Raw genomic sequence first — 72,089 nt, forward strand, 5'->3', positions numbered from 1 at the left:
TTAATTATATAAATTCAACTAAAACCATTATTAATATATCTAAGAAGAAATACTTCAGAAAGGAATTTTTAAATAAGGGAGTTAAAATATAATTTGGCAAAATAATCCAATTTATTGATTTTGGTTCGAGTGATGCAGTGTGTTCTAATCAAGATTTAATAGCTAAAATTTCACTCACTAGTGTAAAGCGTACATTCGCAAAAGAAAAAAAAATGATTTAAATTGCGAAAAGAATCCTATTACTGAATCAATTAATACAAATAACAATAGTCATAAACAAATACGTAGTCTAACATTTTGTAGATTCTCCCGGCTTATCGTTCAGATTTATTTAATACTTTGGCTACACCATCATTTTAAATTTCAGTCTTCAGGGACTAAAACCCACTTAGATATAAAACTTTCCATTTCATTAGAAATTCAAATACTATGCAACATTATATTAAAACTGCGATCCGTCATGTTGGAACAATTTTCTTCGAATTGCTGACTATAATGTCTAAAATCGTCTATAATAGTGACATTCAAAGATTCATAAAAGGATTCGTTTTAGTTCTGGATGTGCGGAAATATAAAAACAAATGTGAGTGCGTCATGATTATTTTATTTGATATGTCTAATAAAATCGGAGAGCTAAAAAAAATTAATATTTGTAATTTTCTCAGCAAACAACAAGTCTACCAACATAAAACATAATTTTTTATGACATGTTTGCAGCTGGGAATATATCTGACCTTTTTGAAAATAACTATTTGGTCAGGATTTGAGTTGATATTTTATCTTTAATGAATAGCAATAAATCTTTTGAAAATGATTATGCTTGGTTATGTTCAAATATGTATTTATAAAGGTAGCCGAAGAGATTGGGACACGATATTACTGAAAAGCAATCTGGCTGTTTATTTTGATAATTATTTTATCATCGGATACATTAGGAGGATTAAAAATCCATGTATATTATTCAAATGATTCATTAAAACTTAAAAATAAGAGAAAGATGTTTTAACTATTTTGGATGTTTTAAAAACTTTCATTTGATCTTCAAAACAGAGTTACTTTTTAAGAAAATTGTAATCCTCTTCTAAAGGGTTGCTTTCGCATAGCGATATGAAAAGCAAAAATTGCTTTGAACAGCAAATCTTCAAATTTCGAAGTGGAATATAACCATGCAATAGATAAATAGGATTGCTAATGTAATCTTATGATTTAATAATACTGTTTTTGTAACACTTTCAAGTTGAATTTAAGTTTAAAATTTTCCTTTTCCAGAGGGATTATTTCAAAGTAAGACACTTTTGACTGTTTACTTTAGAAATCCAGTGAAATTTGTTTTTCATCATATCGATGCAAGTTTCATTCTCTTATAAGATATATTCATTTGAAGTGTTTTAGTTATTATATATCAATAGGAATTTTTCATTGCCAGAATGAATGAAAATTTGAGTTGTCGATACATCTTATTTACTTTTTCTATTCATTGACTTCATATTTGTGAGTGAAGCATTTCCTTTCATTTTATATTGTATTGATTCTGATCTCGTTTCTATGTGATTACAGATGCCTTTAAAGGTACGTTCATTGATAATATTACAAAACTTTAAAACATTTTTTCAAAGAATTTTATGTTTCAATGGAAGTTGGATGTGAATCACATTATTTGGTCGATATTTTTAATTAAAATAGTTACATATTTGTTAATATAATTTATTATTGTTCCATCACTTCTGATTTAAAGATATATTAATTTTCCAAACTCTCTCTTTCCCGCCTTGATGGAGAAAATATTCAATCAACTGTTAAAAAATTTAAATAAATAATGCATTCAACTTAAAAAAACAATATGTAATAATTATGTAAAATAATATGTAATAATTATGTAAAATAATATGTAATAATTATGTAAAATAATATGTAATAATTATGTAAAATAATATGTAATAATTATGTAAAATAATATGTAATAATTATGTAAAATAATATGTAATAATTATGTAAAATAATATGTAATAATTATGTAAAAATATCCCAAACTGTTTTTTAAAATATTTTCAGCTTTTTTTCAAAGTGTTTTCATTCTAAAGAAGATTATCTTTTTTTGTCATTTTTATTGAAATATTCATTTCGTAAATTTCGTAAATCTCGCTGTCTCTAAATATATATATATATATATATAAAGAGAGAGAGAGAGGGGGAGGGAGACAAAGAAATCATATGTCCTTTATGATTGATTCCGAAATAAGTAATTTTAAAACAATTAGTGCCACGTAAAGACTTTTAGTTGAGAAAATCCAATAAATGATCTAAAGAACCACCTTTTATGTTGTTTGAGTCAATACATATATTTCCTAGAAACTACCGTTCTTTTATAGTCTGAATCTTTCTTATAATCAGTCACATGACTATTAACTTTACGTGTTTAAATTATTCTTCTATCCCCAAAACCAACCAAGTTGAGAAACTTTGAATTTGATTCATTCAGGTGTTTTAATTACCACCTCGAGGATTTACTGTACATTAATTGGCAGCAATAGAAGTTGAAATATTCTAAAAATATCTAAAATAATTTTATTCAAAGTTTCATAACTTGATTAGTTTTATTAACAAAAAAATGAAGCTTTTTGATGTTTAAAATGAGAGTTAAAATTATTTTGCTGTATAAGAATAAGAGAACTCAAGGACTAAAAAAAACTTAGACTTAGTTATATTTTATGCTCAAATGACATAAAATGCAATTCTATAAAACATTTTCATGGTTGAAAGTAGATGATTATCTCTATAGGTTTAGAAATTATAACTATTGGAGTGCACACCTGTATATGTATTCGATATAAGCAACATTACACTAAAACCGTGAGTACATAAACCTCCTTAAATGTTAAAATATGCTTGTAAAAAGAACCGAATACCAAACAATGTACTCAATATCTATTATCTAACTTTAAGGCGACACAATACGCAAAATATCATCAAAAAGTAGAAAAAATTTTTATTGGTTCCTATGATAAATTGAGTCTTTCTAAATGGCCTGTAAAATTTTATTTTTTTTATTAAATTATTGAGGAATTTTTATATATGACAGAAGAGTAAACAGAAGAGTTTTGACGCCCGTTTTACAGAATGGAGCTCAATAAAAACTTAAGTATTATTTTTTTTCTACTGCTCGTAAATGCATAGTTCAACTGAAATGAAGAATCACAACCGATGTTCCTTATAATAATAGAAGTTTTAAATTATTTTTTAAAATATTTTTTTTGTTTTATAATTTTTGACACACTAAAGCTTTTTAAGTAATGAAAATAAAGATGCTTCTACTTTTATATATGTTATTAAATTATGCTTATGACAGAAATATGCATTTCAGTTCCGAGACATGTATTTATTTTTTTTTAAATTTTTTATTAAGATTTGGGAAATTTCTTTATAAATTCATTACAAAGGTATAATATTATATTTCAATTTTAAATTGCTGCAGTTTTTTATTAAAAAAGTTAAAATAAGTTCATTAACATTTTGTATTAATTAGAAAATTATTTAATTAACAACTTCATTCATTGACAAATTAGTTCATTAACAAATTCGATAACTTTTATATCATGATATGGATGAATGAAAGCTTTCCTTCTCTATGCTATGTTTATACTTATATACTATCTTTGAAATGTGTAGCAATTGTATAAAATTTTTTGCGAATGTTCCGAAATATATGTTTTATGAAAGTTTCTAAAGAGTTAGTTCTCAGGTATATAGTAAGTTTTTAAAACGGTCTGGGTCAACATTAATGTATTTTTCAGAATTTTTTGTCTGTTTCACAATAAAAATAATAATAAGCATACGTATGGTATTGTATAACTTTAGCAATTGAATTTGAGTACGCAGTACATTTAAAATGAAAGAAAGAAATTTAACAACAATAAGTATGACTGCTTCCTCCGAAAGAAATAATGAAATCCTTTTTAAATAGTTATCATTTATCCTTTCTTCAACATGTCATTTCTTTATGGAATTATTTAAGGCATTTCAATTTTTGAAGCTTCATGATGATTTGAAAGGATTTATAAACTAGCATTTCTCTCAATAATTGCGCTTTCGTCCGAATACATACGATGATGAAACTGAAAATAAGGAAAATGGTAAATGTATTACTAATGTTAAATACTAAATCCTAATTTTGTTATTCAAAATGTTTCATCATTAGAAGAAAACATTATTATATTTTGAATTTTAACTTCACTTTGACAATGATTTCATTCGCAGCCAGTATTTATTCAATAAAGGAGAACGTTCATTCTTTGTTACATACAAAGCAACTCTCAAACGGATGTCATTTGGTGTTACTTATCTAACATTATACTTTATATTTGCAGGATTTCCATTTGCTGGAGTGGGTAGGATTCTGTTTTATTTCATTTTAACCTCTAAGTACCTTGTTTATTTAATTTTTAAATTTCTATCTAATATTTAGGGGAAAGAAGTATTACCACAATCAACTCTAATATATTTCTCTTTAACCAATCATTCACATAACAGGAGGAAATCTACTCATTTTAGAGGAGGAAATTGCTAATAGATGAATGGGGAGAACGATATATACACTCCTTTGAAATTTTAACGATGCGGTAGCTTAGGTATAATTTCTAACGAAAGAGCATTAAATGCTACTCATTTAATTCCATTAAAATGAGAAAAAAAACCAAAGTGTTAAAATGAATGTAAGAATTTTTGTTTAATAAATGTTATTTTACTCTTTCGTTAAAAAGTGAGAGTTGAAAAATCAACTTCTAAAATTTTGTAAATGTGCCGGTTCATTAATTTTTCTAAATAATTATAATAAAAAAAATTATTTCAGTTTGAAAATTCAGATAATAAGGTAGATCCATGAAATTTAATAAACAATTATTAAACTAAACATACATTTCTAGGAAATTTTGACCCATAGCTAGAAGAGAGAATTTTTTAAATGAATGTCTATCTATCTGCCCGCGAGCGTGTTTATGAACACTATAGCTTAAAGCCGCAGTGAAACAAAAAAGTGAAATGCAACTTTTTTTTTTGCTAAAGTACTAGATGTAATTAAAATTTTGGACCAAATCTGTTGAAAGACTGAGTGTCTAGCTATTCGCTTTCATGTGAATTTGATGACTCATAATCACAACAAGCTAGATGAGTCCATATTCTAGAATGAAAGGCGTGTCTCTAAATTCTCATCCTATCCATCCATCGGAGAGTTGTTTGTATATGTATGAGCACGGTAATTTCAAGACGCAATAAGCGTGATATGCGAATGTATCAAATCCTGTATGATGAACTGAATAGAACGATGGGAAGAGTGCTGAACTGCATATTTGACAGTCGTTACTACTTTTAAGGTTAAACCCGAAACGTGTCAGATTGTGTAAGCATTCAGAAGAGTCGAAGAGGAGGAGTGGTATCTCGGTTGGTTTGGACAGATAATGGATTTTCAGTTCTTGAAAAATATTGTGCTCTGCACTACAGGATTTTATTTGACGAGCCTCCAAGTTATGAAATATTTTTTAATAAACTAGTCCGTTTAATTTCCCATTCTAAGTTAATCAAACTATTAAGGAAACTTCTCAACAAAGAAAATTTTCGAAAATTTTACTCTAAATAAAAGGAATTTTTCCCCCAAGTAAAATTATGTAGCTGATAGAAAATTTAGGACATATAGAATGAATGATTTAGTTTAATTATAAAACAAAAGAAAATATTTGCTTCTTAAAGAATTTGTTTTTGATTGGCAAATCGGTGTTCTGAGGCGATAGTTTTCAAGTTCATAGGTAGAATTCCTACTCCCTGAATATATGTTTTTAAATAAAAATCACTCCAAAATTAGCAAAATATAGTATAAGTTAGATAATTAAAGTGGAATTTTCATTTTACTGGGCTTACAGTAAAAGTTTCAAAAAATGAATGCCATATCAATTGAGTTACAATACTTGAATATATATATATATATATATATATATATATATATATATATATATATATATATATATATATATATATATATATATATATATATATATTCACACAAAAGTATTAGAATCAAGTTAATAGGAAAAACAAAAAATCAAATAAAAATTAAACCAAAAAAATTATAAAAAATATAAAAAAAGAATCCGGCCTGAAGACTTTTTTAAGGGTCACCCTCAGGCAGGGATTCAAAGAAAGGGATTTTTTCTGTGAGGAAATACAGACATTGTCTAATAATGATTCCTCGTGACCCGAAAATCCCCTGAAATTATGCTCAAGAGATATACCATTTTAACAGAAAGGAAAACAAAACAACAAATTAGAAGAAATTAACCACAACAAAGTAAAAATACAATAACAAAAAAAACAATAAAAACAAAAAATAGCACTAAAATTAAAAATTAAAAACGAAAAAGCCAGTACATACCATCAACAGTCAAGGAAACTTTAAACTATCGATTGTGATTCCCTGTTTTTAAAAAACTAACGGTAAATTATGTAAACAGATGTACGCGCAGAATTTTGAAAAAAAAACAACGTGTTTCGAGAAAAAGGCAAAAAAGCGATATTTTTTTATTCAAGGCCTCCTATTAGATTCATCCGGCTTTTCAAACCTATACAAATGGACTATTTCTGGAATCAGTGGAATACCCTTAATTTATTACACTAAAGTTGAACAATCCATTTTCTGAAGTTGAAAATATTCCCCGTCATCTTTAATGTTATATTTTGAATTATTTTTTATTTTAGTAATTTTATTAAAAATATTTTCCCTCATTTATTTATTGTGACTGCGCGATATCCCTTCTTGTACACATTCAGGTTCAAGCAGGCGCTGGTCGCTTAGAGATGTCTGTGGTGACGAAGAGAAACTGGTTTCCAATTATTCTTGATAATTATTAATATTATTTTAATTTCTTTCATAATGCAAAGTATTAATATAAATCTTTATTTCCTTTTTTTTATTTATTTGAGAGCCGGGCTGATAACAGTTTTGCAATTATTCTACTAATGGCTTCGTTCAGTACCGTGACATCAAGCATCCGCCCAGTCGGATGTCTACCATGGGTCATAGTATTCAAATCAAAAGTGGGTCATCCTTTTCGAACCATTCAGAGAAACTTGATTTTTCGCCGAAAGATGATATAAAATGACCTAATTAGTGAAAAGAAATGGAAATAAAATTCATAATTATATGCATTAGAAAGTTTATTGAAGATGACTGCATATAGAATACTGTTGCTCAGAGAATGGAAAAAGGCGCATTTTACAACAGTTTATATATCTTTCATATTAAAAACTTTAAACGGTTCCATATGATAGGAAGATTTAAATTTAGTGTGCGATGCTTATATGGTAGTAGCTGTGTCATTAAGAACCTACAATTCCAATCTATGATTTCGGATTCATAAACCAAATTTATACATAAGCTTGCATAATTTGACACCTAAAATGGACACAATTGTTTTACACTATACAAAAAGGATAATTATAATTAAATAATCAATCAAAAATACACTTGTAATTCAATAATCACTCAAATTTATGATGGAACGATTATATGGCTTGTGTTATGCAATTAGAAATCCGCAATTTCATTTTTTAGATTTCGAATCCCTTAATCAAAACTAAACCTTAACGTGCATAATTTGCTCCAAAAATAGAGCAACTGCTGTACAAAAGTTATACTTATAATTCAATAATCAATTTTTAGAAAAAGAAATATCAAAATTACTTCATGTATTCCTTTGCAAAAATTGCCAAAAATTATCCAAAAGATATTGATTTATTTATCCCGTCAAGCCAATGCATTCGGAAATGGAAGCCATATTGGTAAACATTATTCTTGAGGTGACTCTATAAAAAGTTATTTCCTTATCCTTCATTTACGCAATCTGTGGAAACTAACTAATGAATTTTTTTTCAAAATTGCAGTTATAATATTAAATGTTTTGCATACTTATATGAATCAATTTTTTGCAAGTCTGGATAAAATATTTGTTGATTTATGTGTACTATTTTTTAGATATGGATGATAGCTTTTTAGTTGGTAAGAGCTTTTTAGTTTTCTAGATATTAGGAATTAACAATTTTTTGTGAGTTAAATCACAATAGTATAAATAAACCTACTATTTCAAATGTCAGAAAAAACGCCTCTTTTTTATTAATGTTGATACAATAATGTATCCACATTATGTGTACAATAATGTATCCACATTATGTGTACAATAATGTGTAATATAATGTTAAAAATATTTTTTTAAATCTTTGGTTTTTTTTAATTAAAGTTGTTTTTAATTATTTACAAATTAATTTGTGTTTAATTCTGTTTAATCCTTTAGTTGGTCCTTCAGACGGAGGTAAGTTCAGTAACAATCCAAGAGATATTTTATAACTTACAGTACTTTAAATAAAATGCTTTTAATTGTAAAATTTATTCTTTAAAGTGTATGATTATGGTTTGATGAAAAGTTCATTAAAATAATATACAAAATCAACTTAATTACCTGAATATATCCATGTGTAATTATATTAATTTATTTATAACGTTACCATAATTAATACTTTTTCAAAATAATATGCACCAAATTATTTTCATATTCCATTATTCATTATTTCCAATAACAGCATGAAACTAACGTCAAAATAATTTTTTTCTAAAATCTCTATTGATGAGCATTTTTGTTTATTTTCAGAACTAAACAGAAAAGGTAAATGTTGCCCATTTAAATATCATTACTTTATTTAAAAACTATCCTACAAAAATCAGCATATGATTTAGAGGAATATTAAAAGAGTTCTTAAACAAATAGGCGTAACTCCATGAAACAGCGAAAAGTTTAGAAAAGACTGCATAATTTTTGTTGTTGTTATTTAACGGCATTGTTGTAATGCCGACAAACAAATATCGACATTTACAAATAAATGTGTGCTTGCACATAGATTTGCTATTTCAACCAAAAAAGTTTCAAAAATTACAGAATTTAATCATTAAATATAATTTGTCGGAGGAAAACACATTTGCTCGCATAGCACATTCGAGGGCTACGCAAGTAGCCGAAATTATTTTAAGCATTATAAACTTCATAAAAATTTTTGAATTCAAATAATCCACCAAACACTTTTTTCATTGCTGCAATATGTATAGTTAGATTGTTGATTTGTTTATTGTACGTAAACTTAAACCCTATTTTTATTAATAAATCTTTCCGCATTTAACTGACTGGGAATCCATGAGATTCCAATTTCTGAGACATTCCTGTGGTGAAAATAAAAGAAAGTAGTCACCATTTGCTGATTCTGTTTCGCTTCTAGTTTTATTAATAAGACAGAAATTTGTTAATTCTCTTAATACTAATAATATCATGTTTCCTAAGCGGTCTCATTCAGATTGAGATGCTTAATTTTTATTTTTTGACGAAAATTAAACCTTGTAAAATGTCCAAAATGCACTAAAAGCTTTTATTTGATTAAAAGAAGGTTCCAATTTATCCAGAAGAGTTTATTTCAAATAATATTTTTAAGTTTTATTTTATAATAATATAATTTGATAATTTATTTATTTATTATAATTCTTTTATTCAAAAGCCAAAAAAATATTTTTTTCCCAATTCTGATATAAACAAACTCAACTCTGATTTCATAATTGATGATTATTTGCAGTATGATTTTTTCTGAAATCAAAATTAATTTTCCGCATGCTTGCTATAAAACGAAATGAAAATTTGAATGAAACAAAACATATCATAAGAGTTTATATTTAAAATAATATTTTCACTTTTCGAATTTTAAAAAAATTTTGTTTAGAATATTTTTTTTAATTAGATGCTATATCAGTGGGAGTTTTACATTTGTCTATGGGCTGATATAGTAACAATGAGTTGATAGAGAGTATTTAAGCAAAGAGGAGCAATTAGGTCCCATTTTCTTTGTTTAAATTGCCTGTATTTATTCTAAACTCCGATTTGATCATTTTTATTATCTATCCGATGGATGAGCCAACTGCTATGCAAGGGTAGTGAAACATTTGTGGCTATTGAGAGACACAAGCATAGAGATTCCATAAGATATATTGAGGCTTACCGCACAGTTACAAATCGACTTTAACCCAATCGACCCGAAAGGGTGTTCAGCAAGAAAACTGCAGACCTTATATTGAAAATGGATCGCCTTGAGATTTGGATGCATCTCCGTGTTTCAGACTTTTTTTAGTTAAAAAAAATGCTTCGTTTTATATTGAAATCGAAAGCCCTATGACTTAAAAAAATTAAACTTTGTAAGCAGACTTTTTAGCAATACTTACGGATCAAAATCTATATCTAATTGTTAGAATGGTCAACAAAATTCATTAAAAAAATCTCCCTATTGTGCTGTACAAGAGAGAATCGAGATAAAAAACATTTCCACTGAATTTTTTTCCGCAAATGCCTTTGAATCTGTCTCTATCCTTTATATCAAATGGCAGATTACTTGCGAATGGTAAAAACTGTGGTGGATTATTTTAAAAAATCATGAATGTATTCGAATTTGTAATGCTGCAAGAATGATAAAGTAACGTATTCAATATTAATGCCATTTCCTTGTCACGAGGACGTATAAATCTCCTTTAATCGCCTTCATTTATTAAATTTAAGATCAATTCTTATTGTCAAATTTGCGAAATAGCTGTAATCTGGCCGCCTTTCGAGATAGCGACAAAAAGCGAAATTTCGCTTGATAAATGTTCAATTTTTGTTTCGTAGGTCTACAAATGAAACGCTGCAAATTGCTGTATTTGGAGAGAGAGCAAGTCTCTTGAAAAAAATATTTCACACTATAGATTCCAAATTGCAATTGACACAGAATTAAGAGGAAATTCATTTTCAGATTTGCATTTGATTAAAGCTTTTGCAACAAATATGACAAATTTTATGACTCTAACAAATACAATTAATTAATTATTATAGAAATAATACACTGATAAAAGAAACATTTGATGAAAGAAAAAAAATCCTGTATACTTTATAAATGTATTTCATTTTTTACAGCTGCTGCTATTGCAAAAACAGGTAACATCTTTATTCAATTCTCGTACGATTCTTTTGAAAAACAATATGCCTACATTTTTTTTATACTTTTGTATAGTATTGAATACCTCGCTTGGTTTCCTTTCATTTCTACTTATTCTTTCAATGAAATAAAACGATTGAATGTTGACAACTTTGTGTATTCTTTCATTTTACATAACAATATTTCCCATCAGAAATAGAGAGTGTAATATCTTGATATTAAATTTCTTGATAATTTTACAAAAAAATATGATATTTAGTTTCTTCTTATTTATCTCTTTAATATGTTTTGTTTGTTCTTCTTTAGCCCCACCAATTAAACCGCCAACAGGTATTTATATTTTGCTTTTACTTAATGAATTGTATTACTTTTATGCTAATTTGGCATGTATGTAAATATTGACTAAATTATTAAATATTGACTAAACATAACTATTGACAATAAACATAACTATTAACTATGACATAAATATTGACTAAAATATTAAATAAGAAATTTTCGTTCAATGCATCGTATCGTGACAATATTATAATGTCAAAAATCATTATTTAGTTTATAGTCTATGTTTTTATTATACTATTTTGTCGTCTTTTCTACCTAGTAAATTCATCAAATTATATTAAAATAACAGAAAATGGGAGATAAGTTCATGAAATGTTGAATCGAAATAAGAAAGAAATTATCAAAGATCTCAATTTTTCAAATGCATATTTACTAAATTTTGAATTAAATGTGGAAAGTTGATTTCACAATTAAATAGGCAAATAAATATTTGAAAAGTAAATGAATGAAGAAATTATTAATAAGTAACAATATATTTTAAAATTTAGTTACAATATAAAAAAGAACTCTCAAAAATTTCTATTTGATGTCTTTCAAAAACAAATACTAAGAATGTTGCGTAAAAATGATTTTGTGCGGGATTTTGCTCGGAAGCAATTAAAGAAGATATTTAAAATTTATACCATTTCTTAATAAATTAAGAATCTAAATGAATTTTTAAAAATCTTTTTTAGTATACTTAAATTACCCAAAAAATATCTATGGGCAAAATTTGGTGTTTCTGCGTCCCACTGTCGACACTCTAGAGCATGTTGAATGACTCTTGATTCCCGCAAGTGTCATTTAGGGATCTCACGCTAATCTATAAATGGAAAATCAAAATTTTTTACTCAAAATCAGAGAAATTTTGTTTTTCTAATTTTTCTTATTGGCTCTAAAACTGGAAGAATCTCCCAATCAGAAATAGCAGTATAATTTTAGAGCAGTAGTAGAAATAAAATCTGCAAAGACGCCAAAACAAAGCAGCTGTAGTTGCTGCTTTGTAATAGGATTTCTCTCAGTAGTGCACATTCTCAAATGAATAAATGTGTGATTTGTGGGGTGATAAAAATTATCAGGCTGACGTACTTTCTGTAAATACCACAAATGTAACAGTGAGAAGCTGTAAAAGCTGGAAAAAAGAATGAGGAAATAAAACCAATATCATAAAGGATCACTTAAAGGATATCATAAGAGGGAGGAGAAAGATAAACAGACTCGCAAACAAGTGATGCGCCAAAAGAAAAATCAAACATTTTAAGGACAGACGGACCACAATTTTTTCTCTTTAAATTGAGATGCACTAAAATCAGTTATATCAAATGCCACAGCTGATGCAATCAAGCAAAAACATTATAGGGTGCTTTGGTTTAGAATGAAATTATTTCTCCATTCAACGAAATGACTATTTGTTAATTTAGCTGAGAAAAACTGTAATGGTCATTCTATTTGGTTAATTTGGTGTATGTTTTTCTGCTGCGAAACAAAAAAAATATTTAAAATTCCCAATTACTTTTATTTAAGTTTTAAGTATATCAGATGCAGTTATATCATTATTTGTGCATATCTAGTTGTAGAATGTCGTTTTGACGGTCTGTCCTCCATCCAGTTTAGAGGAAACAAAGGAGAAATGAAAATTTTCCCAGTTCTACAGTTTTCCTGATTCTTGTATAAGTTTTTAAAAAATTAGAAATAATTTCACACTGACTCTTACCATTACCATACAGTGATGAAATATTGTAGTCTTTTATTGTGAAGTTCTGTTCAAAGAAACAAATTCGATTTTAATCTTTCTTCTTTTAAATTAATATATTTATTTTTTAAATTTTCGATTTTCATCGAAAAGGAAGTTAGTAAGTAACAAGAAAATTATCATTCTGATAGACAGACTCTCAAATTTAGTCAAACGCTAAAGAAACACTATTCCTGAGATTCATTACCAGGAATTTCTTCTTTTTGGGCAAAATTTTATTACAAATAATGACCAATTTACTTTTTTTCTTTATATAGCTGCAAGAATGTTTATGCCAGGTAAGTAACGGTTAAAACCGTAAAATTAATTTCAGAATATTTTATAATTTTACATATTATTTATATGATTAGATATATTAATTAACCTTCATAAATAATAATATTTAAAGTAGAATTTCTAAATATAGAATTATTTTTTAAAGAAAAATCTCTATTGTTTGCCTTGTTATTCTAGAAACAATACACAGCAAAATGATAATTATATATAATGTTATTCAAGGAAAAGTATTTTCCTTTTAAAATGATGCATTTATTTATTTTTGAGAAGAAATTTCTTTCAATAAAATCATTCAGTGTTAACTTTGTAGAGAATGCATATTAAAGGATTAAAAATGTAAAATGTGAAGAATGAAATGATTTGCATATCCTTTTAGCTATTTTAAGAATAAAGATGAATTTGTTGAAAGTCTTTTACTTTCAAAACCAATTCAATATTTACCTTTGAGTTTCACCAGTTCAAATAATTCCCTCTAGATTTGTTTATTTCCCATTTTAGAAAATGGTATAAATGCAAATTTCTGAAATAAAAATAATTGAGAGAAATAAGAGTATTCGCCCATTCTCTCTTCATAACTAAGCTAAGAATAGAGTCCGAAACGGATCGAATTCCTCATGTAATAAGCGAGTTGTCATAGTACGCATTTGTCCAAGTTTCGCGTAAGAAAGAATGAATTTATCTTCCAACACGAAACTAATAATTTTTTTTTCTGCATTTAGGAGGTATGGTCATGCCAGGTATGGTAATCATCTGTAGTTAACTTACACTAATTTATTATTTTTATGAATTATCAACCTATGTTTAATAATTAGGAGGTACGTTCGGTTAAATAAATAACATTGAACTCACAATACTCATTTCCACTAATTGATAATATAATAAATTTTGATAATTTTTAAAACCGCAATTATGCACCAAAATATATAATTTTTGTAAAACCTAAGCTGGCTATCCTTAGTAAATAACATTATCATTGAAAGGAAGTGAAAAATTCGTTAAATTGAATATATATAAATTCTCAAATGAGCACTTAAATGTTTTTTTGTCGACTAAAATAGGCTGGTTATTCTTAATAAAAATGCATGAGTATTAATTTTTAGTTTTTTGCTATATTATACTTTCATCTTCCACAACCATTGGAGAAATTAGCTTACATCTGTTATTCGCTTTAATGAAGTTAAATATTATTTCAACACTTTTATCCAAGACGAAATCTTCCAAAAATATTCCATTATCATTGTCATTAAGCCCGCAAAGAAGTTATTTAGAATTGTGTAATTCTCTTTTGAAAGAAAAATCAAATTTTAGAGACATCTGCTTGTTGCTTCTCATTTGAAACGAAACGAAAGCTAGTTGAAAGTTTGATGCCCAATGATTTCCAAAAATTTCATTTTATATTAAAAGAAAAGAAAAGAAATATTGAAAGAAAAATGAAACATTTTTTGAATGGGCACTTAAATACAGCAATACTGTTAGGCCGCCAAAGTTGTTGGAAGATTTATCAAACTTGGTCCTTATTTACTTCTGGAATAAAAAGTGTTTTCTAAGATAAATTTCTTTAAATGTTTTAAATGTTAAAATTAGATTTTTAATTACTTTAAAATTAATCGAAATTTTAAATTTCTCTTTACTGTTACATAAAAACTTTACACATCTCTAAAATTTTAAACATTTATTTCGGCGCAATTTTTTTAATAATTTTAATAATTTTTTATTCATGTGTACATAAGTTTTAAAACAAAAGTCATAAGTCATTGTAGTTAATTGTAGAGTCGTATTTCACAATAACTTCAGTTTACATTTTAAAGACGTATGCTCTGCTCTCTCAACTTTTTGAACAATTTGTACCTTTGCTCATTTTGTATCGCTTTATCCTCATTTATCGAATTTGGGGACCTGAATGAAAAATCATGTTGAAATTTTGCTATAATTAGCCGCTAGAAATTTAATTTGAATTTCCTTCATTTCTTTTATGATTGAATATGAATCCTAATATGGCATTAAAGATTGGCTGAAAAATAATAAGTTCCTTCAGACTAGATTCATTTACTAATGCATACATTTTATTTCAGCCATAGCTCCTATGAAAGGTAAAATCACATTTTTCACTTAACATTAAAAGTATCTGAATAATCTATCTAAAAAATACATAATCGAGATTAACAATTCAGCCAATAACTGATCTGCGATGAGAAAAAAAATAATTAATTATTTAAGAAATCCAATAATTTTAGTTGCAAATTGAGTTAAGTTTGGATATCTTTCTTATAAATACATACATTGTAGAGGTTATTTCTTTTGACAACATAGACGAATTTTTCTTTTGTGTGATGAATTAATATAAATCCCAGAAGTAGAATTTGCTGTACACAAGTTAAAATTAGTTTCAGAAGAAGAAAAAGCAAGCGATGCGATGCATCATAAACAAATATTCGGGAAAAAATGCTCAGAGACGAAAAAAAATATGCAGCAACTCAAGGTCTGAAATTTCTATGCAGCATGACTTTTCACAGAAAACCTCAGAATTGCAGGCTAGTAAAAATGACACCATTAATAGCTACATTTACAAAGATGCGAGATGAGCGCATGGATTGTAGTAAATATCTGTCATATCAGAATTATGAGCACTCTGCCATATTCTTGGATTTTCTGAGATGGAGGCTGCATTATGATGATAAGTGTGACTCACCGTGTCCTCGGGAATGTCCTACAGCAGTGTTTTGGCTGACTCCTTAATCAGAAGAAAGGCAGGAAAAGTTCAATGATAATGCTAGTGAAAAGCGCCAAGTTTGCAATTCGATACAGGAATTTTATTTCACAGTGCAGTGGTTCTTAACAAAAGTTGAAGAAAACCTCCTATGTTCTAAATAAACATTCTATACGTGGGTATTAGAGAATGAAACGTTGGTTTATCAAGTAATATTTTGCATCCACACAGTAACTGCTGGTATTGATTTTTCAAGTTCTGAAGTAGATATTATGTTTCTGCTATAACTGGCTAAACGATCCCATTGGTGACTGACTGTAAGGGGCGCATCAGGTTCTCCGGACCGTCATCTAATTATTTCAGTCAGCAGTATAACTGCTTTTCGGTAAATGCGATAGCCATGTCTGAAGTAGAGTGCTTGTCTTTCAAGGAGCTGAGATTAAATTCCAAGGCACAGTGATTTCTAAATATTTTCGTCTATTTGGGAAAATTTCCTTTCGAAACATTGTTAAATTATTCCATTCTACCACTCGGATACTAGTTGAGACTCCGTTGATGAGTGATATTTCACAACCCAACGATAACATGAAGCGTTCAACTTATTCTTTAACTGATTCATTTGTCGGGAAAAAAATTCCGAAAGGAGATAAATTTTAAGGCCCAAATGGTTATAAAAATGTCTGTATACGGAAATTCAGAAACTAAACATTCATTGATCTAAATTCATTAGTCTAAATTATATAAAATACATCTGCATTTAGCAGAAGGTGAGAACATTTTTAAGGCGTTTTCCTTTAAAGTTAATTATGCAAAAGGTGAAAATGTGCTATTGGAAATAAATGTATTAACAAAGTTAAATGTCAGTCAAAATCTGTGCCATTAGCCAAAATCGATTCTGTAGATTTTTAGATATTGATATGAAAATAATATGCTGAAATGTTTATGAATTCTAAAAGTAAAACTTAATATTATAAAGATTATAAATGTTATACGTAAATGACTCAGGCTAAATGAAAATTTTAAATTATTTTTATGCAAATCCAGTACATACACTTTGATTCCATTTTTTGTAGTTAATCCATCATTACCAGATAAGCATTCGTTTAAAATATTGTTATATGAAAGAAATTTTACTAATACTTGAAATATTCGTAATATAATTTTGAAATTTACTATTTCATTTCTGAAATTGTCTCTCAAGTTCGAATCATTAAAACTGTCATGAATCATAATGTTTGGTAAATATCTGATAATTGGCATAAAATAAATACTATATTTTCATGTAAATAATACACTAAATTATGCAATCATTAAATCTTCAAAATTATGCTTAAACTTGATTTCGAATAACAAACTATATAAACACCATCATCAAGTGGCTCGCCTTTATCAGAAAACCGTTTGTAACAATTCTTACTTTTGTTGAGAAAATTGAGGATTTAAATTTTAAAAAGCTTTTAATGGCTTTTACAACTGTATTATAATACACTCATTGCTCGCATTGTCTTTTATTTCATTATACTTCCTTATTCAAAAAAGAAAGAAAGAAATCTCCCAGATAATCTTTATACGTTCTGTGAAATAATGAGTGTTACTCCGAAATCCACATGATCTGGAACCTTCAACCTGAAAGTAGGAATTTTTTAAGTTCGGGAAGTTTAAATTACTTTTTCCTAAATTTTTATGTATGACAAAAAGTTGAGCGCCTTTGAATATTCATTCAAAGATGTGAAGTTTTTCATTCAGATTGGGGATTTATCCTAGATGTATATTTAATGGATTCTTACAAATTAAAAATAATTGTAGAATTCCTGAGAATGAGAATCCTTGTCATGATTATGTTTGTAAGGATTTTAGATATAAGTTATTCAATACCTCAATAATCTTTTTTATTTCGTAGTCCATGCACTATCAACACCCTACTAGCATTTTCTAGTCTTCAGTGCATATCAATGCACATTTCATGCTCTGACCTAATGTTTAAACGATTAAATGAATACCTTTTAATATTTTTTAATCATAAGAACTCATGTCGTTTATTTTATTAAAAGTTGATTCATGAATTGATTGCTTTTCAAACCTATGCAAATTATATGTTTTATGCCCAATGGCTAAATCGTCATCTGACGAGCCTACAGTTGACAGATTGGTTTTATTTTGGCAAATTTATCTAAACTGGAACTTCGAAACATATTCTGAGTCATACTTCATAAACATGCTACATATTCATTCACTGAATTATGTTAATCTATTGCAAAAGTCGTTCATTGTATTTAGCTATATCTTAGTCGTGCCTATTTCATTCTATGGATTCTCACCCATTATGAATGACGGAATTTTAATTCAGTGGCGATTTAAATACGAAATATTCATGCTCTGAAAAGAGTCGAGTCTGATGCCGTTTTCATTATCCACACGCAGTCATAATTCCATTTAATGGTGAAATTCTGCGATCTATCTCCATAAAAGTGACTGCTCTTGGCGGATACTCTACATACTCATAACAGGACGCATTATATAGCCATTAAGTAATGTGAGTGCAGAAAATCCGTGAGTGAATTAGAAAGCCTGACACGCCTGAAAGCCTTCAAATGATAGATTGTGAATTTAATCAGGAAGGAATCTCGCTTCATTAGAGATTCGCAAGCTTCTCTCAACTATGCTGAATTCTCTAATAACGCAGCAAAGCACATTTATACCGTTTTTGCTGCTTTATCTGTAGGAAATGCTGTTATGTGTATAGCATGTACAAAATACCCCTCTTTAAACGGAACTGTATGCTAAATTATTTGTTCGTTGTCAGAATAAGTTAAAATAAAATTTTTAATTTTATAGTTTTATTATATTACTGCGACGCGAGAAATCCAAACGCTGTAATGAAAATTTAGAAGCTATTATATAATTTCCTTTTAAATTATGAGTGAAACTTTCTGGTAGGATCGACCTCGTGATTATCATTCACTGTCATATGACAAGGAGCTGATGTTAATGCTCTTCACTTAAATGAACTACCGACAACTTACCTTCTTTTTTCGCTACAACATTCTCCCGAAATCGTAACCTTTACTTCTTTGTGATGAGTATATGAAGAAATACTTATTAAAAAATAATAACAAAAAGGGAAAAATAAATATAAAAGGCTATATTGCAATACACAATAAATCACAATTCAATGACACAAACACAATGAGTTCGATAAGGAGTAATGAAGGAATTTCCTGGAACTTGATGTAAAATTTAATTTATTTGAGGGAAAGGCTTGACAATGAACATAATAATGAAATGAATATAGTAATGAAATTTTATGGTCTAAAGTATTAATTATTTTAGAAATAGCCTGCACATAGTTTTCTGAGTGTAACTAACAGTTATCTTCTGAGTATAGTCAAAAATGGACTCTTACGTTGTGAAATCTTTTAATTATAATATATTAAATTGCAATTATTATTTTCAAAACATTTTAATCTAATTCGTTGTGTATTGATTCTGAGCTGAAAATGATAGTGCTTAAATTTACTTATTTTTAATACCAATAAAGTAACTCACAAATAATTAATTAATAAACGGATATCGAAACTAATGAGTTAATTAATAAACGGATATCGAAACTAATAAGTGTGTAGCTTAATGTTTTGTTTAAATCACTCACAAAAGGATCCAATTTTATGGATCTTTCATTTTTAGATGGCATGAAGACGGCAGCTAAGCTTCAATAATATCTACTATATTCTTCTTTCTTGCAAAGCACTTATTTTTATCTACAAAAAAACTGAAAATTGCAAACCTTAGTTTCAAGGAAAACTCCAAAAGTATTTTGTAATCTCAAGGTAATCATAAAGTAATACAAAATTAATTCTATAAAAACCTAAATAATTAATTTTCTTTCGATGCATTCACACTGAAGCAGTCACATAGTTCTTACGAACTCTTATAACGGAGAAATTAATATTTTTATCAGATATTATATTTTAGAAATGAAACATATTTTAAATATAAGTACTGTCATAAAGTGTTATTTTTTCTTATAGATGAAATGCATAAACCAGGTAAGTTGAATCTGTTTTAGTCATAAATATTTGGAATTGAATTTGAGAAATAGTGCACAAAAGTAAAAAATCATGTAGACGCAGAGAAGATGACCATAGTCAATTTCATCTCATAGAGTTCGTACAGAGAGATGTTAAGGCGCGCATACGTGATTTGAGAACTGTTTCAGCAATTTTAAACTCTTAGGTGTAATAAATTTCAAAACTCCATTACATATGAAATTTGTAATAGAGTTGTGAGAACCAAAACACAATAAATCATGCAATTATTGAAAAATACCAAATTTAAAACACACAAAGAGAGGAGTTTTAAAAATTTTCATAATTAAAAATCAATCACAAATTTTAATGTATCTCCACAATAAAGTGGGAGCATATCTTACACAAACACAATTTCACCATTTTAACACAAAGAAAACAGCTAAATAGGTATATTAATCTGCTTTGCAAACGAAGAAATGCGGAAGATAGTCTTTGTCCTTGAGGCAAGCTAAGAATATTACTAGTCGGCTCATATGATATCACTTACAAAATAAAAAGCTGGGTGGTTATATTTAAACTTCCCCTATCAAAAGCGTCCTACAACCCAAAAGGGTGAACGGATTTCAACGAAATTTGGTATATTAACTATACATGAGATGCACTCAAGCAATATCGAAAAAAAAAATTAGTTCCAAAATGTCCATCAGAGGGCACTTTTCCAGAAAAAACATTAAATTTAACACAGTAAACGCCCAAAATGGAATACAGAAATAATATTGACAATCCAGAACAATAATTATGACAAGTATTATGAGTAATAAAATAAAAATAAAAATAAAACTGGAAAAACTGGAAACTCCATAACGTTTTATTGTGCGAAGCATCACAACTGATCAATTACGATCTACTGCTGAACACACTATCCATCCCGATCATCCTGGACCCGATTAACAACTGCTCCTCTTGTGCAATTTCGTCCCAATCGGTTCTTGTTTCTGAAAACTGAACTATTATTTTTTTCTCCTCTCGAACAGAGTACTTTTATTGTTTCTTCAACTTTACATAATGTGGTTCAATGGCAAGGTGATCAGAAACTAGTCAATAAATGTTAATACTGTTTCTGTATTCGATTTTGGTCATTTTATTGTGTTAAATTTAATGTTATTTTTTCTGGAAACGTTCCTCTAATGGACATTTTGGAACTATTTTTTTTTTTTCGAAATTGCTTGAGCGTGTCTCGTGTATAGTCAATATACCAAATTTCGTTGAAATCCGTTCACCCGTTTGCGCTGTAGGACGCTGTTTGCGCTGTAGGACGAAGTTTAATTATTGTATAATAAATTACGACCCTGTATAAGAAATTTCTGAAGAAATGAAAATTTTATTTCTTAACAAATACTTTGTAGGATTTCAATAGTTTAATTTTATGAAAATACTGATCAAATTATTTTTCTTTATAATTAATGCATATTGAACTTCATATTTTGCAATTAGCCAAAGGGTTTTACTTAGATTTCGTTATATGCTCACTATTTCTAAGAAAAATCTCTGACAAGTCCACTGATATGTTAGGGGAAAACAATTTTGAAATAATCACCCCTGCTTTTTAGTTAAATAATTTCAATAGAAATCAGCCGTTGCAAGACTTTTCACTCCCAAATAGCAATCACAAAAAAGATTATTAATGTTGATGGTTGAGACATAAAATGCAGAGGCCTGGAATTTGATGCACTATGAATCCCGTAAAAAAAATTGCTTGTGTCCATTGCACGGAATTGCAATAAATCAAATCCTAAATCCTAAAATTACTAAAAAGATTTCGGCTCGAAATCCTTATAATAATTTCACAGATTCACGCTCCAAATGAGTTTCGAAAGAATTAAAATAATATTTAGTTTGTACATATAAATAAGATTGAAAAATAATGTAGAATTTTTACACACGCTGTTAAAATTCTACAAACGCTACTATAAAAGTGCTTTAAAAGTGTTTCATAACTTGGTGAAGAATAAATTTTGTTTCGGTGCTAATAAGAAACATGTTCGGGAAGCTGACCGAGCATCTGATTTTAATCGTGAGTAATCTTTATATTTCCTTTCGGGCTAAGTTTACCCAAGCAGGTATTTGCCTATTCACGTATGCTTAAAACATTAGTTAGCTTAGCAGGCTTAATGTAGTTTAAAATAAGGGTCATTGAGAAATGTTTGAAAAACAGAAACATTTCTCAGGATTCAAATATTGTTCTTTAGGTTTGCTTTTGCTTCTTTAATGAGAAAGTTTAACTTACATAAAAAAATCATAGTGATAACGCAATTTCACTCTTTTTACAATTTTGACAAGATAATCACAGTATTGGGATTCAAACTTCTTTCGCCTGGGATTGTTTTACTAACAAAATCCTTTTATTTTCTTTATTTCTTCAAATTTAATATTGCGACTAATGTTTTTAAAAAATCGCTGAGTTAGGATATTTATAAAAAAAATTTGTAACATATTTCATAACATAACATTCGCAATTTTATTTTAAAAAAATTGTAATCTTTAGTGAATAATTCGTCAGAAATCTGGAAATGCATTTGCTTGATTGGCAGCTTCACGCATTAATTATAAATTCTAAAATTCAAATCCATGACTAAAAAAGACTGAATATTCAAATGGCATTGATTTTATGTAGATATTAACCAGAAATTCGTTCATTTTGATGATTGGTTATTTTTCTAATGATATATTTCAATATAGACGCGAAATATTGTATATAAATATTTCAAAAAATTGTGACAGACTTTTGCTTTTAATTGTTCGAATATTATAAAAATATTAAATTACTTTTGAATATTTTAAATTTTAATAAATAGCATCAAAATCTATTTTGCTAATCTAATGGACTGCCATAAACTATAAGACATAGGAATCAGATATATTTTCCATCATATTAACGTTTAATTATAAGCAACAAACTACTTAAAAACTGGCGATTAATATACTGACATAAATGCTTGTTTCTATCTTTTACCCGCACTTCCATCTGAAAAATCCAGAAGCATCTGAAAATTCCTCCTTTTCTCCACCAGAATCAACAGAAAGTTCATCAGCCCAATTTTCTTCCTCCAGAAGTAGCGATTCTAGTTTATCAGGTAGGAAAATTTGCATAACTACATATTCTGATTTTCAACAGAAATATCAAATAACTTTGAATACAACAATTCAATATATAATATCATACAATAAAACTGGTGATTAATACATTTATGTAAATGCTTGGTTCTATCACTTATCAGCTTCTCCATCAGAATCTTCAGAAAATCCCTCCTTTTCTCCGTCAGAATCATCAGAAAGTTCATCAGCCCAATTTTCTTCCTCCAGAAGTAGCGATTCTAGTTTATCAGGTAGGAAAATTTACATATCGACATATTCTGATTTCCAACAGAAATATCAAATAACTTACAATGCAACAATTCAATATATAATATCATACAATTAAACTGGTGATTAATACACTTCTGTAAATGATTGTTTTTATCATTTATCAGCCTCTCCGTCAGAATCTTTTGAAAATTCCTCCTTTTCTCAATCAGAATCAACAGAAAGGTCATCAGATCAATCTTCTTCCTCCAGAAGTAGCGATTCTAGTATATCAGGTAGGAAAATTTCAATAACTATCTAGTCTGATTTCCAACAGAAATATCAAATAACTTTCAATGCAACAATTCCATATATAATATCATACAATAAAACTGGTGATTAATACATTTATGTAAATGCTTGCTTCTATCACTTATCAGCCTCTCCATCAGAATCTTCAGAAAATCCCTCCTTTTCACCGTCAGAAACATCAGAAAGTTCATCAGCCCAATTTTCTTCCTCCAGAAGTAGCGATTCTAGTTTATCAGGTAGGAAAATTTACATAACGACATATTCTGATTTCCAACAGAAATATCAAATAACTTACAATGCAACAATTCAATATATAATATCATACAATAAAACTGGTGATTAATACCTTTATGTAAATGCTGGTTTTTATCATTTATCAGCCTCTCCGTCAGAATCTTTAGAAAATTCCTCCTTTTCTCCCTCAGAATCAACAGAAAGTTCATCAGATCAATCTTCTTCCTCCAGAAGTAGCGATTCTACTATATCAGGTAGGAAAATTTCAATAACTACATATTCTGATTTTCAACAGAAATATCAAATAACTTTGAATACAACAATTCAATATATAATATCATACAATAAAACTGGTGATTAATACATTTATGTAAATGCTTGCTTCTATCACTTATCAGCCTCTCCATCAGAATCTTTAGTAAATTCCTCCTTTTCTCAATCAGAATCAACAGAAAGTTCATCAGCTCAATCTTCTTCCTCCAGAAGTAGCGATTCTAGTTTATCAGGTAGGAAAATTTGCATAACTACATATTCTTATTTCCAACAGAAATATCAAATAACTTTCAATGCAACAATTCAATATATAATATCATACAATTAAACTGGCGATTACAACATTTATGTAAATGCTTGCTTCTATCACTTATCAGCCTCTCCAGCAGAATCTTCAGAAAATTCCTCCTTTTCTCCGTCAGAATCAACAGAAAGTTCATCAGCTCAATCGTCTTCCTCCAGAAGTAGCGATTCTAGTATATCTGGTAGGAAAATTTCAATAACTATCTAGTCTGATTTCCAACAGAAATATCAAATATTTTTCAATGCAACAATTCATTATATAATATCATACAATAAAATTGGTGGTTAATACATTTTTGTAAATGCTTGCTTCTGTCAATTATCAGCCTCTCCGTCAGAATCTTCAGAAAATTCCTCCTTTTCTCCGTCAGAATCAACAGAAAATTCATCAGCTCAATCTTCTTCCTCCAGAAGTAGCGATTCTAGTATATCAGGTAGGAAAATTTCAATAACTATCTAGTCTGATTTCCAACAGAAATATCAAATAACTTTCAATGCAACAATTCAATATATAATATCATACAATAAAACTGGTGATTAATACACTTCTGTAAATGATTGTTTTTATCATTTATCAGCCTCTCCGTCAGAATCTTTTGAAAATTCCTCCTTTTCTCCGTCAGAATCAACAGAAAGGTCATCAGATCAATCTTCTTCCTCCAGAAGTAGCGATTCTAGTTTATCAGGTAAGAAAATTTTCAGAACTTCATATTCTGATTTTCAACAGAAATATCAAATAACTTTCAATGCAACAATTCAAAATATAATATCATACAATAAAACTGGTGATTAATACCTTTATGTAAATGCCTGTTTTTATCATTTATCAGCCTCTCCGTCAGAATCTTTAGAAAATTCCTCCTTTTCTCCCTCAGAATCAACAGAAAGTTCATCAGATCAATCTTCTTCCTCCAGAAGTAGCGATTCTACTTTATCAGGTAGGAAAATTTCAATAACTACATATTCTGATTTTCAACAGAAATATCAAATAACTTTGAATACAACAATTCAATATATAATATCATACAATAAAACTGGTGATTAATACATTTATGTAAATGCTTGTTTTTATCATTTTTCAGCCTCTCCGTCAGAATCTTTAGAAAATTCCTCCTTTTCTCCGTCAGAATCATCAGAAAGTTCATCAGCCCAATTTTCTTCCTCCAGAAGTAGCGATTCTAGTTTATCAGGTAGGAAAATTTACATAACGACATATTCTGATTTCCAACAGAAATATCAAATAACTTACAATGCAACAATTCAATATATAATATCATACAATAAAACTGGTGATTAATACCTTTATGTAAATGCTGGTTTTTATCATTTATCAGCCTCTCCGTCAGAATCTTTAGAAAATTCCTCCTTTTCTCCCTCAGAATCAACAGAAAGTTCATCAGATCAATCTTCTTCCTCCAGAAGTAGCGATTCTACTATATCAGGTAGGAAAATTTCAATAACTACATATTCTGATTTTCAACAGAAATATCAAATAACTTTGAATACAACAATTCAATATATAATATCATACAATAAAACTGGTGATTAATACATTTATGTAAATGCTTGCTTCTATCACTTATCAGCCTCTCCATCAGAATCTTTAGTAAATTCCTCCTTTTCTCAATCAGAATCAACAGAAAGTTTATCAGCTCAATCTTCTTCCTCCAGAAGTAGCGATTCTAGTTTATCAGGTAGGAAAATTTGCATAACTACATATTCTTATTTCCAACAGAAATATCAAATAACTTTCAATGCAACAATTCAATATATAATATCATACAATTAAACTGGCGATTTCAACATTTATGTAAATGCTTGCTTCTATCACTTATCAGCCTCTCCAGCAGAATCTTCAGAAAATTCCTCCTTTTCTCCGTCAGAATCAACAGAAAATTCATCAGCCCAATCTTCTTCCTCCAGAAGTAGCGATTCTAGTATATCTGGTAGGAAAATTTCAATAACTATCTAGTCTGATTTCCAACAGAAATATCAAATATTTTTCAATGCAACAATTCATTATATAATATCATACAATAAAATTGGTGGTTAATACTATTTTGTAAATGCTTGCTTCTATCATTTATCAGCCTCTCTGTCAGAATCTTCAGAAAATTCCTCCTTTTCTCCCTCAGAATCAACAGAAAGTTCATCAGCTCAATCTTCTTCCTCCAGAAGTAGCGATTCTAGTATATCAGGTAGGAAAATTTCAATAACTATCTAGTCTGATTTCCAACAGAAATATCAAATAACTTTCAATGCAACAATTCAATATATAATATCATACAATAAAACTGGTGATTAATACACTTCTGTAAATGATTGTTTTTATCATTTATCAGCCTCTCCGTCAGAATCTTTTGAAAATTCCTCCTTTTCTCCGTCAGAATCAACAGAAAGGTCATCAGATCAATCTTCTTCCTCCAGAAGTAGCGATTCTAGTTTATCAGGTAAGAAAATTTTCAGAACTTCATATTCTGATTTTCAACAGAAATATCAAATAACTTTCAATGCAACAATTCAAAATATAATATCATACAATAAAACTGGTGATAAATACCTTTATGTAAATGCCTGTTTTTATCATTTATCAGCCTCTCCGTCAGAATCTTTAGAAAATTCCTCCTTTTCTCCCTCAGAATCAACAGAAAGTTCATCAGATCAATCTTCTTCCTCCAGAAGTAGCGATTCTACTTTATCAGGTAGGAAAATTTCAATAACTACGTATTCTGATTTTCAACAGAAATATCAAATAACTTTGAATACAACAATTCAATATATAATATCATACAATAAAACTGGTGATTAATACATTTATGTAAATGCTTGTTTTTATCATTTTTCAGCCTCTCCGTCAGAATCTTTAGAAAATTCCTCCTTTTCTCCGTCAGAATCATCAGAAAGTTCATCAGCCCAATTTTCTTCCTCCAGAAGTAGCGATTCTAGTTTATCAGGTAGGAAAATTTATATAACGACATATTCTGATTTCCAACAGAAATATCAAATAACTTACAATGCAACAATTCAATATATAATATAATACAATAAAACTGGTGATTAATACCTTTATGTAAATGCTTGTTTTTATCATTTTTCAGCCTCTCCGTCAGAATCTTTAGAAAATTCCTCCTTTTCTCCCTCAGAATCAACAGAAAGTTCATCAGATCAATCTTCTTCCTCCAGAAGTAGCGATTCTACTTTATCAGGTAAGAAAATTTCAATAACTATCTAGTCTGATTTCCAACAGAAATATCAAATAACTTTCAATGCAACAAATCAATATATAATATCATACAATAAAACTGGCAATTAAAACATTTATGTAAATTCTTGCTTCTGTCAATTATCAGCCTCACCATCAGAATATTCAGAAAATTCCTCCTTTTCTCCGTCAGAATCAACAGAAAGTTCATCAGCTCAATCTTCTTCCGCCAGAAGTAGCGATTCTAGTTTATCAGGTAGGAAGATTTGCATAACAACATATTCTGATTGCCATCAGAAATATGAAATAATTTTAATGCAACAACTCAATTTATAATATCATATAATAAAACTGGTGATTAATATATTGTTATAAATGTTTGTTTCCATTATTTTTAACCCCCTCCATCCAAATTTTCTGAAAATTCTCCTTTTCTCCATCAAATTCATCAGAAAGTTCATCAGCCCATTTTCTCCCTACAGAAGTAGCGATACTTGTATATCAGGTAGGAAAATTTGCACATCATCATATTCCAATTGTCATCAGAAATATCAAATAAATTTTTATCTAACAATTCAATGTATAGCATCATATAATACAACTTATATATTTCCATTGAATTCAGTAAAATTCACTCAAGATCTTCTTCAAAAGATCTTTTTAGTTCATCTTATAATATTTTGATATTAAAATTTGAATAAATATTTGATGTATTTGCTGTTATAATGATAAAACATTCTTCATGGACGATGACATGTATTACTAAATATGTTTGCCAAAGTTTCTAGATTTTGAAACCAACAGAAATATGTATATGATTTTAACATATTTAAGTAAAATTTAAAATTAATCGAATAGCAAAATTAAATCTTTTTGTTATAATATGAAACCTTCTTATATATTTAATGCTAAAAACAATGTCTAGTTTAAATTATTTTGCTCCTGTTAAATATTTGTTTTGTTCATGTTTGCAATTATATTTACATGCTCATGTTTATCAATCAATAAATAGAAATGCTTTGAACCTCTTGCAGGAGAAACTGAAACATCTGGTGATGCATCAAAAGAGGCAGAATTACCTGATGATGTATCAGAAGAAGGCACAACCCGTGGAAATTTATCAAAAGAAATACTACCTGGAGCATCAGGCAAAATCACAGATGAAGTGAGCACACTTAGAAATACATCAAAAAAGGCAATAACACCTATAGATGCATTAGAAGATTCAACAACCTCAGATGATACGTCAGAAGAGAGAACGCCACCTAGAGATACATCAGAGGAATCAACGCCAGAGGACACAAGAACACCTAAGGATGAGTCAAAAGATGCACCAACACCTAGCAATGCCTCAAAAGAAGTAACAACACCTAAGGATGCATCAAAAGAAGCAGCAACACTTAGCGATGCATCAAAAGAAGTAAGAACACCTCGCGCAGAAAGGACAAAAACATCAAGCGGTGCATCTCAAGAAGCAGCAACAAATGGAGCTACACCAGAAGAAGCAAAGGCTGATGATGCGTCTGTAAACTCAACACCAAGCGATGCATTTAAAGCAGTAACAGCACCTGAAGATACATCAGAAAAAGCAACACTGTCTGGTGATGCAATAGGTGAGAAATTAACTTCTAGAGATGCATCAGAAAAGGAAACAACACCGAGATATGTGCCAGAAGAAGAAAAAAAAGCAAAAAGAGATGTGCCAGAAGAAGCAATGTCTGGTGATGAGGCAGAAGAGATAACACCACCTGGAGATGTGTCTAAAGAAGCAACAGTCCCAGGTGATGCATCAGAAAAGGCAACAATGCCTTTAGATGCGCCAGAAGAAGTAATGCCGGTCGATATGCCAGAAAAAGTAGCAATACCAAGCGCTACAAGAGAAGAGGCAACAACACCTAGCGATGCTTCAGAAGACGCAAAAACACCTGGATTATCGGAAAAAGAAGCAACAACTTCTGCTGATGCATCAGAAGAAGCAACACCACCTGAAGATACTTCAAAAGAAGAAGCACCTGGCGATACGTCAAAAGAGGCAACAACACCTGGCGACGCATCTCGAGACGAAACAATACCAAGTTTTGCATCGGAAGACATAACAACTCCTGGAAAAGGATTAGAAGAGGCAACAACACTAAGAGATATGGCAAAGGAAACAAAATCATCTAAAGATACATCTGGTGAAAGCGCAGTGCCACGCGATGTAACAAGGGAAAACATCAAACCAAACGATTCATTAGCTGAAACAACTACACCAGGCAATGCATCAGATAAAGGAGCAACAGCTAGACGTGAGCCAAGTGATGTAACGGTATTTGGCGATGCTTCGGAGGAAACATCACCAGCAAAAGATGAATCAAAAGAAAGTGAAAAATCAAGCGATGCATCCAGCGAAACCATGATACCTGGAGACTCTATAAGTTTTGGTGAATATTCATTTTCTATCAATTAAATAAAGTATCTTTCATTAAAATTTAGAGATTTATTCGAAACGATTTAATTTAAGTAAACAAAAATCTCTGTCAATTACCATGCAAAAATATTCCTTTATCTTTTATTTATTGAACTTTAAGCATAATCTTTTATCGCTTATAAAATAATGGTGGGAGTAATTAAATTAATTCAATGATAATTTTAGATAACTTATAAATTGCCTTCGATCTTGTTGGATAAATTATTTTTTTATTTTTTATTTTCAGAATCTAGCATCTAACTAAGACCCTAACATCTTCTCTATTTGCTCGAAAAATATTTTATCAATGAATATTTAGAATAAATAGCTTTTTATAGAAGAGTAGCTGTAATTGGAAATATTTGCAATACTACTTGCAAAATTAAATAAAGGAATATGTTTGCATTAGCCCACATTCCTAAGTAACCGCAGTAGTTAAAGAAACGGTATTCAACATTTTCTTCTTCTTTTTTTTTTTTTTTTTTTTTTTACCATTCATTGCTATCAATTTATTTCATTCTAATACTTTCAGATTCCTCCTATTTCGATGACTATAGCTCATATGAAAGCGACTACGATGCAAGTGATTTATCGTTCTACGAAGTACTGTATCAATTTTAATTATTTCTTACTGATGAATTTTACATGATTTTAAATTTTTGAATGTGAAATATGCCTGATCAATTTATTTTAAAAGCAAAAAATGTTAACATTTTTGTTGTTTTATTGAATTTTGTTCTTCAGACCTGAATGAATGCGAAGCGCATGTTTAGTAATTTTATAGAACATCACTATCCGAATCAATTTCATATCAGTTTAATTTTTCTTTTGTAATAAAATAGCTTTAGAAGTTAATAAGGAATCAGTATAAGTTTAGTTTGAATATTTTTGAGTTATGAGCTATTTAGTTTGTGCTATTTTCTTGTTTTTACAAAGAAAAGATTGTTACTTTTAACCTCAACTGTTGAGAGACTGCACTGATCTCTCTCTTCCTTCTTTTGACATGCTCCCAATCTGCGCATCTGGCTTGCACAGTATTGACACAAACTTACTCTTAGTTTGCATAATCTGTATACTAAGTGTTCTCGGTTTCCGCTATTTTTTCGTGTGATTTTGGCGCAACGCTTGCTCTCAGTGTATGCTATTATTCCGCACATTCTTGAAGCTGCATGCACTCATTTTTCTCTATCATTTTGAACGGTTTTGATGTTGCGTGCTCTTAGTTTGAACTATTATCTTTCACGGTGATTTTGCACCGTGAAAGTATTTATATTAAATATAAAATTACACATATTACCGTGCACACATATTACAAAATTACCGTGCACAATATTTATATTAAATATAAAATCTTATACAATATTTTTATACAATAAAGGAATCCTATGCATGGCGAAATGTTTTAGATGATTTAGAAGACGCTTTAAAATGGATGAAGCGGCAACATAAATGAAACGCAATACAAGTTTCTCACCTTAAATTATCTGTGGAGCCTTACTATATAGAAATGGATAAATTATTTGAAACAATGAGCTCTTCCTGATATTTTAAACAGGGGCATACCTATCGCATTGTTCATTTGTCATTCAGTACATATGTATACGAGTCTTCAAGTATCATTCAGTTATGATATCTTTTTTCATAGAAATTTTACAATATTTAAAGTTTTTATTATTTTTCATAATTTTAGGACGAAACCTATTTATGAACTTTTTTTAAAAAAGTTAAATCTGAACTTTATTCCATTATCTGAACTTTTTTCCATTATCTTTTTTAAGGTAACTGCAGTTCTATTGAAAGTGGAAAATGAATTTTCCATTCATATTCAGTCGAACACAAGAAATCTGTGCGCAGTGAGATAAATGAATGAAATTTAGCATAGAGTCTTCATGTTAAATTCACTCACATAACTTAAACTTGGGATAAAATCTTTTTTAAAAAATGATAATTCTCTTCCTCATACTCGATTTTCTTTACTGATTCATGGGACAACATTTAGTCTCATTCACACATTTTCTTGTTGGGTGAGGTTTCCATCCACGCTGAGTGAAGGATATTTGTGCGCACCTCCAATAACGGTATCGCAATGATAGGTTACCATTCACATCCAATTAAAATCAATAAATATATTTGTTTAAGTGGAAGCCATTTTTCTGTAGTATTAAAAAAGTTTTCAAACCAAATTTTTACAGAAAAACGCAGTTTCTATAGTCAATGCGGTAACTTTTGTTTTGAAAACTTTTATTTTCATGACAGCATCATTGTTTTCTTATCAGTGACGCACGGCAGCTTTTAAAATGATCATTGGACAATAGCCATCATTTTAATAATCTCGCCTTAAAAAATGATTTTCAGAAAATATCAGAGGAAAAATAATTTAAAACCGGCAGGGTTGATCTCTCTAAAACTTTTTTTGCATTCACACTAGTAATGTCATCGTCCCTTCCACTCGCATAAAAACTGGGGACTTAAGACAAGGATAAAAATGTCAAATGTCGATTTTTTATTTTTTATTTTCTGAGTCCTGCAAACCCTTTCGTGAAACAGCAAAGAAACCTTCATGCTCATTTTGATCTTCTTTCCATCGAGAAACTGAAATGGAAATTGGATTCAGAACTGTCATTTCAGTGAAAAGATCACTCGCCAGAAGTGGCACGCAGTCACGATGACAGTGTATTTTGCGTTTACCTGTGGGCGAATTTCAAGGATAACAAGAAATCAGCCTTTTGGCGAATGTGATTCGAAAAGAATCTATACTTTTAGATGCTAAAACTCTAAATCAAATTTTACCTACATAGATCTTTATATTGTGTAAATATCAGGTTCCCTCGCAGCAAGACAAATTTCTTTTGAAATTTGATAAGAAATATATGCTTTCTTTTAAGCCCGCGTATCAGATTTCATAGTCTACCAAACAGATCTTCAGTTACTGTGTTCGCAGACAAATAGAAGGATACAGTTCCAAAAACATGCGCTTTTCGGAAAGTCTAAGACGTAAAGTTGCATCGAAATCTCCATTATTATTCATTTTGACATTCTCGATGCTTTGTCTTTTTTATACTCCGTACGCAAAAAAGCAAGGTTTTCTTTAATTATCAAACTAAAATTTTCGAACATATCGGCACATAAATGGCACACAGGATAATTCAAAAATCAAGGGACACACTTTAAGTAAATCATTTTTACAATAAATCTTTGTGTGAAAAATGCGAAACGGAACACTGTCCCTATTAATTAAGTTAAATAAAAGGACTCATCAGAAAAAATTATCCTTTGAATCCTATTCTTGTGAGTACTAAATCTAAAATGGTATTCCAATGGCTACCACTTCCTTGTCATTGCTTTTGTAAGGCTGACTACAGTCATATTATGAATCCTAATGTAATGGTAATGCTAATAAAAATTTGTTTTGGTGCATTTTTGGCAAAAATCCGGTGTATTTTTTTAATCACTTTCTTATTTTATTGTAAAAATGAGCTATTTTTAAAGTTTGTGACCGCTCTATTGATAAGTCTCCTATTTCAAAGACAAGTTCGGAAAACTCTTTCTTATGATTTCCTAGAACTCGGAAAACTCATGAGACATGAGTTTTCTGCCCTACACATTATCGAGTGGGGCTGTTGATCACTGTTGCCTCCAACACTAAACTTTTACCGATGTGTTTTAAGGTATCAGAAATTGAGTTGATAATATTAGATCAAAATGAAATCTCAATAATAATCTTACTTCAGTCTTGCAATTCGAAGAAAGTAAACACATTACTATTTTAATTTTAAGAAAAGTTTGTAATTAAAACATTAATGCTATATATATCACGCAGTTTTGATAAAAAACTATAACTTATTTAATATTTTTTTTTCTGCAGGTAGTGAAGCAGCTTTTGGTAAGCATAATGTTCGATTCTAATTTTCCTCTCAACATCTTTATTTACTAACTTTTCACTTTGTTTAGGAAGGAAACTTTGGGATCGATTCTTCACTTGCATGTAGTAAAATTTCGAACGTTTTTTATTTTAAATCGATAATAATATACTATTAATTAATTAAATTAATCATTAATTAATTAAGTCATTAAATTATTAATTAAATTAATATTTTTTTGAATTAATTAAATTATTATTAATTATTATGTTATTAAATTGTTTATTCCATTCCAGTGGGGCTCTCTGATTGTGAATTTAGAAGAGAATTGATTTGAGAATTCTATAATATTTAACAATGAATTGGAAACTGACAATTAGAAAGCAATAAATATGGGAACAGTTAATATGGAAATTAATACTTTTTTTAAATTTTTACTAAAGATACAAAAAAAATCCATAATAAAATAAAAACAGTCGAAATATTTTTTATTGCTGATTTTCAATTAATTGCTTTCGTTTTGAATTTCCAAATGATTTTTTTTTCTAGAAAATAAATTGGCAAACATATTTCTTCATCTCTAGACTAGTGTTTGTTCAGCTTGTCACATGATTTTATAATCTCGCATTCGAAAATAGCCAAATAAGAGTAATGCTCTAAAAGGATTATTCCAATGACAGTACGGTGTAGCCTTGATGTCATTTTTTGAAGTCAAGGAAATAAAGATAACTAAACCGAAATAGTTTCGAGATTCTTTTGACTGCAATTTGATAATTTGGACACGAAGGATTTAGAATAGTCGAATAGAAGGATTTAGAATGGTGTAATCACGCAACTCCACAATGGATACGTAAATTATTTTGCTCTTCAAAAAGGGAAAAAAATTCATTTGTTTGTTTTCAAGTTCATTTCATAATTTTCAATTGGATTTTCTGGCGACGAATGTTGGTGACACATTTTTTTGTTTAGTATTCGAATAAGACAATCCTACAGAATGATCACAATTAAAGTATAAGACTTGAGTGTTCAATTATAAAGAAATTATTAAATCATTTGTAATGCCATTTTCAGTAGAAAACATACAAAAATAGTTCATATTTTCACTCACAACAGAGGCTTCAAGTAGAATTTGGAAGTCAAACAGAAACTAAAACATTTTACAGAATTGGTGAACATTTAATTGATATTTTAATTTAAAAAAAGGGATTTTAATCTGTTAGGTTTTATTTTCATCGAATGACTAATTGGTTATATATTTTCGCTTGTTGAGCTGCCAATTCAGAACTTATTTCCTACTCTTCCCTTCTTTTTATTTCATAAATTGGCTTGCAAAATGCAGACAACAGGCTGCCCCTGCACAAGTTTCATTTTGTTTCTTCTCAAAATAACTGATGGTTTAAATACAAGATATGCTTGACATCAGTGTTACAAAGTCTTTTGCTTCGGCTAAGGCCACATTTCCGATGCGCAAAACCCCTTTTAAATGACTCCCACGACCAAAATTTATAAGATTATGTTAAAATTTGTGTAATTCACATTCCTAAAGCTTTTTTACAAAAGACAAATTGCAAATTTTATAAAAATAAGCCATTTCAACTGCTGAGAAATGTTTATGTTCCTTTATATCTTAGGCTATCAATTAAGATGTTCCCTAACATTTTTATTCCTATTTTACTGCCTCAGTTTGGAAAGCAGCGACTCCTTTTTACCTACTGGCAAAAATATATTATTTTTTTAATGTGATCTATTACTCTTTACATAAAATATGAACTGTTTTATTATAAATCAATATCATGCGGTTTAAACTATATATACAAAATGGCGTTTCAACTAGTCTTTACTTTCTTTATATTGAGCTGAAACTTATTAAGCTTTGATTACTATCCTCCCATACTTGCTTTATTTTGCCCCCTTTTATTAGATTCCTTTAATTGAATTAAAATTTGATTTCAAAACAAGGGTTAAGTATAAAATAAATAATCCTGCGCACAAACTTTTTCTTATTGAATTACATTTATTCAAATAAGTTTGAAATAATGTTACATATATATTTATTTTATTTTTTTACTTTTTACAGGAATACAACTTGAGAATCTGAATTCTATGACACACCTACCAAAAGTTGCCTGACATAATAATGATATATATTTATATGTATGTATAAATTGGAAATAAATTTTATTGCATTATATGTCGTTTCGTTGTAGCGATTTGTTCTATATTTATAAATTTTTTGCATAAACTTTAGGTTAGAAACATAAAACAAAAATGTAGAATGTGCCATTTAAGTTGCAAAATATTTATGGAGAAGAATGATGCAGTAATATTATGCAAATACATCGAAGTCTTCGAATAGACTTCGGTATATTTTAGAAAATTTCTTCGATGTTATGACGTCATAGTCACATGACTTTGATTGGGCATATTTCCTAATCACGAAACACATTTTTGTTGATACATTCAACCTTTCTTTCACTTGAAAGATGCGAGGTGACATTAAAATGTTTCGAGACTTGTTCGACAAAGGCGAATAGATTGCAACACAAAAACGCACACACAGTGACGGGGGGGGGCACGTATACATTCTTAATCAGATTGCTGAGAGACACTGTACTCTGTAGTCCGTAACTGTGGAATTTTCAGGATACCTGTGCATCATGCTGTAAGTTTATATCGATCTTACCGTGAATCACGCTAGATGTTTTTGAATAACGTTTGAGAATCATGAAGCGGATGTCGTTATTTCAAGCTGAGGAGATGCACTTCGAGAAACGGACATCCAAGTCACATTCAGGAATCGGCAAGAATGCAGTACTGTAAGCATGTTTTGAAAATGACTGCTTACCCTCGTAAATAAATAAAACAATATCTTGGCAGCAGAGTAAATACGTAGTAGGATCCATTATTAAGTAATGTGCAGAATTTGAATCAGTCATGTGCTATGAATTGATACAATTGACGTTTATCAATACAGAAAATTTAAACGATGTTAGTTATCCCCTTAATGAATACACACAAAAAAATGAGGTTAATTGAAGAGTCACCTTCATTATTATTTAAGTAAATTATATGTTCAAAAGTTCTATATATTGCTTTTTGATATTCACTTTAAAAAAAACAAATATTGAGTAATGCATGCTAAACATTAAAAATAATTTAAAAAAAAAAACATTTTTTTAGTCATTTTACTGTTTTTTATTCCCCTTACCTTTTAAGTGCTCAATAAAACGTCTCCCTTACAGAAATTTCATCAGATGCTTGAATATATTTTGAAGTGAAAAAATTTTATCTTATAAAAACTATGCATTTTACGAATAAATGTGTTGATAGATTCAAAAGTGTACCTCTTAAAATTTATAGTGGAAAATAGGTTGAACTTTTATTGAATCGATATTTCATCCAATTTATGAGAAAGAGTGCATAAATAGTTTATGTTCTTAAAATAGTTTCACGGGTATGTTTTCTTTATTCTAAATGCAGAAAAGAAAACATTTTAAATATTTAAAAAGAGAATAAATATAAGGGTTAAACAGTGTAATGTCTTGATCTAGACTGATCAAATAACGAAGCAGAATTTCCAGACAATTTTTTATTTTACAGCCCTATATATACAAAAGAACAACTTGTTCTAATCTTGGTTAAATAAATAGTTATTTACACCTATAGTAGGAGACACAACAGTGGAAGTCGAAGGTTTATCTTGAAACTCAGTTCTCCATCAATACGGAGAAACAACACCACCGGGAACTAACAGATTGTTAGTCAACACGACCACTCCAGGGGTAGTTCTCGGACTCCGAACTCGTGAGCGTAGTCCAACAGTTTCCTGCCATTCGTTTCTTCTCCTCTCCCTAAAAAAAAAAAAAATCTCCGCACTTTATTTCGGCGACAATCTCCGTCTCTTAATTTACATTGGTCATTTAAGCTCTCTTTCGGCCAATCTGGGTTCAGCAATATGCTCCCTCAGCGGCGCCAGTCGATCATAGGAAGGTCCTTTTAGTGATGAACCTTTCATAACTAACAATTCTGGAGCACGGAGTTATCATAGTCCTTTCACAATGAGAAACATTTAGCATCCAGATGTTTGGACACCACTTTCTCTTTGAAGGTACTATCAATATCTCTTGGACGAGGAACTCCCACATGTGGTATTTCACTGTAGTCGCTAATGAACAGATGCGAAACCATCCAGGTGGAAAGATCCACCATCTAGCTATCTCGAGGAGTTTAGTAAGTAACAGCGACGACACAGCTGGCTGTAAATGTCTTATCAGTACTGGGAAATGGGGAATGTTACAACAGCAAGCAAGATCAAGTCCCGATTTAGATATTACATATTATTTCACTACGAAAAAAAATATTCCAAAGTGCTTCATTTTATTCAAACTGATTTTTTTTTTAGTTCAAACTTTTGTGCAATCTAAAATCTTTGTAATAATATTTCTTTCTGTTAAATTTTTAATCAAATTTGATTAGGAACTCGATTACATACGATCTGACAAAACGCGTTTGGGCAGTAAATTGGACTATTTAGTGACGAGAGAATATCCAAATCTGTCATTTGATACCAATTGGTTTTTTACTCTTCCAGTAGTTATACCAACAGGCACGAGGCAAATTTTACTGGTATCATCCCTGCGCCAGTTGTACAGAAAAGAATAAATTCAAATCCAAATCAACCATCTTAAAATGCATTCTAGCCCCCCGAGTCGACACATTTACTAACTTATCTTCTCTTACATCGACGAAGTCAGATTTCAAATGCATTTGGAGTGTAAGTTATGAAAGTTTTCTGAAAAAGAAACTCTTTGAAAATATTTCATTACTCCAGACTATTCTTAGGTGTCTCTTCAGAAGCAAGATTTATGCTTAATTTTTAAAACTATATAACATTCTTAATTGGAGGCCAAACAGGGAAGATAGAGAGGCAAAAGTTAAGTCCTCAAAAAGTTTCCTTTCTTCGTCGAGATAAGATCAATTCTTCTTTCCGCTACATTCAACAAACGAAGAGAGAAAGAATTATGAATAATTTTGCTGATAACTTAACGGTTAGGATGAAATAATTTCTGTTAGAATTCGACTCTGCATATTCACCTCAGTGGCCAAATTAAATAAACCTGACTGTGTGACCTGACTTGTGAGGATAGTTTCTAGTCTAGGGAATAAAGCATTTCTTCCTTCTGCTGTTTTTTGTACGGCTCGAATATCGAAAATGAATTTTTCCCATTTCTTAGAAATTTCGTAGCTTAGTGGCTGAATCCGGTTGCTCGTTATTTCGAAGCTCGTTTCAGTTATAGATTCATCTGTAATAATAGTGGAATAAAGAATTTAACTGAAATTCTGATGTCCAACTATAATTTTCACGATAGACTATCTTTCTTCTAGAATTTTCGAATCTACCGTTTCGCTCAGATGGAGAGATAGACAGCTATCTTTTTGAGGAACTATGCCTAAAATACAATTAAAAAAACTGCAATTTGGATGTAAACACCTGGCAGAAATTTTATCAATCTAGTTCCTCGTATTTTGAGCTATCGTCGTCACAGACAAATAAACCTAATATCAAAGATTATTTATTTTTCAGATTCAAAAAGGTTTTAAAAATAGATTTTTTTTTTATAAATTTAGAAAATGAAAAATATTCGATAAGAAAAAAGAAAATATTTAAATGTCTGTGGGTTCATGCTATCGATAGATGCCAATTAAATGAAACTTACTTCAAATAACTGATTGTTGTTATGCAAAGCCAACGGTAAACACCAAAATTCTTCCAAAAACACATTACTCGTAAAGGAAAAATATTTTTTTTCATTAATTCTTTTTATTTAACATTCTGTTAAAGTAAGAATAATTTTTTGGTAATCAAAACTGAGAATCATTATAAAAGGTTACGAAATAAATGTTAAGTGAACGAACGTCACACAAAATACATAATAATGTGTTATGAAATTAAAATAAATTTCCTGCTGAAGTTATTTTACTTAATCATTAAAAAATTAAAATACCAGTTATGATGTTTTAAATCTGTTTCGGACCCAAATCAAATCCGTTTATTCTTAAACTTGAAAGATTGTCAATGTTAAAAAGAAAACTTTGAACTTAAATGCATATAAAAGAAAATGAAAATTTTTTAAAGATTTAAGCTCAATACAAATAATTTAAAAGACGATATTTTTTATTTTGATTGCCCTTTGCTCTTTCCGAAAATTATCGGATATCTATAACAATAGATAAGTGATTCAGTGGGCGTTTGAGAATGCAATATTTCTTCATTCCAAACGTCATCATTGTAGAGTTCAGACAAAAGAAGTTGGCAATAAAGGAGAAGATTTTCTTTTGAATGTAAAATCTGATTTATTTTGAAAAATAAACACCAGACGATATTCATCATTTTAAAATCCAAGAGAACAGTTGAGAGAGTTATTTGGTTGAATTTCTAACTTCATCGAAGTGGAAAGAATCTGGAGAGCTCTCATTTGTTGCAAATTATTTTTTTGAAAATAAAGGGAACTAATCATAAAAGGCATTAAATAATAATTTTTATTCAATTTTTTTTTTACTTTTAGGATGTTTTTTTTTTCAAGTAAAAATTCCAAAAAGGGCTAATTATGTCATTTGATATTTTTCAAAATGATTTACAATTTCAGCTTATGTGATAGATTATTTTCTTTTTCAAAAGTAATTGATGATTATTTTTTGATAAAGTCCTTATTATAAGAAGTGACCATATACGAAGTGAATGGCATCTCATCAACTAAATGTTTATAAATATTTTGACAATGTTTTCACTGTATTGTTCGCATTCAGAATATCAGACAGCATAGTGTAAAATATTGTGTGCTAATAAGGTCAAATAAGTCATCACTCACTTAATGAAACATGAAGAAAAGTAAACAGGTACAGCAAATTTATATAAATTTAGCATTATTTCAAAATGAGTTCCGGGTTTTATCAATCATTTTCCCACTCGCAGGGCGCTTGATGATAAATTCGTGAACAGAAATGAGAAGCTGTAAAAAGACAACAGTTGGGAAATTCTAATAAAATCTTATGCGAAATATTATCAATATCTTTTGTATGAAATTTAAAAACTAAGGATCTAATCAAAACATATTTTGTTTCAATCAAAGTACAGAATGCATACATGTACAGCGTGATAACAGATTCTATTACTTTTCTTCGACAGGCAAGAGATCTATTTGTCTCATAAAGTAATAAAACAGAGAGTAATGTTATATGTGTTTGAAAATAATTTAGCTTTCTGCATCCGAAAAAATAATTCGATAAATGTAAGTTACAAATTCAGAGAATTTATAATGGAATTCTCTGCCCTTGTGATCAGTTATGAATGGACACTCATCCATCGAAGTACCTATACTTCTCAATGAGGTTCCCTCCAGCCACTGGAAATGGGACTAAAGCAAACACAGTACCTCACCCAAAGAGAAATGGAAGCCCACTTACTCAACGGACGACTTCTTATTCCCGAATTCGAGGTTCCTTTTGTCAGGTAATTGCTTGAATGCAAAATTGCTCAGAGAAGTAAGAAAAAGAAATCCATTTTTTTTCCATAGAATAAACCTTATATTTCTACAGATACTTTTCTAATCGTCGGTGTCTGAAGTAAAGCATCCGAGTACTAAAGGTGAACATGATTGACGCGATTTACGAGTTTGTCATAGGCTTACGACATTTTATCCGCCTACCTTAAAAATCGATTTTCGGCGGAAAACCCCTTTCCTTTTTATTGACTTATCTGATAGTCTATACTTTTTAGTTTCCAAAACAGATTTGCTTTGTTTCTACAACACCGAGAAAGAACAATTGAAGTGAGATTTACTAACGAAACTGGAAGTTTCTTTCAATGAACCGGAAACGAAAATGATCGGGAATCATTTTCCGGCAGTTCTAAGAGGTATTCATTGTAATTGTTTTGTTTATTATAATTATTTTTATCTTGTTAATTATTTTTAATTCGAAATGTAGCAGTACGTCTGTTAACGGTACGCGGCAGCGACGTAGATACAGTTCACTGAATGGATGTATGGGTGTAGAGTCAGTTCATAAGGTAAAATTCTGGATGTAGAGGCTCTTTCACAGCATTGCGAGTATTGTAAAATACTTCAAGGTAATCCGCAACATCTCAGATTTAAATTCACTAGATCTTTAAGGTTCGGCTTCACCAATGAAATCTGTTGGAGCACACTGAATTTCTGTAAGGTCACAGGTAACATTGAAAAAACCCATCTCACCACCTGCACGACAAGACTTCCACCCAGGCCCGGAAACTCCAACCACCAACGCAGCGCATCCTCAAGCTCAGACAACTCCATTCAGTCCTGCATAGCCCATGACATCCCTGCTCCAACCCAACCTAAAACCAACCATTCCTGCTCTAACCCAGCCAAGTCAGCTCCTCACCAGTCTAACCGAATTCAGCTCGCCTACTCCAATGCAACCCACTGCAGCCTAAAAATCTTTAACCCAGCCAACTACAACTCTGCCAACATCAGCTTCACATCATCAGCCCAATCACCATTACCTCCACATCATTAGCTTAGCCATCTGCAACTCTCACTCTCCATGTCCACCCAACTGTTTAAATAATCGTTAAGATTATAGTCGCAGGGGCATGGAGAGGTGTTAAGTGTTAAGTGTAAGGTCACAGGCTTGTATACTGACTGCCACTTTTGTACACTTAACACTATGGAGATTGTGATTCGAAAGCTTAAGACTCTGTAAATAGTGGAATGAACATCCATAGGTAGAAGTACATAGGCCATATCCAAAAGAGAATTGACAGTCGACTTCAGAAATTAAAAAAAAAACCTATCAATACTGCATTTGCTCGAGACAAAGGCATATTGACCGATCAGTTCACTGATAAACTGCAAAATGATTTGAATCGTTCTTCATAGTAATGTTTGCAATTGAACAAATATACCAGCAGATGTCATTGCTACTTCTTATCATTGCTGCTCCAATTCTCGTCACCTAATGCATGAGAACCGTTCCCGGAATGTAAAGAATGCTGGTGCAAATACAAAACACATCTAGCTACATCATCTAGAAAAAAATGCAAATAAATTTTCCCTAGTATCCCTAATGATGTATTAAAAGCCTAAAATCAGTATATCTTGAGCCCTGTGATCAGAAAATACTTGAAAAATGCCTTCATGGAAAAACACAAACGGGTCTTTCAAAGCATTTAATAAGCAATGATCGATAATACCAATATAGACGTTTGTTGAGTTGACAACACTTATTAGGTGTCTATATTGAAGCGATTATATTCAATATGAGATTTCTTAAGCTACTGATAGTGAAGATTACAAATGATTAATAACTCTCGTGTGGTAGATAGTAAAAGGCACTCCTCAGTTTCTACTAAATAGTGCAGAAAAAACATACAGAAAACAGAAACCGAGTTATGATGGAAAATAAGGCATAAAGCCGGAGTGTTTTAAAGAAGAATGTGCATATTTTCCTAGTTGAAAGTGTCAATTGTCAGACACAATAACTAAATATTTATTTAATGTGTGTTGCATATAATTTGATATAATTGTTGCTTGTAACATTTCCTAGGTCCTCAAGCAGAATATATGTAAAATTATGTAGTTTTTATATTTACCAAACAAATGAAAAATTTGAAAAAAAAAAATTTACGCTGAAACTCTTATAATTTAGAAATGGTTCAAGTTACTGTAAAACTTTTACTGCAGGACTTAGAAAACGCACATATGATTATATATACAAAAGTTTGTATCACTCTGATTGTTTTTGATAGAGAATTTTTGAAAAATTCTCTATTTTTTTTTTTTAATTACAAAAAATCTTTAATGAATATTTTTTTCTGCTAGCAATATTAAGTTTATATTACTTATAAAATTGTTTACAAAATATGAAAAAATATGACTCAAATACTGTTTTTTTAAGAGCTCTCTTTACATAATCGGATATCTTAACTGAAGGAACTAAGAATTTCAGTGCACAGGTTATTTTGTTGCTGTGATAAAATGTTAAATAAACTATTAAACTATTATTATATTATCATTGTTTTCCCTCTAGAGCTTAAGCTCATCAGAAAATATTTTTTAAATAAAAATACGAATGGGAAGAAATTATCTTCCAAATATAGTCAAGAAAATTTATTTCTTCATTTAAGTTCATATCTATCACTCTTTTAAGCATGTTTTACAACAGACCCCATAAACTTATCTTTAAAATCCCTTAAATAATTCCAATTTCAAGAATTATCTCAAACAAAATAAAAATGTCTATGATTTTTTTCGAAAAGGGAGAATATTCATATGGATTGTTATAACTCAGAATTAATCTAACATTTTTTTTTTCATTATTATTTTTCACGTCGCATCAACGCTTCTGTTGACGAATGCAAGTGATGATTTCTTAAAATTGGATTTTTCTCTCTAAACAGAGATGGGGGCACGGGGTGCTCAGGAGATGTCAGAGAGATTCCTCTTTTCGACGCGATAAGCTTCCAGGCCCCCTCCGAGGCGTCCGGCAAAGAGCTCTCGGACGTTTCTGTCGATAACGGAAGCTAGAGATCTGCGATACTGTCAGTGAGTGTGCGATCCTTTTTACCCCGAGGCGCAATGTCAGATGAGATATGGTGGGCCACTCTCTCAGTGACGTTAAATGCCGTAGCTACGAAGGATTTCAAACTGAACGAATAATTTTTTCTGTTAAGTTACTTCGTTTTCTCGTGAAAAATCTGTTAAATAATTAAAGATAAAATATGTTTATAATTCAACTGAGTATTTGAACTCCGTTTTTGATGCATTCGTATATGATGGTTTCATTACTCATTTTTATTTAACTTGATATGATTTAATATGTAAAAAAAGAGGGGTTTTTTTTGTTGTTTTTTTTGTTCATTCATTTCCTCGTGCGATAATGTTTTGAAACTAATTCTGAAAAATTTAATTATCAATTAATGGATTAATTTAATTAAATTTTGATTCCATGCTGGTTGCGAATTTCAAAAAATTACCTTGTGCATTTTTTTTAACTATTGAAAGGCCATAATTTTTTTAGTAAGATTTGAAGTCTAAAAGGCAGAAGTTGACTGAACCAAAAATTCTTCGAATGAAAGTATATTCTTAAAAATTGCCACAAAGTTTGCTAATTTCTGACCCATATAAATTTGTTTGATTCGATTTCGTAAATAAAATAAAATAATAAAAATATAAACGCAAGAATTTAAATTCTCGAAACATTTAAATCTGCATCCCAGTAGCAGACGGAGACAAAGGGGGTATACAAATCCCGGGCGCCTGTCTTAAGAAACACTATGGAGATACAATATTTATGCGATTTTGTTGCTAAATACGAAAACATTGAGAGAGTTAAAATATACCTTGCTCGGTCGTCAATTATTTACTCTAAATCAATTATAATAACTAAATATGCCCCGGGCGCCATTTACATTCGCTACACCATTTTTTTTATCCTTTTCCAATTCCAAAAAAATTTAATAATAGTAAGAGCTTTAGTTTTTTTTTTTCTTTCCTTTTGATTGTTACACGCACATGATTGATTTTAATCATAATCTTTAGTCTCCTGAAGTAAATAACCTGAGGTATTTACAGATATAACTGCAAAATGGGCATCATATAATAATTTATATTTCTTTGGCATAACATTGAATCCTAACTTTTACAGTATACATGTTTTTTTTTTTTTTTTTTTTTTAAATTTAGAATTATTTCAGTTTTACTTATGTCACATATCATATGAAGCACAGGAAAATTGCAAAATACAATGTAAATGCAAATGAAATTGCAAATTATGATATAAAAGTAACTTTAAAAATAGAAATTCCACTCTCCAACACTAATAATGATGAGAACAAATGGATGTTAGAATTCCATTTCCATATTTTCACTGTGCAATACAAGTCACCTTATAAGTCGTAATCATAATTCAGCAGTAAAATGAAAGAAGAGATTTACTAAATATATGCGAAATGTATCAGTACTTATGCACTATTCTCAAGGTTAAAGTACAAAGGGTGGAGTGACCTGGTAGTTGTTGATCTTGAACGTTTCCGTACATTCATTGAAAGTTACGAGTTACCGCCACTTCAGCATAACATGCACTATTATGCTTAAATGAAACAATTAATTATTAATGATAACCACAAAGAACTACTCCGAATTGCCGTTAACTACTTGAACTTCCGAATTGCCGTTAGATGGAAAACTCTTAATGACCGGACCGTCGTGACAGCATTGGTAGGAATTTACCTTTTCTGAATGGGAAGCCTCTATCCTAGACTCAAGCAGAGGACAGAGCATACGCGAAAAGAATTATCCCACAGGAAAGGGGTTTTGCGTCACTAAACCTAACTTTGAAAAAAAATCATAAAAAAATAAAGTTTAAGTCTTAACATCGTCATTTTCTCCACCTTTTTAGTTTATTAGTTCATTCACAAGACTAGCACATTTTTCCTCTGACATGGTAACTAGCTTCTGGGAGATAGTTCTGTATTTAATGTTATGTCATTTAAAAGGGGACGGACAGACTTATCGGAAATGACAAGGTATAAGAATTAATAATCAAATGATCGATCTCATTTTCAGTGACTTGACAGGAACCTCTTTCAGTTCGCTTTCATTAGACTCTTTCGATGAGGATTTTAAAATTCTGTCTACTTTCCACCTAAAAACTGTTGTTTTGTTTACTTGCTTTGTTCGTTTGAAATTTTTAGCCTTTTCATATTTTGAAATAAATAATTAGGAATCTTTCGCGATATTAGAATTAAAATTAATTCTCATTTATTGTTTATGAAATTCTTTTCCTGAGACGTTGAAACTTTTTTTTTATCTTATGACTTCTTTAGACGTATTTATAGAGTGCATGCTATGCTCTATTATTGTGTGGGCTTTTAAATACCTCTAAATATCACACAAACACAAATGAAGACTCGATTAATAACATTTGAAGTTACAAAATTTGATATACATAAAAACTTTGAAAGAAAGTTGAAAAAATTTCATTCATTAAGATTAGAATGCTGTAAATTGCTCATGTAATATGCAGGTTCGCATTACATTTTGAAACATGCAGTCTACTATTTTTTTTCAATTTATATTACATTTAAATTGACCATCTATATAAAGAAAACGTAAACGTACAGAAATGGTTCTTATTATATACTAGCAGCCTTTGGCGACCCATTCGTTCACCCAGTTTATCGAATTTTTAAGTTGTTAAGTGATTTATTTGTTATTTGATATGACTGTAAAGCATGAATTCAGTCACTATATTGAAAATTAAAAAAGTATATATATTTCGAAACAAAAGCGGAAGACAAAAATCCTGCCACTGAATAAATCACTGGTAAAACCACGTGATTGAATGTTTTGATGTATGATTTGAATTCCTTCATAGCATTTAGAAACATCCATCAGATAATGCATCAAATTGAATTAAAAATATTATTTCTTTTAAAGTGAAAATTCTGCAGAACTGATAGCTATATCAATAAAAAGATGATTTTTTTTGTATATTAAGATAATGTAAAGATCATTTTTTTTAATTGTTTCAGAAAATATGAATATAGATTTCCGTAGGGAAGTCATAACGATCCAGCTAGACTTAAAATGAATACACGGTTACTAAAGTTGAAATGTTCTGATGCGATTTGTCGTCCATTTTTTGCGATTTCTAAAAACGATTTGTTACCATTTCTGGTATAGATCCAGAAGAGCCATTTCTAGGCGAGTCTTTGGAAGATTGGAACGATTTTGAATTGTTTGTCGAGAAACCATTCATTCATCTGAAACCTTACCACGATTACTTATCTCAGTAGGGCTATTTTTGAGCTCCATTCAACTTTTTGTTTGAAGTATATTTCTTTATTTCATTTCAATCTTATATTCTCTGACTGAGTGTACTTTTTGGTGAGGTGGCGAAACATTTCCAAAGTATTTCTAATAATATTTTGCAGATTCATTCATTAGCTGAGCGATGCGTTAGATTTAATGTTCCTGTAAAAATATTCAACGAGTGAAGCAGTCTGCAATTCGTATGAGGGTTTATTGATATTTGAATGTTACCATTCAACAGAACTGCTAAGCTAAATTTCTGTACCACGTACGTTAGCGTTATATATATATATATATATATATATATATATATATATATATATATAGAGAGAGAGAGAGAGAGAGAGAGAGAGAAAGAAAGATATAGATTGCAGAATAACAATAATCAGATATAAACAAAATTCTAAACGAATGTTGCAGGCTGCTTTATTGAACAATTTTGTAACTGCATATAACTCAAGGCTTCACTAATGAATGAACGAAGCTTCACAATCTTGACAAAATTTCTCTAGAAAAATGGCTCTTGCTATATTTTTAATGTAATACGCAATTTGTAACTAAATATTTTTAATCTTATGAATTTCAAATTCATATATAAAGGCTTTCAATCGCGTACTTTTACCAGAGTTGTGATCAAAAATTCGCGTACTTTTACCAGAGTTGAGATCAAAATTATGTTGTTGTTTTTTTACATTAATTCCAAAATATAACTTTCACTTTCGCTTTTATTTCGTTTCGCTTTTTAATTTGCAAGCGTTATAATGTGTTTAGAGCCAATCATTCATGTTTTTCGGTCTTATAAAATAACAAAGCGAAGTTTTTGAAAATTACGAATTTCACGTTCATATTTAATAACATAAAAAGTCAAAATATAAGTAAATAAGCTGGTTGTCAAAGGAAGCTAAAATGAAGAAATATTTTAATTTTCCCGAAGTGAAAGCAAAACACATAGAGAAAACTTCAAAACAGTTTGATGCTTTATTATTTTTTTGATCAAACTAAACTCATCGTTAACTATTTTAATCCTTCTATAAATTTGTATTTTACTGAAACGCCAAGAGGCGTCGATATTTAAGTTTACAATCGATTATTAGAATTATATAGAGGGTAACTCATCAAAGATATGCCGTTCTTCCAACGATTCGGCTGCTTTTTTTTTAAACTTTTTTCCCATTTCTTCAGCAGCGCATCAGTGCATTTGTTGACAAACAAGAATAAAATGCTTTTCCAAAATTAGGTCTCGATCCAACATTTGACACTGGAAGTAGACAGGCGAGGATATATTTAAAAAAGCAAGAAATCTCTTCTGCTGAAAAATCTCACGCTCCCTCTTCATGACGAAGAATAAAAAAGACGAACAATTGTAAGCTTCCGCCTTAGTAAAAGCGAAGAGATGCGATAGCGTCTGTCAAGATATGACATTCGCCTGGAACCATGATTTTCAGATAAGATTGCCGGATTGATACCTTTGAGAATGCCACAGATATCCAGTGTTCTTTGATAATTTCTAAGTGAATAGGAAATATTGTTCTTCGGTATCACTTTTTAATTTAAAAATTAAAAATGATTAAGAGTTATTTCACTTTCAATTTTTATATTTTATTACAAATGGCATGATAATTATTATTTGAAATGAATGAATGATGTATTCAGATTCAAATATTCAGTTTAAAAATTATTACAATGAAATTTATTATTTTCGGCATATAATTATGGATACAGTAACCAATAGATTCTTAATTACGCGTACCACATTTCAACAGGCAAGTTATCACTTTTTTGGTTGAATATCTTGAGTTTGAAATATTCGCGTTGAACAGGTTAATAACTAATGACGATCGATAATAAGTTACCACTAATATTTTATTTCTTTATAAAGTGAAAAGAAAACGAAGAAAGTTTTTGTTCTTCAAATAAACTCGTCTTTTCAAAAGGAGGTATTAATGAGCTATTTTAGTGTATTTTTTTTATTTAAGAATATCAATAGATATAAAAAAAAACCGATATATTTATTTTTGATCAAAATAAGTACCACTAAAGGTTATTGCCAAATTTCAAAAGAATCAGTGCATATCCTACAGTCAAAATCTAGAATATACTTAATATGTTTAATGCACTTAATAATAAACTCACATAAACGTAATATGCTCATATAAACTTAACATATGCTACGGATTCAAATTAAACTTTTTCACATTTAAATGCAGATAAAAATGGCACTTAAACTGACATTATCAAAAAAAAAAAAAAAAAAAAACATATAAAAAATGTTATAGACATTAGCAAAAATATGTTCCTATTGTATTTAGTTCAATATAATTTATATGTTACAAATTATGCTTCGTAAATGCATAACTTTATCAGAAGTCAACAAAAAAAAGCTTCATTTGTTTTCTCTGCCATAAAACCACAATATTTTTCATTAATTTTTCAGTTAATAATATTTAATAATTATTCTTTTAAAAAAGAACCAATTTTTCTTTAGATATTTCTCCTTGACCTATACTATCTAAATGAAATTAAAAATATTTTGAAACAAAATTTATGAGCAAAAATTGACACATTTCATAGCTAGAAAAATAGTCGTTTTCAGTAAGATTATGAACATTATCTGTATATCTTACTTATAATAAAAACAAGGGTGTGTGTGCTGGTGCTGTACAAGCTAGAGCGTTTGACTTGGAGTTACCAAACTTGACAGATACATAATTTGGAGAAAATAATATGCAACTCGAAATTATATTTTGAAATTTTAATTAAAATTAAAACGAAATTTTTCCAAATTTCCACGTTAACTTCCTAAAATATAACAGCACAAAAATGGTTTTAATATTATTTTAAAGTTAAAAAATTGTCTTCAGTGGTATCCATATGAAAACCTATAGTTTGAATTCTATTTTTAATCAATTAAAAATATTTAACCATATTTTCCAACAATGTATTTTGTACGAATTAAAAATAAAACTTAACTGGCACAGAATCGTTACGCGTGCATGGGAAAAAGTTTTCTTTCGTCAATTGCGATCACATTGACAAACGCTCAAATTAAATAAATAAATTACTATTACAACAAATTAAACTTAGAAAAGTGTCATTTTCAGTACGTGTTTGTTTCAGTGCAATAGGAAAGATGATGTTTTCTAATGAAATAAAGAGGAAATATAATATTTAAAAAAAAAATGCAAGAAAAACTTTTCTATGATACTTTTACATCATCTATATAATTTAAGGCAAAAAGGGTTTAATATATACAGGGTAACCACTCTACTCAGGACTCAATAGCTAATTTGTAAACCTTTAGTAGTAGACAATCGTCTGTTAACAAAATGGTCTAAATGGAGTAAATAATTATATTTTATGTAACTTGAGTCAGTAAATGGTTTAATTACTTACGAATTTTACAATTTTTTTCATGGATCTTCTGCTGTGTGAATCACATTTAATAAAATATTCTTGAGACATTAATATTTTAATAAAAAGAGCTGCACACTAATCAACTAAATTAGTCACTAAAACTGGCTTATTTATGAGAATTTGAATATCACTATCCTATTAAAACAGTCAGTTTAACTCCACTTCGTCGACTGTCTCAAATAAAACACACTAATAAGGGTCTCTCAAGACTTTATGGTCTACTATTATAATAAAGTTAACTGTTGAAAAACTGTAATATTCTAAACTTCATAAACCGGTCAGATTTTATCGCAGAAGAAAGAAACATTATTTATTTATTTACTAGTCGCCTTTGGTGACCAGCCGGTTCACCAATCTTAATGTTCGTTTAAATTTTAATAATTAAATAAGTTGAACAGGAATACTCCGGTCGTACCATTAAATATTTTACGCGATTCCAACTTTAATAGATTCTTCAGCAAAATATTTTAAAACTTCAAATTTTGATAGTCATATAATTCAGTCATAATATTATAAAGGCCTTCAGTCATAGCGTGGTATGTATCTCTCTAATTTTCTGTTACCCCTCGTAGAAATTATGCTTTAAATTAAAGTGTAAATGGTTAATCTGCAATTAATATAATAATATTTTTTACTGAAACAAAGCATTTTTTTAATAATATGATTACTGATAATAGAGTCACTGAGCGTTTAAACTTTATGGTCACTAAAGAATATCTTTCTTAATTTATGTAATATCTCAAGAATTTGTCAACAAAAATTTCTCAGATTCATCATGAACAGATCGATTCATTAACAATGTTTCATTTTAAATGCATCAAACACTAAGAAAATAAAATGAATCGTTTAAAATAATCGGTCGAAAACAGGTTTAAAAAAACTACCGAAAAAATGATGTACTTAAAACTATAAGCATAACTAACATAAATACAATTTACTTACAAAAGCATGCAACTAACCTAAAAATAATTTAAATCGTCCGTTGGTTGTCATGGCAACAATCAGAACATAATGCGCATGCGTGAATTTTCTTCGCCACTTACGGTAACGCAAATGCGTGAATTTTTCTACGCCAGTTGGGGTAACGCTATGCAGATTATACATTTTTAATTTCCTTTATTCTGTGTTATTTTAATTCAAAAGTACTTCAGAATGAATCTGAAACATGGATTAATTAACAATGTTTCATTTTAAATGCATCAAACATTAAGAAAATAAACAGAATCGTTTGAAATAATCCGCCGAAAAATACTAACCCTAGCCTCATTACTGTTGGGAGGAAAAAAAAAACGAAAGCCTTATTCATTTGGCGGTGGCGAAAATGGAAGATTTTTTTGGCGGGAAAGTTAGTTTTTAATTAATAATTAAAATTCTAATTAAAATTTCAAAAAAGGGACCCCAGGTGCACATTCCCGACCTCTAAGGTATACATGTACCAAATTTGATAGCTGTATGTCAAATGGCCTGGCCTGTAGAGCGCCAACACACACACACACACATTGAGCTTTATTATAAGTATAGATTTAAAATTTGGAAAGCCAAAAATATTTCTCAGACTATGATTCCTTAGGACAAAAGTATTGTATAAATGTAGATTTCATAATTTTTGAATTATATTTATTGAATGTATTATTTATTTTTGAATTAATCATATTTATAGACCAAAATAAAATAAGATATTGTTATTGACGTCATTTAAATATTTTTGAAAGGAAAATAGAAACTGAATTTTGAGATATATCAGAGAAATTTTTGATGAATAATTTCTGAGATATTACATAAATTATGAAAATTATTTTGCAGTGCACATAAGACTTCAATGCCGAAAGACTCTGTACTCATGTTTCACTCATATGTACTCATTAAGCAAGAATGTTTAAAAAACAAAAACGAAGGAAAAACATGTTCTCTTTAGTTAAAAAAGTTTTTATATTAATATCAATTTAATCATTTCCACTTTAACTTAAAGTTTAAATTTTACAGGAGATGACTGAATATTATATAAAAATATACCGTATTTAAGTCTTAAAAGTATTTTACTGAAAAACCACTTAAGAGACCAAGTTACACAAAATATTTAATTAAATAACTTTTAGAAAATATTAATACTGGTTGCCGAAGACGGCGAATTGAAACATAAAAATCAATGTACACGCCTGTATTTTTACAAAATATTTGAGTAAAGCCATGTAGAACAATTCTAACGAAACGCAGAGGCCGCGTCTTATAAAAATAACAGCCTGTTTCATATAATATTTCAGACCTTATGCTTACTATCAAGTTTATAGAAATATCTTTGCCTGATTTCATTTTGAGGCTCTTATTTTTCACCAGAACGTGCAGTTTTTTTTTTTTTTTTCATCACAAAATGTATTAAAAGATTGGACACGACTTGCGTTTTTCTGATACGTCACTTTTTCAGATACTCTAGCAAATTTCTTTGAAGAGGAGTAAAAGAATATGCGTCTTTTCTCACTTAACCACCCGTCGAGTTTTTGCTTTTGCTTTTGCTTTTTGATAATGTCGGTACACGTTTTCTTTCACTAATACAGACGTTGAATTTTTTTTGTAAATAAAGCCTCAAAAGATTAAAAGAACATAATAAAGAATAAAACAAATATTTTCAGCATTTAAGCCGCAATTTAATAGATTATTCTGACTATAAAATAATTCATAAATATTATATTCTAAGTAATATATTTTATGTATTCATAGAAAATCACTCTATGGCTTTATAATAAACAATCAAGTTCGGCGATGAATTGTTTCGCATGCATTTTAATTGTATTCCATTTCAATTACATGCCATAAGAATTCTTTTAATAAAGTATTTCCAGGCATCGAATTACGGTGCACACTAAAGATAAGTTATTTTAACTCATTCTGTTTGTTATGTATGAGAATATTAGCAACGGAGTCGAATCCACAGAGAAAGTCACTATCCGCTTAATCTAACTGCGACACGTTTCTTCCGGTGATTTCTCTCTCCAGTTTTTCGTGGTGAAAAACTTCGTCTCTCCAGTCAGAATGTTTATCATTACAATTCAATGAAGAACGAATATTACGCGAATAAACAATAAACGCAGCTTGATTTTTTTTTTTGTAACAATGAAATCTATTATTGGAATTTAAGCCAAAAATATTTCTTAAAAATTACAAGAATTCAGAAAAAAAAATGCACTTCAAGTAAATTGACATCAGGAAAACATTTTTTTTTTCAGATTTTAAAGTGTTGAAAAAATCCATTTCATGCAACACTATTTCCGAGAACTATTGTGAAAAAACGAGAAAATATCGCTACATTTTTAATTCATTAAAATGTTCGGAAATCACTCCAAGATTCCCATTTCTCTTCCCTAAAATGTACAGCGTGCTAAATTCAGCGGCACCAGTTCAAATGTTCTGCTTGAGAGCATCAACACCCAGATACTCACACATTTTCGTTTAGTACTTATAGAGGTGTGCTGAAATATTAATGACCGTAAATTCTATAATAAATTATTCTTAAATTAGAATAGAGCTTTTTAAACATTTTTATTTAGCAGGCGTTTTTTGGTTTAAAAATAAATTCACGATGCCAGTTATTTTAAGAAAGAATTTTGTGATAGTCATTGTTTCGATATAGAAATAAATCATTCTATAAATGAAAAATATAAAAGTATTGAATAAGACGGGGAAAATATCGAAAGTAAATTTTTTAGAAAAAGAAGCGTATGATTTTTAAATCCATTTGCAACATTTTAGCAATTTAAAATGGATGTGAACGATCCTAAACAGTTGGCAGCCATGCATGATCCGTAGTATATTAGAGGTGCTTGCCATAGTAGGCATACTTTCCTTTTGAATTCATTTTAAATCTATTTCTCAAACGAACCGATGTTACAATTTTTAAAAGGATGTCTATGAATGAAAATGACCAAGTTTTCGGAAATTTTGATAGGAAGAAAAGATTCTTTAAGCTCTGTGAAATATTTTTAAAATGTATAACATTTTAATGCTGTAAGTTCATTTACAATGAGATTTATGTTCTCCAATGGCGACATTTTTAGAACTCTATTTTTAATAAAAGCAAATTAGCTTATAAATACATTTATATATTTAATATTTTACCCTCACCTGGCAATGTGAGGGAAAAAATAAAATAATAACTAAAAAACAATAAACACTCCGAGCTAGATGGATGAAATTCGATGTATGTCCTCTACCCCACATTTGTAGATTTCTATAAAATTTTGAGCAAGATCTATTCACAATAAGTCTAACTGGCTGTCCGAATACAAATGTTTGATAACTACTACAAAACGAAATAAGATGAATAAAATTTGTATACAGATTTAACACTTTAAGTGTGAATCTTTATCAGATTCGGAATTAGATTTCATCGAAGCGTTAACCATCCATCTATCGGCACTTTTTCATGCCTGTCAATGTGATGATTCAGAAATGCAATGAAACAGGGCAAAATGAAATAAAATATGATCTTAGGATTACGATCGTCGTTCTGTGCCACATTTAGGTTTTAATCTGTCTTAAAAACGGCATTCAGAATGCATTTTGCCTGCGTACAAACGATCTCTTTCATCGCTATTTTTTGGCCAATGCCAAAAGATAGCGATGAAAGACAAAGATAATCGGTCTTCTTTATTCTGCTACGACACTTTCATTTGAAGGATGATAAAATCAAATGTCTGGGCACTTATCGCATGTGTGGCCTTAACAAAAACTTGTGCGGAATTCAGAAAGGGGATAATAACTTTATAAGAGAATACGCGAGCACATTTCGGGGAAACCACTGCCAATAAACTGAAAGACACACTCATAAATGACAAGAACAATTTCTCGGCAAATCATTAAGGTTTGAAGAGCATCAAGTTATAAAACTGCGTTTCAAATAAGTCCAATCTTTTTTTTTTTGTACACTTTGCTTATTTTTTTATAGCATTATATTCGTCCTAAACAATTATAAAACAGTCAATAAAAATAGTGTATCTTAAAATCGTGTTTCCTTTAGGGGGGGGAGGGGAGAGGCGTCATTCTCTTATCACTACCGAACAGAAGGAATTTATATTTCGAGCGAAAACATTACCTTGCGTTGCTTTTCCAAGCTTGAATTGAAAATGTGAAAAAGAATGATGTTAAATCTACGCAAATGAAACAGACCAGAAAATAACGTGCGCTTTTCTTTTTCATTTTCCTCTCCGCAGACCAATGTCTTATCATTTTAAGCGAAGGGGAAATTTTAATGAGATAAATTTATCTATAAATATTCATTCTCTCTAAAGCATAAGAAGTCCTATTTTTCCTGTTAGAATAACTGAGATGCAATATCAGTTCAGTAGGTAGCTGCAAACAACGAGTTCATGACCAGTAAATGTCTCTTACTTTTCTTCTTAAATATAAAATATGGCCGGATACATTTTTAAAGTGAATCGGATATGGCATTCAATTGAATGCACATTTTTAACCAACACTGAAATCTGTAGCAATTGGGGTTAGTAATGCGAATCCATCTCCTAAAACAATTCTTGACCGACATCCTCCATTTCTCGAGTGTCTTATTTCGCCCACACATTTTGCAGTGAGGTATACTTCTTTTAATACCTTACAATCATGCTGAAATGGCTTCTATAAATATGTATTTTATTATATAAAACTACCTACCCTTGGCGACCAGCTTCTTCGCCTAAAATATTGAATTTTCTGATTAAATTATTAATCCAAAATATATTTGCTATTTCACCTTTCTATTAATAAGATTGGAAATATGAATGGAATGGAATCATCCCGCAACATATTACTATTCGAACAAATTAGAGTGTGTAGGTAAGATTCACTTTCGGCTTTTCGCCAAGTACTTTAAAATCGTGTCATTCGTCCAAAAAGTCGTTTAAAAGTCCACCATCTTGGATGGCAACCAAAAATGATAACAGGTGGCTTTTAGGGTTGCAATTAGAAATTGTCACGCTTACATTCGATCAGAAATTGTTACAAAGTAATTCGATTTTGCGACCGTACATTTATTTTCTTTCAAATAGATATTTGTTATTGTTAAAATTGTTACGCGAGGAAATAAATGAAATAAAATACGCATGAGAATAAATGAAATAAAATTCCATGAAATAAAGGAATTGTTACGCCATTCCTTTATTTAATGGAATTCTGAGCCATTTTATGTAATAATTAAACATGAATTTTCATAGATTTTCTAGTTAGTTTATGAAGAAACGGTTCTTGATTTAATAATGCAAATCTTACTCACAACCGTTAAGCCTCATTTGGACTGGATTCATCTGAGAGCCAAAATCCTAATTTCTTTTACATTTTCCTCTCTGACTGGACACTTTTCCGAACATTTTTAATAATATTTTGCAACTCCATTCGTTGGCTAAATGAAGCCTTGAATGAAGATTAGCTTTAAAATTAGCAGTAGACGGAAATGTTCGTATCGTAGTTCATTTAAATTGACTGTTGGCATCCGAAGCAAAATAATAAGATCGATTTCTGTGCCACATTATAATAGCGTATTGCATACGTAGATAGATGATGCTGACCGGAGCGAGTTACGCTGATAGGCTGCATTTCTCCTTCACTTACCTGCACATGTTATAATGGCTTTGTAAACTTTTCGTTATTAAGGGACCGTGAAAGTGTCAAACAAAGTGACCGGCTTATAATTCAAACGAGGAATATAAAAATGCTTAGAATGCTTAACATTTTGAAGTTGTTTTTTTTTAAGACTCAATACCATCACTAATTCAGACTTTTTAAATCCCTGGTAATGACATCGCAAGATACATAAAAATCACATACAAAATGTAACCCTTTGCATTCGACAGGTGACTCAAGGTCACCAATTAAAACTCGATCAAAAACTTTTACTATATATATATATATATATACAGCGTTGTAAGAAAAGGGTAGAATGCGATTTTAAAAATTAATTTACATTTTGTGTTTTATGCTTCTCAACAAAGAAATGAGCTTTTTCATTCCTTAAATAATTATGCATTTAATTATCTTTCCGGGTGCAAAGGATTCATATAGTTCTTTACCTCTTGAGCGTCGTGAACACGAAATAAGTTTTTGAAATTTAAATAATTCACTATATGCTACAATGCGACAAAAAATTACATATAATCTACAGACATATTCCCGCAAAACGAGGTATCGTCTCATTAGAGAGTAAACAAAAAACAATTAAAGAGTGAGACGTTGAAGGCAGTTGGTTCAGATTTGAATAAAATATACTCTGAAATATTTTTAAGAATTATTGAATAACGATATTTGCTTTAACTGCGTAGCTTCGAAAGATTAAAAAAACAACTAAAATAACAGCAAATTGCATACATTTATCTAACAATAGACACATTTAGAAAAAAAATTCTGCTTGAAGCAAACTAATGTACTACATGTTTTTATACCTTTGAAACCTTGAAAACATATTCCTTTTTTAATTCTTAAGAATGCTTCATTGCATTCATGTTAAGTTTTCAGAATATATTAAATTTATGTGTCTAATATAGCTATAAAGAACTGCGGCGAAATTCCATAAGCTAGGATTAACAATAAAAAATTCTTAAGAAAAGTTCATCAATATTTTTAATTCCTTCTGACCTTTATTAAATTGCAAGTTGTAATATGACGCAAGAAACATAAATCATTATTGAAGGAAGGAATAAAAAGCAAGTTTCATGGCAATTCTTGAGAATTTCTTGCCAGGCTCCACACATTCACTGCTCCATTTCTTCCTTTTTTATATCTAGAATGATAAAGACCAAAGGTAGATCATTTCTCTTGATATGAGATTCAGTAACCCTTTCTTGAACTTCATAGCTCATTAACGGCGCTCTCCAACCCAAATAAATTCAGTCAAACTGTCTGAACCTTGAAAGAAAGAGGCGTGGCTTCAAAGAAATTTAAGCTTATTACTCCTTTTTTCCCCCCTTATCAATGCCTTTTTTGCAAAATGTTCGTAAATTAAATATTTTAGGTAGATTTTTTCACGTGGTTTGGAAAATACGGGCGATAGTTAAGATTTAATTTCCCGGAAGCCGTGCGATTCATCGTTAGGAATGACCAGGAATTTATATTTTTAAATCGTTCAGTAGGTACGAAAAACTGCGAGGAAAGTTTAAAATTATGTGCAATTTATTAGTAAAAAGGGAAAAAAACTCTCTAAACGAAAGGCGGAGATTTACGTCTTTAAAAAATAATATATTTTGTTCATTGGAATTTATTTTCCACTGAAAAGTTTATTAATTAAAGTATTACCCGTTGGCAATTTTTTCTAGAAATAAATTTAAAAATGAAATGCGTATAAAGGGATAGAATACATGAACCTAGAATGTTTTAAATTACCTAAAACTTATGAGTAAATATATAATTAGTTACTACTTAAAAGTATTCGATGACAGAAAATTTAAATTGCGCTTTTTTAATATGCAGCCAACAGGCTGAACTTGGGGAGAACTTTTGGTTATTAGAAGTATTTCGGTGCTAGAAAGTGCTCAATGCATAATACCTAATATATAAGGATTCAATAAACACATGTTTCGAAAAAGAGTTAATGTAATTATTTGAGTTAAAATATCGTTTGTAAATAAAAAGAACTTTACTTATCTATATCATTTAACCTCTTATAATTATCAAATAAAAAAAAAACTAAGAATCTTTCTGTGTAGAAATTCTTAAGCATTCTTATTAATATTCTCGAATAGGAATAGACGAAAAGAATTATTGTTATCATTACAAAATTCCCTGCGCTCGATCTTTTTTTTTAATTATACCGGATTCTCTCTTATTCTATGAGAACGATAACGCAAAAATTTTATTGCAATTTGAAAACGCTATTGATAGCTGAATGCAATTGGATGTCAGTGTTTTTTTCTCAGCAACATTCTAGGTTTGAATCCAATTGTGGACGAACTCTGTCCTTGTTCATTTGAACTCATAAAACGTGTCAGGTATATAGATCAAATCTGACATATCATCAAATTTGCAGGAGTATTGAAATTTAGCTCAAATTTGCAAAAAGTTCCACTCATAAGTGAACTCGGAAACACAAGATATAACACTGAGATTTCGTTCATGGTCTTGACAACAAGACTGCAAGTACTAAAAAAAAAGTATCGGCACTCAGATCATAAGAAGCTATACAATGGGAAAATGGTCTTTCCTTATCCTAAGGTCGAAAATTAACACAAAATGCAGATAGTAAATAAGAAGAATCAAGGAATAAGAAAAAAATCCTGCCGTTTCTCCTTCATTCGTGCCTAATTTTTCTGGCTTATATTTAAATGCCACTTCTTCTGTTTCACGGAAAAATGTTGCACAGTTATGGCAGACATTTTAAATTTTATAAGATTAAATATATTCTAATTCGACGTGCATTTAAAATATTGATGAATGATTGCGAAGAAAGTGAGTATTTAGTCTGTTAAATTGTGTACCGTTTAGAGAGTTTTATTTAATAAAGAGAAAACCACTTGTGAAAAAATGTTGCTCCTCTCGTACATGTATTCATGTGCACAGGAAGAGACACACTGACAGTTTGTCAGCTAATAAATGCCAAATTTGATATCTTTATGTCTAACGGTTTGGACTGTAGAGCGCCAACACACACACGCATTGAGCTTTATTTATAAGTATAGATTATCATATCGGGCTGTGGTCAAGAATTCCCGACCACTTCGTGAAATGGCCAACCAAAATAGAAAATACAACATTAAGTGGAAGTATTTCGGACTTTGGTCAAACCTCTTGGCCAAAACGTAAATTGGCCAGCCAATTCGCAAACTGGCCGTACTTCGGGCTTTGGCCGTAACATATATAACAAGAATAAATTTAATTTCTTCATATATATATATATATATTTATACCAAGCTATTTCACAATTAGCACTTCACAGCAGTATTTTAAACACATTTTGTCATTTTTTAAAGGAATTTCTAGCGCATACATTTAAAAGATAACGACATATTGCAGCAGCTTGCGAGCTTCGCCAGATCAGATTGAAAAATTCATCATTTGTTGCGAAGTGAAGTTTCATGCATTTAGCTCTTCTGAGTTATTGAGATCACGCGCAAATTATTCTTTGACGGATTTCAATAGAAATTTGCTCCAAATCTTGAAAAATAAGATGGCAAGTTGCCGGTAGACATGCCAACAGACAGACAAAATTCCAAGAATATTTCATACACGCTGAGATCTAAAACGGGGAGATTCCCCAAAATCTGGGGGGCCAATGATTTCATAGTTAATATTATTTCGCTTTATTTTCTTCGAACACTAAAAAATAGAAAATATTTCTAATATGTATCTTATATATAAAGATAAGATGTGTTTTTTAAACTTCATTAAACATCGGTGACTCGAGTAAACATTTATTTAAATTCACAGCTCATAATTCGCTAACGACTTTCCTCCAACCCAAATAAATTCAGCACACGTGCCGCAATCGCCTCAAATGGAGGCGTGGTCCCAAAAAACTTAAAACTTAAATCTGCCTTTTCTTTAAACGGGCGGGAACCTACGCTTTTCTACTAGAATATTCATAAATTAAGTACTTCGTTAAGGGATTTTTTCTTATGACTAGAAAAATACGACCGGCAGGAAAGATTTAATTTCGTGGAAATTCCTGATTCATCTCCAGGAATTGCCTCATATTTATCTTTTCTAATCTTTAATTAAGTACACAGAACACCGAGAAATGTTTAAATTTATGGGTAATTTATTAAGAGAGTGAAAAAAAACTACAACATTGACAAAGGAAGAGATTTATGCCCCCAAAAAAATTATCACATAAAACTGTCACAGGAACATAGTTCTGATTTTCCGTAAAAGATATAATTAATTACAAAAGGGATCGCTTTTTTGAAGAGAAACAACATTAGGGGAGCGTTAGGACTTGTGTACGTAAAATCTGCAAATTATAGAAGGCATCAAACGCTGCGGAAAAAAATCTATAAACTTTAATAAATTTCATTTAAAACATATTAAGTTCATAATATTTAAAAGTCATTTTCCTTCTGATATGATACCACAAAAATGTAAACTGTTTTTTCTTCCAAACTATTTTTTTTTTCTTTTACATAAAATTACTCTAAAAGCTTAAATATGTAAAAAAAAAAAAGTCAAATAATGGGATCTTGATTTATTTATTTTATAATGGATTCAATCATAAATTTTTCACTAAATAGTTATTGTTTACTAAGGTAATTTATCCTGCCATAATTACTAAAGTGAAAAAAAAATTCTAGAAAAGTATTCACTTGCGCTGAATTCATTTCATGTTAAAACGACCATGCGTTTCAATTTAGTTAGATTTTATTTTATTTATCATACTGCGAATATTGAAAATAGTTATGTTATATATACATATTTACAATCGTTTTAATTACTGCTGTTTTACTCTGTATCACTGAAAAGGTTTCAATTAATTTCTAAATGTATATAATTTTTATGCGAATTTTTGATCTCTTGCGTTCATTAAAAATGCTATTTCGATGTACGAAAAGTATTTTATAATTTTGAGAAATTGCAAGAAGATTACATTAAAGTTTGTTTTTGGTAAATGCTTCTTAAGGTGCTGATGGAAAACTAAGGGGAAATTCGAAAGTTTTCCTCGACCTTATCATTCATATACTTATATATTATTGATTTATATATAGCAAGAATATAAAATTCAAAAAATCCAAATTAGGTGATCATTAAAAAATAATTCAATTCATTCAAATATAATTCGCTTTTTACAAAAGCTTGTGTTTGTTTTAAAAACACAACTCTGTATTAAAAAAGGCAAAGTAAAATTAAATGTTTTCTACCTGATGTTTATCCGGCGCCCCTTTTCTAACTTTTAGGGACAAAAGCAGACAGCGTCGACTTTCAAAACTGAATTCCAGGTGAGTCTAAATCCGCCATATATTTTTGTCTTCATAACTGGAAGTAATTGCTCATATTGCACAAGGTTTCTAAAGATTGAAATATTTCCATAACTCAATTTACGATAGTTTTCGAACTTAGTTGGCAATATTTTTAATGAGTCCAACAGTCCAGGCAGTCCACCTTCAAGTAATTTGAACTTGAAAATCCGCTGTGTTGATTTTCGATTATTTCCGCTTGCGTTTAATTAAATACTAATACTAAATTCGTTTAGATAAAAATGTATTTCAAACGCAATAGCAGTGAAATTTCTAGGATGTTGTGAGCATTTTTTTTTATAGTTAGTAATTGATGTGATAAATGATGCATCGATACAGCAGAACAGGCAAATTGTTACGGGTGACTGTTACAACTTATTAAAATGACATACTTTTAGAACTTTAAAGATTCAAGCAACTAAGTATTTGTTATACACTATTATTATATTTGGGGGAAACAAACTATGAACCCGATGACATTACTATTATAAATAAATAAATAACCTCAAAGAATGCAATATAAAATGCATTAAATTTGCATAGTATATTGAAGAGTATGAATGTAGTAAAATATTCATATATATATGAATTTCGATTGCTTCTTATGAGTGCATCATTTGGCCCTGTTTTACAATTTTAGTGTCATGGCCACTTGCCATATTTCATTTATCTTGCTTCATCATTTATTGATTATCACATTAGCACGCCCATGTATTTACAGAAGGCAATCTACACTTTGAAGAATTTGGTCCAAAATTCGATCCATCCTGATTCGACTGTTACAAAATGACAACCATCTTGATCATGGTGATTTTATAGAAGTTTTTACTATGTCCTCTGCGTGCTGTTGAACCAGTAGGGAAAAAGCTTTCTCTCTATGATAAATCTGAAAGATATCTAGAACATTGATGTCAAATCTACATAACAAATTATATTCTTTTATTCATTTTTCGAAGAATTTCTTTATCATATTCGCGAAATAAATGGATAGAGACTAATAATTGATATCTATCCATTCATGTCTATCCGTCAACTGATGCTGGTTTCAAAAGGGAAGATTTCTGAAAATATCGAGATGCTTCATTTTGCTTATTTCACCAACCCAAACCTATCTCGCATACTCTCTAATGGTTATCCCAAAGAGGCCTTTTGCAGGGACCTGGCGTACAATATCTGCGACATATTAACCTTTGGCGTGAATTTAGTCTTTTAACTGAATCTGTCCCGAGAATTTTGGAGAGTGTATTGAAGATTACTCCGTGGCATAAAGTTAAGAGTATCCGAAAATCGAATTTGTGTTTTAGGCACGTTTTCCCATCCGACTGAAACAGAACTATGCTTATAGTTACAAAATCACATGGCAAATTTATTCTACTTAAGTTGTTGCGTGTTTGAGTCACTGCTTTTACATATTTCTGAAATTGCAGACGGACTAACGGGCATCTTCATGTTGGGTAAGGTTCAAACTATTTTAGGTGTGTATACTATATGTTTTGAAATGTAGCCGATTTTTATACATCGGTCTAGCTGAAAGCGAAATTGATTACACTGGCCACAGAAGGACAGACAGGCGGATACACAGACATAGTTCCAAACTAGTTATGTTTTTCGAATTCAGGGAGGTATGAAACATGGACAGTCGTCAAATCTCAAGTTCGAATTTTTTGATAATTACAATATTTTCTTTATACTTCATACACTAGAAAATAAAAAAAAATAATTACCAAACTTGAAAAGCAATTAAAATCTCTCAATTCAAATTTTCTTAAAATACATTTTTTTTTTAGTTTATATCTCATATGCTGCTAACGGTGCTCTTGGAATCCTAATAAATTCGGTCAATGTTTTCGAATCGGGAAAGATGGAAAAGAAACAACCAGAAAAGTTAAGCTTGGATTTTTCTTGTTTTTTTATAAGACAGAAAATCCAGAATCTTCACAAAGTAAATATTTTGTATGGTTTTTTTTTCTTACGGTGAAAAAATACAATTGGCAATCAAAATTTAATTTCAAGATAGTTCCAATTCACATAGAAGAATGACTTCTTCCCTATCGTCTTAATTTCTTAATTAAAAAAACTGGAGCAGCGGTGAACGTGTTTAAGTTTATGCGCAATTTACTAAGAAAGTAAGCATATAATCATTTTCTGTCCGAAAAAGAAAGATTTAGACGCATAAAAACTAGATTGTATTGATCGGGGCGAGGACATAATTCTGATTCATTGTAAGATATATAATTAAATTAAGAGAAAGCCATGGGTCATTTTGGAGAGGAACTTGGAGGGAGAAGAAAGCTGCGCACGAAAGATGGAGAATTATCTAGCATTTGAGAATGTTTGGAAAAAAAATGTTCTGAAAAAACTTAAAAATTTTTATTCATTTTATATGTAATATATCATATTAATAATAGTTAAATATCATTTATATTTTATATCTCTTAAATTTGTTACATTCAGGATGTATTAAAAGTTTCTTAAAAACATTTATTTTTGTATAAAATTCCATAACATCTTCGATATGCAAAATTAATGAATGCCTTTTAACTAATGAATTTTTTTCATTGACTTTCCTGAACACTGTAGCTATAATTGTAAAATGACTAAACTATTTACCATGAATCCCTTCTATTATATCTAGAATTATTAATTTGTTTTGCTTGTAAAATAGCTCTATGTTTTAATAAGCAGAAATACGATTCTCATATTATCGCAGATTTACAAATGGTAAAAATCCATATTTGCTATAAACACAGATATTTATAAATGTTATGGTGTTTAATTATTCTAAATTATCAATCATCAATTTTTAGTTAATTTTTTCTTTTCTTTTTTTTTTCATTTAACTATGAATGTTCAATTATTTACAGTCACTATTTCAAAAATATTTGCATATTTAAAAATTATTTAATGATATTTGATTTTAGAAATCCTATCATGATTTCTTTATGTTTACTACCAAATCGGTGTTTCTTAAAATTTATTTAAATAAATATATATATATATAAAGAGAGAGGGAGAAAATATATATTTTTTAAACAAAATGTTGCAAGTATCAAAATTTTTCGCAGCAATCTTCATTAACTTTGACTAGTGGAAATCACATTCATTGAAATTAATATTAAACTTATTTTTGATTAAATATTAAATATTTTAAATTAAATCATTTAACTATTTCTTAGCACATTTTGAAAATATTTCGAAAAAAGAAATAAGCAAACGTTGAAAATAATATTAATATATTTTAGCAAAAGATGTTTGTCCGAAAAATGTCAAAATGTTTTCAAAAACAATTATATTTTAAATATGCTTTATCAATAATTATTTTCACTATTAATAATATAAGCAAATAAATGGTGTCTTGCAGATCCTTGGCCCTAGAACTGCAAAATTTGGAAAATGCATATCTAGGCGCAAGTTTTATGACATTTGAAGTACCCATTTAATAATTAATAACTAAGCAAAACATTTGGTTTTCCCCCAACAATTTTTGAAAATATTATTGAAAAAAAAGGAATTTTATAAATTTTTGAAATTTAAAATGATGCTCATTTAACCACAATTCAAGTATTTTTTTCCAATTGTACAATTTTCTTTAAAAATCTTTTAAAACATCATTTGCATCAATGCTTTTTATTGATTCATTTTAACGTTCACTTTTTAGTAATCACTCGTAGGTTTGTTTAGCAATTTAACGTTAATATGCATTGTAGGTTTTCATTTTGAACGAAAAGCAGTTTTAAAAACATTTTTTTAAATAATTTTGTGAGGTACACATTTTAACTAGGATCTTTTGTTACCTAATCTTTTACTTTTCTCTTAGCTTTATACTGGCTGCGTGAAAAGTTCTCTTGGAAATTAAAATCATGATTAAATTTATTTGAAATTAATATTTTTAATATTATAGGCAAGCTAATTGGGACAAAAGACTTTTACTAATCATAAATAATTTATTCGGTGCTTTCAAAACAAATTATTTGCATTTGAGGGTTTTCTTTTTTTTTTTAATTTCTTGCATCAATTTTTATACTCTTAGCATCGCAAGTTTTTTTTCTTCAAAAATCTTTTTTTGCGCTATCTTATTTAGACATCCCTTTATAAAAGGATACTTTAAATCGGAAACAGAATCCTTTCAATTAATGTGTCGGGTGCATGAATCACTTTCATCGTATTTAATGTGCGTTTGAACGATTTTCCAGAAGAGCAGTTTAAATAAGGAAAACTTACTCATTATGAATAAAGGGGAAACTTAAATGATACAGCTCAAAAACTAAAAATGAGCGTTTTGAATAAGAATATAAGTATTTCTTAAATATTTTAAGAATTCCAAAAGTAATTTATACGAAGTGTTTTTAATATAATCATTACTCCTTAGAAAATCCCAATTTAAATTAATTCTTTGGCGATTATGGCAATTTCATTTCACAGAATACCATTTTATTTTTCAAGCTAAACTATTGGAATGTGGCCGATGATGGCTCTTTGGATTCAATCCTAGTTCCCGCCTATACTGCCGTGGTATGCAATCATTCAAATGAATTGTGTACATTCCGATGGATTGGAGTAACTGCTTATAGTCGTGAGTCAAGAAATCTGTGATATGGCGAAAATGTTCTTACGATATTTGTATCTGATTAGAAGTAAATATTTTATTTTATCCAAGAAATAAAAACAAATGCCATACTTTAATGAAATTGAAACGAAACATCATCAATGGCATTCATTTATAAAGACTATTACAAACAAACAAAAATCTAAAACTTTAACATCCGAATTTTAATAAATCATTTTAATGTAAATATACTGAAAAGATAAGAGGCAGCACATGTAAAGCAGCAGAGCAATTATATCAATAGTAAGATTCAATAAATGAAGCATCCATTTTCTTAGATTTCAGAAAATTACTTATTTTCTTCTAAAAAGAAATTCACTAAAAATATTGATAATTTTTTAGATGCAAGTCTTAAGAATATATGCTTCATTGTTTCATTGCATATGTCCCTTTTATATTTAAATCCGGAAAAAGAAAATACTTACTTCCCACATAAATATTTGTTAACTAAATCACGATACGAAGCAGATTCCAGTTATTTGTGATCGGAAACAACACAGCCACTGATTACTGACAGTAAAACTTTTAAACGATTTGTATATTTAATTATTTATGCTTATATTTTTGAGTTAACATAAAAACACGTAAAAGATAATAAAAATTAAAACATTTCTTGGATTTCAGAAATTTTTGATGCACAATGCGAGAAAATTAAAATCGTTATTTTAAGAGACGAAATTTGCATTCCTTTACAAAAGGTACATTTAGAATTTATAGCAGTTAGAATAAGCCATGGAGTATCATTACAGCTATCTTCAGAACCTCATAAATTTTATCCATAATTTAGTGTTGACAAGCAGAATCTATTTCAAACGGATCTATTCTTTGAACTGAAAATTTGTAAAATTAATTCATTATTATTTTTTTTATCAATGCTGCGTTATCTACACCCCAAACCCCCCTTCTTCAGCACGAAAACTGTTCATTCCTCTTGACTCATTTAGAAAATATTCTTAAAAGACTCTCAGACTTAAAAGACTCTGTTTAAACTTTAGATTTCAAAATTTCTAAGGAAATCAAAACCGATGTGATATTACATATTTTGCTTCTCTAATTGAATTTCTTTTCTATTCCAAAATACAGATGTAATATATAATAACATATGAATGTAACTTAATACAAATTAAAGATAAGCTAGAAAATATTCTTTTTCTTACCAAAATAATCGCTTTTATGTCTTCTGAGTGAAAATTGCAATTGCACATATATTTATTTCAACAACAACAATATATATATATATATATATATATATATATATATATATATATATATATATATTTGAGAAAAATAAGGTGAAATTTTCTAAGAGCATATAAATCACACCTTCAGTTTAAGTATTGATAAATACATTCAATTTCCCTCTTTGGGTTGAAAGCTTGATTAAGTGTTTCATTACAAGTACTTTTCGATTAAATACTTCGCGGACTCCTCCACTAACCTCCCTCCTTAAATAAGAACATTTTTCATTCCGTTGAAGCCACCTCATCCAATAAACACATTTGAGAGAAAATCTAAAGTTCTTAAATCGACCCTTCTTAAGCAAAAACTTTCAGAATTGATCACGTTGGTTAGTATTATAAAGATCTGAATTAAGTCGCGATATTTTTCTTTTCTACCTTCAGTTCAAAATACAGAATCCTAGGACCATGAAATTAAAAATTAAAAAAAAAAAAAAAAAAAAAAAAAAAAAAAAGCTTCAAAAATCTCGGGGTATAAAGCAGGTTGTTTTGGACGTGCAATCATCTATTTAGTCCCGAAAGCTTGTTTTAATCCCTGCTTCTTCTTGTCTCATAATTAATTCTGTATGCAGAATAGTTTCAGTGAAAAACGTTACTGATTATACAAAGTACTGTGCAAGATTCTTTTAATATAAGCATGTAAATCTTTAAAGTACAAATTGTTGCAGAATTTTCCTTCGAAATTCCTATTTCAAAGAAATTACCGCTGAGAATGTTTTAATTATATAAATCAGTAATGGAAATGAGTTCATTTTTCAATTAGGATGGGAAATGTATATTGCGAATAAAATTGATGGCGAAGCTTATACGTCTGTTCTTTTTTATGTAATTGCCTTATCTAGAAGCGAATAACACAGGACAATATATGCAACAGAAAGGTACTAGCTATAAAGGTGAGTTTACACTCAACCAGCTACAAACGATCCAATAAGACCACCCATGCGCAGAAACTCTACAGTAGCAAGTACTTGTCCCATCGAGACTTACTTTTGTCCGCAGTCTCAGCGCATGCGCAATCTTCCTTTTGCGCATATGTGACTTAGTGGAATCTTATAACTGGTTGAGTGTGAACCCACCTTAAGGCTTATTGGTGCAGTCGGTCATCAGAGGAATTCAATTGCTTTCATTTAATTTAATTTGCGTTATTATTTCACTGAAACAAAAAGAAGAGAAAACTAAAAAAAAATCGTCCAGGGGTAACATTGCGTTGCTTTGATGTTTCTTACGGACCTAGTGCCATATAGACGTCTCATTCTCTTTCTTTATTACTTTATAGAATACGGTGTTTAGAGAAAATGCTGTGAAATCTTGAATAGCCAATGTACGGAAATTATTACTAATTTTTCTTAAATATTAAGACTTTAAATAAAATTTATTAAAGCGTTCTTATTTTGACCGTCCAAATTATATTCATATAAAATGTGATAGCTTTAAAATCAGTTGCTCTTCCTGTAAATTCCAATAAACAGAAGAGCAAAATTTGCTTGTATTATTAGTAGAATAAGAAATTTATTCTATAGCTTTCATCAGCAATTTTATGTCTTCGTCGATAGAAATTTCTTTAAGAAATAAACTGTATTACAATATATATTTTAATTACGATCTCTTTGATTCTTGAAGAACTTGTAATACCCCCAACACTATTTCAAACAATAAGCCCATGCTTTTTATTTAAGAAGTAAACTCCATAAACCAAGGAAGTTTCAAATCGTACTCAAAATCGCATTTATTCTCAGTAAATAATTCACTTATTATATTCATTTGTCCCAATTCAATTTTGTCGATTATTTCATTCGCAGAGATGGATGCTTATAAAAATTTAGGCAAGATACTTAATATGTAATATACTCTTAATGGTCTCTACTGCAAAATAGTTTTAAGTTTCTAATTTTGATTCATTTCTACTATTTTAGAAACCTGATTCTATCATTTTGTTACTCGGTTGGTATGCCTCTTTCGATATTCTGTCTGTCTGTTACCTCATCAAAAGTTTGAAATTTAATCTGAAATTAGAAATGTCTAAACTACAAATAATCTAAAAACTTATTTATTGAATGAAAACATCGTAACAAATATATTTTAAGACAGTAAGTGAAATTATTCAGCATCGAAGTTTTATCGCTCTCATTACGAAAATGTAATGATTATGTAATATCGTATGCGATTCATTATTCTCATAGCATTTTAAAGATTTTTTTTTACCGATTTAGCAAATAATTGAACGAATGAAGCAAAACAAACTTCAAGCTTACTACCAGCTTAAAAGTTAAAGGACGACAGCGCATTCGCTATGCATCTGCTTACATTATAGTAAACAGTAGTAGTGTATACAAATGCAGAAATCTAAAAACTTTGCTTACATTTGAGCTTAAACTTATCATTACTGAAAAATAATACAAAAACTTTATTAATATCACGTTTTAAAAAGAAGCCTATTTTATATCTCTATATCTATTGCTAATAAAGAAGAGTACGCGTCGCTATATGTCTATCTGTTGGAGCTCCATAGACCAAAGCATTAAACTTGCGTATAAAATACACACATTAAACTTACGTATAAATAATTTGGAGGGTTTGTCTAGGAACAACTTATTAAGAATTGAATTGAATTAAGAGTTGAATTGAAAGTATTATTGCACAAAAATACGTTCAATGTGAAATGTGACGTTCAAATCCTTTTTGATTAACTTTAATGATTTTAATTTCTTTATCTGGAACTTATTTTTAAAGTTTGGCAGTTTTTAAAATAATATACATTTGCGTAATGCTCAACATTTTTTTTTTTCATTAACGCAAAAAAATTCAAACCGCTTTTCTATATTTCATCGAATACTTAAATAACTGGATTTCATCTCTGTTGCAACATAATAAAGTAAGATTAAGTTTACTTGAAGAATAAGAAAGTGAAGTTATAATATAGCGTCCCATAGTGTGCAATTAGATATACATTAGCCATTAAG

The 72,089-nt window shown here is 29.6% G+C and overlaps 1 protein-coding gene across 3 annotated transcripts; it reads left to right on the plus strand.

Moving 5' to 3' along the window:
• The first annotated feature begins 7,561 nt into the window (after positions 1-7,561).
• On the plus strand, positions 7,562-36,291 carry LOC129957318 (serine-rich adhesin for platelets-like). Of its 3 annotated transcripts, none has more exons than XM_056069587.1 (33): positions 7,562-8,041; positions 8,334-8,351; positions 8,688-8,702; positions 11,019-11,039; positions 11,347-11,370; positions 13,372-13,392; positions 14,110-14,127; positions 15,463-15,480; positions 20,126-20,143; positions 23,164-23,259; positions 23,404-23,511; positions 23,656-23,763; positions 23,908-24,015; positions 24,160-24,267; positions 24,412-24,519; positions 24,664-24,771; positions 24,916-25,023; positions 25,168-25,275; positions 25,420-25,527; positions 25,672-25,779; positions 25,924-26,031; positions 26,221-26,283; positions 26,428-26,535; positions 26,680-26,787; positions 26,932-27,039; positions 27,184-27,291; positions 27,436-27,543; positions 27,688-27,795; positions 27,940-28,047; positions 28,826-30,214; positions 30,773-30,843; positions 34,106-34,123; positions 36,178-36,291. In XM_056069587.1, the coding sequence occupies exons 1-33, from the start codon at positions 8,020-8,022 to the stop codon at positions 36,196-36,198; spliced, it is 3,777 nt and encodes a 1,258-aa protein (XP_055925562.1). In that variant the 5' UTR covers positions 7,562-8,019; the 3' UTR covers positions 36,199-36,291. The 3 variants fall into 3 exon arrangements, with proteins under 3 accessions (XP_055925562.1, XP_055925563.1, XP_055925564.1); XM_056069588.1 differs by having other exon boundaries at positions 23,197-23,259; XM_056069589.1 differs by lacking the exons at positions 7,562-8,041; positions 8,334-8,351; positions 8,688-8,702; ... (1 more) ...; positions 11,347-11,370; positions 14,110-14,127.
• The last annotated feature ends 35,798 nt before the right edge of the window (positions 36,292-72,089 follow it).

This window comes from Argiope bruennichi, chromosome 11 (assembly GCF_947563725.1).
Source record: "Argiope bruennichi chromosome 11, qqArgBrue1.1, whole genome shotgun sequence".
Lineage (NCBI taxonomy): Eukaryota > Metazoa > Arthropoda > Arachnida > Araneae > Araneidae > Argiope > Argiope bruennichi.

Excerpts from the sequence above, each read along its gene's own strand:
- LOC129957318 (XM_056069587.1), top strand. The coding sequence starts at position 8,020 with ATGGATGATAGCTTTTTAGTTG. Across the intron at positions 23,764-23,907 it reads TAGCGATTCTAGTATATCAG|CCTCTCCATCAGAATCTTCA; the intron begins GTAGGAAAATTT and ends ATCACTTATCAG. Across the intron at positions 27,796-27,939 it reads TAGCGATTCTACTTTATCAG|CCTCACCATCAGAATATTCA; the intron begins GTAAGAAAATTT and ends GTCAATTATCAG.